At 42.9% G+C, this 70,995-nt stretch overlaps 4 protein-coding genes across 11 annotated transcripts in view; 3 read left to right on the forward strand and 1 right to left on the reverse strand.

The window, feature by feature from the left end:
* Positions 1-531: 531 nt before the first annotated feature.
* Positions 532-23,679, forward strand: mfge8b (milk fat globule EGF and factor V/VIII domain containing b). 4 transcript variants are annotated; one of them, XM_076733234.1, is made up of 11 exons: positions 532-720; positions 8,720-8,842; positions 9,105-9,236; positions 10,140-10,172; positions 16,361-16,474; positions 17,153-17,334; positions 17,495-17,650; positions 17,807-17,951; positions 19,323-19,525; positions 19,622-19,777; positions 20,839-23,679. In XM_076733234.1, the coding sequence occupies exons 1-11, from the start codon at positions 651-653 to the stop codon at positions 20,980-20,982; spliced, it is 1,458 nt and encodes a 485-aa protein (XP_076589349.1). In that variant the 5' UTR covers positions 532-650; the 3' UTR covers positions 20,983-23,679. The 4 variants fall into 4 exon arrangements, with proteins under 4 accessions (XP_076589349.1, XP_076589351.1, XP_076589352.1 ...); XM_076733236.1 differs by having other exon boundaries at positions 19,341-19,525; XM_076733237.1 differs by lacking the exon at positions 10,140-10,172.
* A 6,890-nt stretch (positions 23,680-30,569) lies between these two features.
* Positions 30,570-34,010, forward strand: hapln3 (hyaluronan and proteoglycan link protein 3). Its single transcript, XM_076733571.1, has 5 exons — positions 30,570-30,635; positions 31,427-31,573; positions 32,239-32,637; positions 33,347-33,649; positions 33,733-34,010. The coding sequence occupies exons 2-5, from the start codon at positions 31,438-31,440 to the stop codon at positions 34,008-34,010; spliced, it is 1,116 nt and encodes a 371-aa protein (XP_076589686.1). The 5' UTR covers positions 30,570-30,635; positions 31,427-31,437.
* A 3,462-nt stretch (positions 34,011-37,472) lies between these two features.
* On the reverse strand, positions 37,473-53,413 carry acanb (aggrecan b). Its single transcript, XM_076732000.1, has 19 exons — positions 53,367-53,413; positions 48,432-48,510; positions 47,969-48,352; positions 47,307-47,481; positions 46,664-46,791; positions 46,249-46,542; positions 45,819-46,073; positions 45,123-45,297; positions 44,810-44,937; positions 44,384-44,677; positions 43,903-44,007; positions 43,623-43,730; positions 42,344-43,468; positions 42,124-42,237; positions 41,837-41,995; positions 41,184-41,266; positions 40,960-41,104; positions 40,618-40,800; positions 37,473-39,694 (listed from the first exon to the last, which is right to left on the reverse strand). The coding sequence occupies exons 2-19, from the start codon at positions 48,502-48,504 to the stop codon at positions 39,603-39,605; spliced, it is 4,020 nt and encodes a 1,339-aa protein (XP_076588115.1). The 5' UTR covers positions 48,505-48,510; positions 53,367-53,413; the 3' UTR covers positions 37,473-39,602.
* An 11,593-nt stretch (positions 53,414-65,006) lies between these two features.
* The window catches only part of ppip5k1b (diphosphoinositol pentakisphosphate kinase 1b), a 45,473-nt gene continuing 39,484 nt past the window's right edge, over positions 65,007-70,995 (forward strand). For all 5 annotated transcript variants that reach the window (XR_013077272.1, XM_076733056.1, XM_076733058.1 and 2 more), the window contains exon 1: positions 65,007-65,157. The gene's annotated coding sequence lies outside the window, so the exon portion shown is untranslated. The remainder of the gene's footprint in view (positions 65,158-70,995) is intronic.

Raw genomic sequence — 70,995 nt, forward strand, 5'->3', positions numbered from 1 at the left:
AGTTAATTTATACATGCACAACTCATTTGAGATAGCAGTAAAAAGAGCTATTTATTTCTTCTAGTAGGACATAGGAGAAGAAGCAGAAAGTGGCATTAAAAGAAGAGTCTCAAGTAAAGTATAACTACCTCAAATTTATACTCAAGTACAGTAAATATACTTAGTTACATTGCACTACTGCTGTTTTTTCTTGGCCTTAATCAAGAAAAGAATGCCATAAGCAACCCAGTGGAAACAGTTAATTAATTAGGTCATAGGTTAAATGTTGCCAAAACAGGGGAGCAATCATTTTCCTGTGATGGGTTTTATATTAAAGATCTTAATCAAGAAATTCAATTTAATGCAGCACATTAGCCGTAAACGCTTCCTTTGTTTCCAGGGTAATCAGGCTAATTTACTTTTTTTTTTTTCCTCCCCATCGGCTACGGGAAAGAGGGGGCGGGGTTTCAATTAAAATCCCCTCTGCTATTGGCTGAGAGCTGAGGCGCACGTGCTCCTTCTCTACGCCTGCTGCCTGGGAGTTTTAGAGCCGCACAACAAGCTCGAGCCTCAGTAGCAACAACGTCCGGAGAGCCGCTGTCCTCCAACGGTCCAGTCCTCCCTTTAACTAACGAACTAAAGCCAACGCTCGGCTGACAGAAACAGCAGCCATGAAGGAGCAGATAAGTTTTCTCCTGTGGCTGCAACTTTTCACAGCTTGCCTGGTGTTCGGGGTGAACGGTAAGTTGCCTTTTTGTGTTTGTTTACAGTTCAAACCGCCGCCGTTAGCGTCCTCGGACCGTTGCTGCTGAGAGTTGCCCTTTCCGTTGAGTTGTACTATAAAGTTTCTCCCTTCCTTTCCGCGTCCTTTTCGCTCCTTTCAGACTCACTCAGTGGAAATGTGCTCAGTGGTCGTCGGTGTGTTTTACCCGCTAGTTCAGCGTGTTTGGTAATGTGATGGTTGAATCTCAGCCTGGCACGAGCGGGGCACCGTCACTTCGTCGCCAAAGTAACGGAGCAGCGGGCATTTGTAGGTGGACAAGTTCAAGCGATCCTTGAATGAGCTGACAGGACGCGTGGGAATGTGAGAAGTGAGACAGTGTTTGGCTCTGAAGCTGCGAGATGAGACAGTTGCATGGTCACAGTTTTAGGAATCAAAATAATAATAATTTGGAATTGATCATCATCTGCGCGTTTTTCAGGTTTTGTAGGCCAGGTGCTCATGTCAGGATGTGTGTTATAGAAATACCACCTCAGGACATTATTTGTGCAGAGTGCCCCTCTTAAGGAGAATGACACATACAGGCTGGCTTTTATACTTGTCCAGTGTTAACCTCATGCCGTGGGCGCTTGGCTTTGTTTGCATTTCCATGCATCAAACACATTTAGGCCGATGGACAAAGGATGAAATGGCCTGATTCTCCCGCCTTCATTTTCTGCTCACAGATCAGGGAGAAGGCATCAACTGTCACACAAGCATGTTTTCCTTGGTGTGATGTTGTATTTTCCAAATGTTCCTTTTTCCATTAAGCACTTTTTACACATTGGAAAAGGGCAGAATTCATAACTTGGGTTGGTGCTGTGTGAAAGACAGACTGTGTATTTTTTTGTCAGAAGAAACATTTGGACTTTTTTGAGCTGACAAACAGTCCAATGTTTGACATTTCCTCCATCAGGGATCAAAGTGTTGTATAAAATAAGTTAACTTAAGCAAGTGGTTGATCATGTTATGTAAGATGTGTGATTAAAGTAATCCTGACATGGGCTCAGAATTATTTTACTGAACCTGAATGTCACACCGAATCTGCTTATGAAACATTTTTACATGATTTGCGTTAGAAACATTGCCCTTGTTAACCCTCTACAGTTGGCAAGACCAAAATATTGCATTTCCCTGCATGCTTCATTTCGAGTCATGCCTGCAGATGCAAACATGTGACTTCATCAGGGGACATCAGATTTGGAGATTTACAGATAAATAACGTGGAACCAGGTGACAAACACATTTTTTTTTACAAAGCATGGTGGGAAAAATAGATGACTGCCACCCAAAAACTATTCTGCTCAACTTAGATTTGGACCATAGACCTGCGTGCAAACACAGGCTGCAGAATTTCCCTTGCTGTAATCTTACATGAATGTTTGATGCGCTTATTTTCAAAACCTTTTTGTTTGAATTGAAGTCGAAAAATGCACGTGGCCTGAAGAGAAGCGCACATCCCAACATGTTTGTTCCTCGATGCTCAGGGATGGGACAGCCGTGGAGAATAGGTGTGGTTGTACTGACCGCAACGTTGAGTCACTTTTCCGGATGCAGCTGCCAATACAGACATGCCAGTGAACTTCCACCCACAACAGCGCTCAATAAGACCTTTCCACACTGTCAGGGAGCTGGGGGGGAGGTGGGACTTGTTGCTGCTGTGTCATGCAAAATGTTTACGGGGCAGAATAAGAGCTGAGGGGAGAGGTTTTTCCCCCTGTGTTTTACCTCATTAGCCTCAATTCAGCAGGTTGTAGCTCACTTGTCCAGTCTGTCTGCTGCTGAGGGGAGAGAAGTGGAAAATGGCGCTCTGTGTCAGGGCTGAGCCAGTCTTTTCTCACAACAAGACCACTTAGGGCAACGGAGTGAACCAGGGCTAAATATAGCCAGAAGCTGGGCCAATGGCATGGCAGGAGTGTGTGTATGTGTGTTATTTGTGCAAGTAGGCAGGTGCATGTTAACACTTTTCAGTGCTTTTAATTGCCAGTATTGTTGTTGTTATTGGGCTTACTTAACCAGGAATTTAATTTCCTGTACATTTGATTGATGTTGCACTGCAGCAGTCAAATCATGCAGTGACTTTTATTTAGGGTCGTGTAACAGAGGATTTGTACTTTGTAAAGTCCTCATGCCCTTTTCTTTTGCTGATACTGCTTCTTCTGACTAATAAAGTTTCTCTTGTTACCACCTTAAAAAATTCATTATTCAGGATTTCAATACAGATTATTAAAGGACTGGCTTCCCTGAAAGAGCAATAATCTGGAAAACACATTTCGAAAATGCTAAAATTTGGGATAAAGTTAGATTGTTGAATATTGGTGCAATATAATCTGGAATTGGATACTATACTATGACATCAAAACCCCATGACACCGAATCCAAGAGTGGAGAAGAGCTGAAAAAATTCAGTCAGAAGGAAATGAATTATTAACCATTCTGATAATCAATTAAATGTTTCAGTCATTTCTCAAACAGTGAGGCCAAGCTTATCGCAGACATAGCAAGATGTTTAAACAAGTCACGTTGGGCTCTAGGAAATCATAATTTTTCATTATTTCTGACATTTAATGGACAAAACAATTAATCAAGAAAAAAGGAGATTATTGATAATGAAAATAGGGGTTAGTTACAGTGTCTGATTGAGTACCTATACACTGAGTACCCTGAGTGTCAGTAAGTTTTTGAGTGTGTGTGTGTGTGTGTGTGTTTGTTCCATTGTTAAATCTAGCTCTTACCATCTGCCTGTACTGGGTCTTCCCTTCAGGCTGATGTCTTCTTCAGCACTGATGACTTTATTAGTACTTTTCCCACCAAATCCCTCAGGACAGGATGGGCTCCCTTTCCTCCCATTTCAATTTTGAATAGCCTCCTTAATCAATGTTTCATTGCAATATGGAGTATCTTCTAATTTGGGCCGCTTTATTAGTGTCTGTCGCCCCACTTTCCAATCTGCCATGTTGAATATTTTACTCGCTGTCATGTGAGGTGAACACTGAGCCAAGGACAAAATCGGCGGTACTGAATCCACAAATATTTGTTTACACAAAATCATTGTGTTTGTATTATCAGAGAAAATTGGCAACCTGAGGAGAGTATTGATCCAGTATAGACAGCAGGTACTGCTGCTGTGTTACTATTCCAGGCTCTTTTTCAGTTACAGTACTTCAGAGAAAGGCTTGTTGTTTTGTTGATGGTGCGTGACGAGTGTGTGTATTTTTAGTGGCTGGCCCGTGTTTTTTATTTTTTTGGAGCCGCAGCAGATGGCTGTGTTGCTGGAGTAGCACGTGTGGATTACAGAAAGCTCACCTGCAGCTGGAGTCCTGCTGATCTTAATATTGGGAGAAGTGGTCATTTAAGGACTTGGGTAGGCCTGGTCTTGATAAATCTACTTCCCGTTACTCCTCCTTAAGTGTGCAGCACCCAGTAGTGCAGTTTGGCAGTGGCAGGTCATTAGACCTGATGAGCAGTCTACAGGTCTCAAGCCTTCTTATTATGCTTCAGCACATATTTAACAGTTTTAACAAGGACTGGATGTGTGTGTGTGTGTGTGTGTGTGTGTGTGTGTGTGTGTGTGTGTGTGTGTGAGTCCGTGAGTCCCTTTGACTTTCTGGAACACTGAGTTCCCACACTTGCCTGCCAGCCTATACGCTTCAGCATGCCAGTGTGTGCGTGACAGAGCGGAGGGCAGAGTGTTTACTGTTGTCAGGCCGCAGGATACTCCAGATATGAGCACTGACGTAACCACACACACATGCGCACAAACACACACACACAAACATATATAATGTGTGTAATGTATTATGATCGCCTGCTCATTTATGTCAGTTTTATCCAAAGCGCTGTTTTATCTCCATAACCAGTCACTGTTTCTCTAGTATGAGCTGCAGCGAGTGTCCTCAAAGAGTCCACCCCCACTCTTTGTCCTCGAATGGCTCTGCTGTCTTCAGTCTCAGCCTTGGCGCAGAGCCCTTAAATGACTTCCTCGACCAAGGCTTACCATGCAGTCCTGAGGTGTTTCACTGCGTTGTTGTGACGTCTGCTTAGCCCTGTCAAAGGGTTACCTTTCCTTTTTGTCCGTTCGCCCTGGCTCTGATACGGTCAGAGAGTAAGTGTGTTAACTCAGATCACTGGTTGATCCTCTCAGTAGCAGCCAAATAACTCGTAGTGGCTCATTATTCCGTGAAGTGCCTACAGGAAACATGTGCATGTGTTGTGCTGCTTCTCATTTGTTTAAAAGAAGTAAACACAAGACTTGGTAGGTCAGTCATGCCAAACCCCGCCACTTGCAGCCAAATACCAACCACGGCAATCATTTAAGGTATGAGCCTGGTTTTCTCAAAGCTTTCATAGCCAAGTTGCAAGTGGTAAAATCTCTGTATGGAGGTAACAACATGTCAGTGTTTAGGTCATATTGGCAGAGCTGTAGGCACATCAAGTAGTATCACACCATAACAGCTAATACTAATGAGATACTAAAAGTACCTAAATTCAGTGTGATAAGACTTTATTTTAGGATGATGCTGCAGTTGTGTCCTTCCATCTTAGGCTTAAGTTTTTGCAGAATCACATACATCTTCTTGTTAGTAGGTCTCATTGGGGACTGAATCATTATGCCATTCTGGCTCTAACTGCTTTGTGTTTTTGGTGTGGTATTTGAAGCCCATTCTTGGGCTGAGGCATCATGGGAAAGGCACAGACCATGACTCATAAGGAGTGAGAAAAGCACAATGCCCTGTGGAAATGGCTTGTCCTGCCAAACATAACTCCACATACCTTCCTAATCTGTCACTGTGGTTGGGACAAAGTGGGGCACCGTGCTGGGTGCTTTAAGCACTGGTGTCATTTTGACAAATGTATTAAATGTGTTTTTCTGCAATCTTAAATGCTGCTAAATCGATGTATGTGGTTGTACCCTCAGATGACTCATATCTTTGGTATATCACACTGTGCTGGAGAGACTATCAGTGTGTTTATATAATGAAAACAACAGATATGATGTTTGCAGGTCCACACCCACATTAACCAAAATATCAAGACAACATTAACATGCTCAGGCTTGTTTTAATTGAGGTTCTTGTGATAAAGGGATTTAGGATTCACTGTCAGCAGCGACATGCAGCCTGAGTTGTTACAGAGGTTAGTGAGACCTCTGGACAAACAGGACCTGAAGTTCGGGGGCCATACTTGTATTTTTGGACAATGGATTACTTTGGTTATTTAAAAAAAAAAAAAAAGCATCTCTGACTTACATCAATAGGTACCTAGTCTTGCAGATAAATAGAATAATTCTCTGCAAGGCTAGATATCACTCGAAGTTGGTGTGGAAATATATATATATATATATATCTATATCTATATCTATATCTATATTTTTCTTTTAACATGAGCCCCCTTTGAATTGTGGTGTGTCAGTTTGAGTTGCTGAAACTGAAACTAAGCCCGTTCTTCAGCAGTGTTTTCTCAGTAACCTAAACTGAAACTACAGCCACAGATTTTGCTCGTAAAATAAACTCATGCTTATCTGAAACTGTATTTGTTGTTTTGCTGGTCGTGAAGATCGCGGGGAAGTCTCTGTTTCCTCTGAAACAGCAGCTTACAGTTGATGTGGGGTGGAAATCACACAATACGAAACTGCACTTTCTTCAGTTGGCTGAATTCCGAGCATTTGTTTGTTTTGAGTGTGTCCCGTCACTCTTTTGCAAATCAAAATTAGTTAAAGTCCATCGTATTACTGTGTAGAGTTGTGAATAGCGTAAAAATACTCTTCTTCATTCCTGCGTAATGTTATACAGATGTCTTTTTTACAGAAAGTGGCATCGTTTCGGGGATTTTTAAGGAGGCTCTGGTGGTTTGACCACTGTCTCTTGGCTGACCACCTTGACTAATACATCACAAATTTCATTTCGTCAGTGAACCCAAGCAAGCTTCATGTTAAATTACCCCTCAGACAGGGCAGACCACAAGTTATGTTTACAGAGACAGTTAAATGGATCTGGCTGTCTCTCTTATCTTGGGATTTTATTTCAAGTTCATCAGTTAGATTGTTCCATTGAAATATTCTTGGAAGGTCATTTTATTTCCTGGAGGGAGCTGCCTGCCAATGTAGGGAGGGAGGTTGTGTTCCTTCCCAAAGATAAACAAACAGTAAATTTGGATAAGGATGTGTTGGCGGTGCCAGCCCAGCCTGTTGCCTAAAAGTCCCATGAGATGTGAAAGCATGTGAAGGCCATGACACTGGATAGAGCACTGATAAGACTGGACATCCATGGGAAGTGCGGTTCAGTGGATCAACAGCCAAACAGGATGCTGGCGAAGTGGATCTCTTTCTTTCTCGTTCTCCTTTCTCTCTAAGTGAAGAGGATGCAAATCTACCCTCCATCTCCTCAATTGCTAATGGATACTAAATTGAGACCAGATTTTGCGCAGCAGTGTGGGGTAGAAAGATGGAGAGGGCACAGAGATGCACAGGAAGTCAGAAGTCTCTTCAAAATGCCATTTTCAGCCGTGGCCTTGTGGCCTCTGTGAATTACACCCTGGGCAGGACTAAAACGCCACTTTCTTTTATTATAGAAGTCTAAAAAAAATATTTATCTACTCCCACGAGTCTACTTTATTTGAGGTGGGAAGAGGTCCGCTGCTGAATCTCTGAAAAAACGGGGTCAGAGATCCTTTTTAGCCCGTATGGCAGACACTGTGGTACCACAACCACCAATTTGACACTTGGGGTCCAACCTCAGTTTCCTAAACAATTATCCAAATGATAAGTCTTAGCCTGGAAATGTCTTCCCTGTCTTCATGGGTGTTAAAAGACTCCAAATTATTTACTTCCTCATTATTCAAAGTGTCAAAATAGGGTATAATTGAAAAGTTCTCTCCCAAAATGCTATGTGCTGTGCCTATATTCAGAAAAATGTAATTACTGGTTCATTGTTCTGTTGCATACCAGATGCTAAAATTAATTTAGACAGGAACTAGGTTATCTCACTCATGTATCGTACTTAATTTCCAATTTTTGGCATTCAGGATTTTGTAAGCAGTGCAGTCATAGTTTCCTTTTGGAATAAAACTCTCTCTGACTGTAAATCTTAGCTCATTCAGTCCTCATGCTTTTGAAAACCGCTACACGCCTCTTTTTCCCCCACCCACTGCGAGCTGACATGATTTCCCTCGTGCCCAGAGAGCTGCCAGATTGTCAGGTTCAGGCCAGGCAGCAGTGATGCCGGTGGAAGCATCCAGTGTTTGTGTTGTGTTTACAGTGTAGTGATGGCTTACTCAGCTGTTCAGACCATCACATCCGACCAGCAGCAGGCTGTTTACTCTTTATTCAGCAGCACAACACTGGAATGGAATGAAGAAACCTAATAATGGGAGGAAACCTAATTTCAGCTAATGCTCTCTCAGAACGTGTTGTACTCTTTCTTATTGAAAACTTCAACTGGCAGATACATAAACATTTTTTTAACGCTTAAAAACTGCACAAGGAACAAAATGTTCTAAACACAGTATAAACATGCATAATGCCAACACTACTCACAAATCACAACTGCCAAGCATCTGATCCTCCTCTTCCTGTCCTGAAATATGAGCCTGGGAATATCAGATGTTTGACGGGAAATGCTGAGCTGTCAGGCATTTCTGAATGTGAAATGAAGCGCGCAAACCACAGCTGGATCAAACCAGATTCACAACCAGTTTTATAATATGCCCTTCTTTGACAGTATTTCTCTCTTGGTGGTGTTTTGTTTGACACACTCCAGCTTTCACTGAAAGCAGCCAAAATGGAGTGAACTTTGCCTTTGTTGAAAGCTCTGCTGATATTATCTCACATGTCCTTCTGAACCATCCCCCACTCATCTTCTCATGTAAGAGCAAGATGTTGACCAAAACACTGAAGATTTCTCTGAATGAGAAAAAATGTTGCTCATCGAGTTTTGTGTACTGTGGTGGTCACCTTGTCACTCTCTCTCCCTCTCTCTCCAGGTGATTACTGCAAGGTGAACGTGTGCAGTAATGGTGGAACCTGTGTGACCGGGGCAGGAGCTCCATTCATCTGTATCTGCCCTGATGGCTTCACTGGAGAAACCTGCAATGAGACTGAGACTGGTAAGCCCGGTTTCTGAGGTCGAAGTGACCCTCAGATCTGAAGGGTTTTTCTTTTCGCTGCTGAGACAAGGACTGATCACTTACTGGTGCTTAGATTTGTTGAAGCTCTAAAGCTCAATAGTGAGTCAAATGCTGAACTCAGAGATTAATTGCATTTTCTGACATTTACATTTACTAATCCGATTCCTGAAGAGAACTAATACTGCTCAACCTCTGTTAAACTCTGTCCTCCCTCTCCTGCGTTTTTCTTCTCGTCCAAAAGGTCCCTGCAACCCCAACCCGTGCAAGAACGATGCCATCTGCGAGGTGACTGGTCAAACCCGCCGAGGTGACGTCTTCAGCGAGTACGTCTGCAAGTGCCAGCCGGGCTTCGACGGAGTCCACTGCCAGAACAGTAAGTCTGTGCTCCCTCTTCAGTAGCGTCATCAGGATTATATCAACAGCTCTTCAACAACTGTCAGTGTTTCATGTAGAGTTGTGTTATAAATGAGTGATCAGGGCTAAGAGTCTAGTTCTGACACAATTACTTTTATTGTTTGTATTTTTGGTATGGCCAGGTGAGAAGTTTTCAGTGTATTTACATTTCCATACGCACCACTGTAGTGTCATAAATACATGGAAAGGCCGTCTATGAGTGGGCACTGAAAGAATCTCACAACAACACTGCAAAACATCTCGTTCAGTGGGCATATCTTAGGTGCCGTCTCATACCGATTAAACATTTCCTCGGGCGGTTTTATTTTTACTAAAATTGTAATTAAGATTGTCCGATGAGGTATTGAAAACACGATTGTTAATCACAGTCATTAGTCTTGCGTCCGCACTGCTTTCACCTACGGCAGCACAATAAATTCACCCATATCAGCAACACTAAGTCTCAGTGTTGCTGATATGCTCCTTATTTTACCGACTGTAGATATAATTTGCTATACAACTATTTGGCAAGTCTAGTGAGGTCCCTGTTTATCCACCCAACCTGACACACTAACATGCAGACAGCTGCTGTGGGTGCTGGCCACCAGACAGACAGCTGTCGTCCTTATGGGAGCTTCATTCACACGTCACTCAGACCAGGTTGGTTCAACCAGGGTCAGCCTAAGAGAGGGAAGCAACGGTGGGAACATGTGCTGCGCTCCTCCAACTGCCTGCAGCCCTGCACTCAGACAGATGGCTACTGTTTGCGTGAGAAGGCAGCAGAATAACAGTGGCCAGGAGTGATTTAGCAGGGATCAAGTGGGACTGTTAGGAAAAGATTATCTGTATTTTGTGTTTGATCATATATGCCTTTTTATCCTAGGTGTCCAAGGGGCAGATTTAATTTCTCCAAAAGGTAACTGTGGAAATGGGAGAGAACTATGTCTGTGTGTTTCTCTTTTTTTCCACTATGGTCTCTTTTCCTACTTGGACCAGGTGGTCTCTCTTCTCTCGGCTGCATGCGGAGGCTGAGGAATTCAACAGCACACATACACACACACATACACACACACACACACACACACACACACACACACACACACAAACAATATGAACATACATACACACATACTCACAGACAGGGAATTGCTGAGTTCAGCACAATCTTGCCTTGTTTCAGAGTCAAGGCTTGTAGCTGAACCGGCAGTGAGTTTATCTTGGCGTTGGATGCACCGCCTTTTTATCAGTTCACCCACCCCCGACAGGAAGATGTCCTTTCATACTAAAAGATTTGTTGTTCAGCTCCCTCATGCCTCAAACCTCAGTGGAGCTATACATACACTATGCCTTCTGAGCCAGTTCACTTACTTCAAAGTTACTATCTATTTTAATTTAGAATTCCCCAACCCATATTTATGCTTCATACATTCTCATTTGACTTTGAAGAAATACAGCCAAGTGTTTGTTGTTTGTATTTTCTTTTACCCCTGAGAGCCACAAATCACAGCTCATCAAAATCCATACATTCACAAGATCTTTGGCTGGCACTTTAAGCTCAGCTGTCAGAGTAAGAGCCCTCTGCAGAGAAGGCAGTTACACTAATTAGATAATGCCTCAAGGATAATGATGAGGGGAATTTATTTGACCATGCTGGTTTAAGAGAAGCCCCCTGAGGACTGCTGGGTCAGGGAGGTGCCCCTCCATTCACAGCTACTGATGACTGTGTTGTGACAGTTTAAGTGCTCTCTAATTTGTACGTGTGTGTGTGGGCAAGTAGTGAGGCTCATGGCAGCCGACTCCTATGGTTTGTGTGAAACAGAGAAGGAGCCGGGCTGCAGAAGAACCAGTGACTGTGGTGAGCCCGGGCAGCTGTAGCATACTTAAACACTTAACCAGCATCCTCACACTCTCTTCATATATGAAAATGCACATCGAGACAGGCATTTTGGTGCAGAAATTGATTTAAAAAAACAAAACAAAAAAATAAATGCCACCGCCGCCCTTTTACTGGTCAGCTGTGAGGGTGTGAGGGAGCGTGTGATTGGAGGATGAACTGGTTTTTGATCAGAAAGCAGACAAACACAGAGCCTGATAAGAAGGTGTTGGAAAGCTGGAGCCAGGTGTAGAAGAGTGTGTTTTTCTCACACAAACACTGCGAGGACTATAAATAGGAAAACTCAACAGTAAAGAAGTGGAAGGTGGAGAAGTTAATAGAGGGTGGAAAACCGCACCATCCTCTCCTTTGAGGCCTACTGTCAGTCATGGAAAGGAAGTCAAAAACAAAGGTTTTTTTTATCAAAATATAGTTACGATGTACTTTGCTGCTGAATAAATTTCTCCTTCAAGGACTAAAATTCCTCTGAGAAACAGATCAAGAGAGCAAGAAAATCTCCACTGGAAAAAGCTTAATCACGTGTGCGCTGCTCATCCCACATGAACAACCACACACAGCTCATGATCTCATATACAGACTGTTTAGCATACACATACACACACGGTTCATCCCTCGTGCCAGCCTAGCCAACAGAAAGTGGCGGTCCACGCTGAGCGCTCGCAACGTCAGCGCTGTTACTGTTGCCGGGCGGAAAAGTGAACGTGGAGGCGGAACGGTGAATTAAGTCTGCCCTCCTGACAATGTCACAGTCACTACTCAGGTCTGACTGCAGCACTTCTGACTGTCCTGTCAAATTGGCCTAAAAGCCTTTATGGGTTGCAGTTAAGGAGAGTGTGTGTGTGTGTGTGTGTGTGTGTGTGTGTGTGTGTGTGTGTGTGTGTGTGTGTGTGTGTTTGCCTGTGTCTGTCTGTGTCTATGGGGGAGCACAAGTAAGGAGATGCAGAGAAAGAGAGGGACGTCTAGCTGTTCACTTCACTTTGGGCCACAGCAGATGGATGGAAACAGTGAGGGAAGGAGTGTTTCTCTTGCTTCTCTAAATCCCAGATTTTCAGAACAGATTAAGGTAGTTATTTGCTTCTTGGAAGTCGCTGAAGGGGGCGTGTTTGCTTTTTCAGTTGTTTTGGGAGAATTTTCAGCTCCTCCCAGGATGTGGTAGTGTGGGCAGACTGGGCTCGATGCCCCCTGTGCAGCACAGTGTGTATGATATATATGTATATGCGTGTTTGCGTGTGTGTGTGTCTTGGTGCCGTCATGGATCTGTGTCTGCCTGGCATGCATATCCTGGTTTACTATTGTCTGCACTAAACAAGTGAGTTTGTCCTGTTAAGTCTCCAAAGCTGCTTACCTCGGAACCCAACATGATCTTAAGTAACAGAAGCCGTCATGAGGTGTTTTGACAGATGAGAAACGTTCACAGGTAAACATGAGCGTGCGAACAGCAACAGATTTGTGAGGGCTTGAATAATAATTAACTACAGAGGGTGCTCTTACAAATATGAAGACAGTACAGCTGACACGACAGAACTCTGCAGTTTTTTTCAAGTGTGGAATCTGAAATTATGTGTGTTGATAAACAGTCAGTTATTGAGCCCTGCTGTCAAGTTGGTTTATGAAGACTTGTTCAATTTTGAATTATGAATTTCAAGATTTGCTAAACCAGCAAATTCTGTAAAAAAACTGCACATTTTTATTCAAAATAAGCTTTTTTTTAATCAACATGCTGGTGTTCACTCGTAGATTTCAGCGCTGCACATTCACATCTGTAACTCAGCAGTTTTTGGGTTGAGCACTTTGCTTGAGATCCTTCAGAAAATATAACAACCATATTTATGTATTTACGTTGCCACAATGTGGTAAACTCTCCATGTTCAGCATGGGAATCCCATTGTGTAGCACTTCCAAGACGCCCTTTCTGTAATTTAAGCCACAAGGACATGAAGTCATGACTCAGTCAGAGAAATAAAGTGTCATCAAACTGACAAAGATGTTCTTGAAACTCCCTCTGTATATTTGTTAGAAAGAAAAATCTAGCATACATGTTACCTTAGAAAATATAGATTCTGAGTTAAAGTGAGCGGATCTTACAGTAATAAATAAACACACAGTTCAAGCTGCACAAGTGTAACAGTATAGATATTTAAAATGCTGCAGACATGGCTGTTTGAGGAACCACGGCTGTCATTTACCAGTGCACAGGATCCAAAGTCACCGTGCCTTGATCTATTCACAGTGAGCACTTAGAAACGCAGCTTTAAATGCTATGCTCTGTAAATACGCTTCATGACATCAGAAGTTTCATCTCAGAGCGCCGCATCCCTCCAGCAGAGACTCACTTCCTGGAGGAGATCCGATTCAAAGCTATTCTGGGTGCTGCTGGCACTCCCTGGGGTACTGCAGCCAGTCCACACAGCAAATTACACATCTGGAAACCTCTCTGCCTTTTTTTATTTGATAATGCCATTGTGGTTTTATCTGGTCAGCATGGTAGACACCCCCCCATGGCAACCACCATGGCAACTGTGAGAGTAATGATTAAAAATATGTAATTTCCTTATTTCATGTTGTCATTGGTTGAAGGAAAAGACTAACTTTTCTTCTCTGCAACAGTCTCATTGTAAATGTTGTGTCTAAAAGATGGAAGGTTCATAGCAATTACACCATAATTTAGTATTTTTGTACAGTGTTGGACATCCTGTTTGTGGGGACAAAGGACAACTGTCCTTAGTTTCACTCCTCACACAGTTGCTGCTCTTTGACTTTCTGTGTAAACATCACAGATGGGTTAATTTCAGGACTTTGTTTGAGTACCTTGTGGGCTGGGGCCTCACACCGCGAGGTCTGGAGAATCGATCATCTAGCACCGTCCGCTCTTCTTGCACAGCAACACAAAAGCAAGGTTGAGCCGTCAGATGCAGACTCACACAGTTTTTTAGGCCCAAATCCTGCAGGCTGCAGCACACATCCTGGACGTGGATAGCTTTGCTGATCACCATGTGCGCTGCCAGCTGACCTTGGCTTTGCATCGATTAGGGTCGGGTTTCAAACAAGCTGCATGAGATTAGTATTGGTTTTCGCTTCATGCTGGGACAGATATTGACGCTCTAAATATTGTGGTAGTGTGCTGTTTCTGTTACAAGCTATGGAGTTTATTGGATACAGGCCATTGAGTGGTGGTGTGTCTTGCACATGCTCTGCCCCCCCAAAATCTGTCTGTACAAACAGTGTGCTGATAGCAGGAGCTGCTCGGTATAGAATAACAGATCACATTGTTTTTCTTGAGTGACAGTTTACAACATTCTTACCCTGAAGCATCTCGATGGTCATTTCACGGTTCCAGTTAATCAGAGTACCACGTGTGTACATTTCAGACATTCGTAGCTCTGGAAATTATCAAACAAACAAACAAGCCTCTGTAGTTGTGGTGCATCCACCTGTTCCTCTACCTGTCTCTGTGATGCAATGTGCTCCTCAGGCTCCTCCCTCAGCTGCTCCCCCTCTGGTTGTCACATTACAGGATTAGACCCCGGAGCAGACCAGGTTGTATGGTCCTCCTGGTGCCCAATCCTCTTACTGGAGAGCCAGCAGCTGACGCACGTCAGGCCCAGAGTTTCAGTCAGTCTGTCATCAATTACTGATCTAGGCCTCTGGGTTGTTTGGTGTGTCTTCTCTGACATTGCAGAGGGATCTCGGTCTGTTTGTCACAAGGTGAGGAACACATGTTGATACCCTGACATCATGGAGCATGTCAGCATTTTGTCCTGTCAGCCTCTTAAAGTTAGCAATGCTTTAGAAACCTACTTAATGTGCTTCTATTTGTGCCCCATGCAGCGAATAAATGAATCTTTTCATCCATCTTCATGAAATAGCTGTCTGTTTTTAATGAAACTGTCTACAAGAGTAACCTTTGATCACTTCTAGTTGATGATGCAACTTAACTGTATGTATCCAAAACTGACCAAACCAGATAGGTACTACACATTCTGTGACAGTGTTTTTATTTTACTCTTAGTATCCTCATGTCGAATACTGTAGCCTAAAATAAAAAACTTAAATATATCAACAGTTCCAGATACAGACAGAGGTAGCTGCTCCTTATTGTTGTAAGATAGTAATTTGATCAGAGCTTATTTACAAAGTGTAGAGAGCTTGATGATTACATTTTTCAGCCGCAGCTGCTGCTAGAAATAGTCTGTTTTATGTGATTTTGTATAAGCTCCCAGAGCCAGAAGTGACATGACTGTGGACCTCGTTATCCAGAGTTTGTGGATGCACATTTCACTGTATTCCTCCTGTGACTGTGTGAATATGAACGTTTGGACACGGAGCTATTTATGGAGAGAGCATGTGGGTAGGGAGATGCTGCCGTGTGTGTTTGTTGGATAGAAACAAAACATCGGTGTGCCTCGGTTGTTTGCGTGCATTTTCTTCCATAATAACAGCCACTGAGGATTAAAGCACCAGAGACTCACTGAAATCCCCCTTTTGGTTTGCCGTCTTCTATACAACCAGCTAAATTTGTGCCTTGCTCCTTGTGTCTGTGGTCAATACAGAGCGCGTTCAAAGCTGGTTTAGTCACACTGACAGTTATGTGGGTGAGAGATGAAAAGGAGTTTGAGTTGACTCCTGTTTCATTCTGCTGATTCGTTTTCCTCTCCCTGATTCACATAACACACTCTGAGCTGGACCGATAGTGTTGGTAGGGGCGCCATCAAGAGGCAATGCAGAGAATTACAAGGCAGTTAAGCATACATTGCACTTAAATGGCCCTGAATGATACTTGACTCTTCTTTGACAGCATGTAAGGAGCTTAGGACTTTTTGTGAAGCTCACCTTCACCCTCACTTAGCTTAACACATTAATTCTGGGGACTTTCCCATCGTATACTTCACACCATGACGACACGAGCTCCTGGTACAGCTGGTTTACTGGTGCCAGGCATTTTGACCAAGTCTACATCTACTGTCCAATGACAAGAAACAAGCTCCTCTCTTGAGCCTTCTCTCTGCTGCACCTCCAGTGCTGTTGGCATGGCTTCAACTAACCTCAGTGTGAAGCAGCTGAAGAAATGTCAAACCCTGTCTATTAAGCATGATGTGATCTTCACTCACACCTCTGACTGTGATCTGCTTCCAGACTGGCTGATTACAGTTGACCAGTAAGCTGTTCATGTTTGACTACAGTCATTGACGGTGTGGTTTATTTCTCCATAGATGTGAATGACTGCGCCGGCCAGCCATGCGAGAACGGTGGCTCCTGTAGGGACCTGGAGGGAGATTTCAAATGCCACTGCCCGTCTCCTTATGTGGGCAAACACTGCCAACTGCGTAAGTGCGATCAGCCAATGCTCAAAAATACATCATGTTACCAATTACTGTCACCTGAAAGTACAACTAATTTTACTGGATATAAAATATGTGTGTTTCACATATTCAGGTAAGCACACATGTACATACAGGCACAATGAACCGACATGTAATGGTGCACTATTGCCAGTTAAATAGATATACATATATTAATTGAAAGAAGTACAACTGAAGGAAGACATTCATTTTAATTGGATTGAGAAGGCAGCCAAGCTGCTACACTTTAGAATGATCAATAGGCAGCATTAAGAGAGCCTGCCAAATGAGGAATCAATACTTGATTCAGTTAAGCTGATTCAAAGCTCTGCATCCTTAATGACTTCATAGTTTACACAGCTCAGTGAAGGTAGAGTACACGCAGGAGTTATGGCTGAGTGTCTATGAGGCCAGACATTTCTCTTCGTTCTGTGTATGCATATTCTTCTCTTCGGTCTGAATTTAAATACAGCAGTGGAATTTCAGGTTGTTGCAAGTATGGTGTAGCTAGCAAATGTAGATAATTTCTGAACAGTGTGAGCACTAAGCCATGCAAAGCTTTAGTCAGGTTTCTGAAGGTTATTGAATGCCAAATTCACATCAGGGCCACAGTGGGAAATCTTACTCTGACGTCAGAATCTGCCCCCCACGTCTCCCCTACAGGCTGTATTTCTCTGCTCGGTCTGGAGGGAGGGGGCATCGCTGAGTCCCAGATCTCATCCTCATCAGTCCGTTACAGCATGCTGGGCCTGCAGCGCTGGGGACCTGAGCTCGTTCGCCTTCACAACAAGGGCCTGGTCAACGCCTGGAGCGCTGCTGCACATGACAAGAACCCATGGATAGAGGTGAGGCGTGTGGACTGACCTAGGGAGAAACTGTACGAGTGCATAGTGTCGCCTGCCTTGATTGTATGTCACTTGATTCTTTAGGTGAACTTTCAGATAGAAGTTCTATCCGAACAAGAAACTTAATTTGCTAATGTTGGCTCTCTTTCCATAATTTTAGATCAACATGCAACGAAAGATGCGCTTTACAGGCATCGTGACGCAGGGTGCCAGTCGCATGGGGACAGCCGAGTTCATCAAGGCCTTCAAGGTGGCCTCCAGCCTGGATGGCAAGACCTACACCTTGTACAGAACAGAAGGAGAGAGGAAGGACCATGTAAGGAGACACAGCACCGCTCAGAAAAGTTTCAGTTGAATTGTCATGTTTAGAATACATGAATCTTACAAACTGCTCATCAATATCGCTCATCGGCTCAAATGAGAAATGATCAGTACACTTGACGCAGTTTGCTGGTTCCTCATTTCTTTGCAGGTATTTGTTGGAAACGTGGACAACGATGGTACCAAGACCAACCTGTTTGACCCCCCAATCATTGCCCAGTACATCCGCATTATACCTGTGGTGTGTCGCAAGGCCTGCACCCTGCGCATGGAGCTGGTGGGCTGTGAGCTCAACGGTAAACTCACACAGACAGCATGCCGCACACACATGCTGCATGTACATCCACACTCTGAGTGTGTGCAGTGGGCTGATGTTTATTAGTGACGGAAACAAGATTTTCACGTCTGAAGTCATTCAAACTCCAGGTGGGAAAAATTGGCCAGTCTCTTTTTAAGCCAGCGTTAAGCGCCCATGTTTCCTCACTAATTGCTTTCAGCCATCGACACTCCCTGATTGATCACATTTCAAAAGATATTACTCAGAGGGCTGCAATACTTGGTAACTTTGAGCGCAGATGTGTGTTTATGAAAACCATATTTTACCAAAGTAATACTGGCAAGCATACTACACACTAGATGCTAATGATTCAGACACTGAATTGGTCATATTCATCATTTAAAACTGTCACCTCAGCAGGAAAATGTAACACTTGGTTCTTCTAAGTCTTCTGTATTGCAACACATTTCTGTTCATCTTGCTGTTCCTTTCATGTAAAGCCAGTGTGGTTCTTTGGAACCGGCTGGCTTCTTTCCACTGTTGACTATTCGTCTCTCTCGATGTCGTCTCATTAATCAGATCAGTGTCTGTTCTTCTGCCATCCGTCACGCTTCCCAGTTTGTGCATGTTTCCAAAACTGCTTTACTGTTTTGTTTTCCGTCACCTGTCAGTCTGACAGCCAGCATGCATGAGTTCATTTCACACACTTCTCAAAGTACGTTTGCTTAAAGGCAAAATCCTCATAATGAAATATTGCAAGGAGAGTTTGTTTCCTGAAGGTTGAACTCAAGTGATTCCACTCCGTTGAGTGAGTCAACTGAGGTGTAAAATGATGTTATGAAAATGAGAACGGGTGTTGCATAAGCAGCTACAGGATGCTGGACAGCGCGGCTGAATGCTGAACATTTTTCATGCATCTTTGACCCTCTGTTCATCTGTCCTGCATGCCCAGCTGCTTCCCTAACCCACACTCTTTAGAAAGTCTGTTTCAGCCTTTATAGATTGAACATTTGGCTCCACAAGTTTGTTTCTGCTCACATTCTGCTCGCGGAGGATCACTGTATAAATTAATAATGTGGGTGTGATCAACTTGAACCACAGATGGTAGAAACAAATAAGCCACTGTTAGATTCCACCATGTGTGCTCAGCTCAGCTTTAAGCTGCTCGTTTATGGTTTCACCTGTTTGCCACATCTCTGTCCACTGCATCTGCTGCTCGCACCCTCGACGCCGTCGTCATCTCTGGGCGTCTGTTTGCTGCTTCACATCACTGGCTGGCCTGGGCCGCTTCCTGTCCGTCCCCTGTCTATCATACTTTCTTTCTCTCTCTTTCCATTCCTCCTTTTTTCTGTCTCTTCCTCCGTCTCTCTGCCTGGTCTCACCTCCACAGTGTATTCAAACACTTCAGGTTGCTCAGAGCCGATGGGCATGAAGTCCCGGTTGGTGTCTAACCGCCAGATCACGGCCTCCAGCACCTTCCGCACCTGGGGCATCGAGGCCTTCACCTGGCACCCCTACTACGCCCGGCTGGACAAACAGGGCAAGACCAACGCCTGGACCGCCGCCACCAACAACCGATCTGAGTGGCTGCAGGTAGGAGAGGAGGACAGAGCTGCACGTTGTTGTTGTTTTTTTTTTTGTTTTCTTATTGCTGTGTTTTCTAAAGCAAAGCTGTTTCTTTGTCGTCAGGTGGACCTGGAGTCTCCCAAAAAGGTCACAGGAATCATCACGCAGGGGGCCAAAGACTTTGGCTCCATCCAATTTGTCACAGCCTTCAAAGTGGCTCACAGCGATGACGGACAGTCCTGGACCATCGTGAAGGACGAGACCACAAGGACAGACAAGGTCAGTCCAGCTGTGGCCAGAAAACATGCTCTTAAATGTGGAGGGAGAAAATTTAAAAACTGACTTCATCCCTGTGGAAATTAAAAACAAAAATACAGCAACAGGAATTAAACAGAAGTGTTACGAGACCACGTGAGAGACATTATTGAGATAATTAGACAGACAAATACACACCTGATAGGAAAAAAACTCTGAGAGAAAAGAACATGTACTTCTAATAATAATAATAATAATGATATCTGATACTAAATAAGAAAATGTGGGTTTGGATTTTGTGAAAAAAGTAAAGGATGCAGGTTTTTAACAGAGGGTTTTTTATTTGTGTGGTCTTTGTGTGGAAACAAGAAAAGAGTAACAGCTAAACTTGCATCTGACGTACTCGTCTACGCGCCTGGAACCAATTATGTCGATGCTGGATTCGATTAGTTTCCTGCACTCATTCATAATGCATCCAAAATCTATTCACCTGACAGATGTGCAGCAAGTACAGCCAAACGAAGTCATCAAGTCTAGGATGGAACCGACAGTTTTCACTGATGAAACATAAATAATTGAAGTTGGGTTTATGATCTGAGTCTCTTTCATGGGATAATGTTTGCATTTGTTTCTAAGGTTCATGTTAAATGATTTTTCCTGGTGCCAGTGTCCAGTTCGCTGTTGGTTTTCTGCTTCTCACTGCTTTTCCTCAGTAAATTTGGCTTCTATCCCTCTTTCATTGTGCCAGAGAGTGCTTCCATATATGTATGCTCATTGTTTCCCTTTGTTAATGTTATTGTAGGAAAACTAATCCCAAAGCAGCAGTTGATTTTAAGCCATGTTGTTTTTAACTGTGCTTTAATCATGACAAAAAAAGTTTCAAAAAAATCTTAAATATGATTAAGTATATGCAATATGTGTGACAGATAGTTGAGGAAAACAAGACTGGCCTGAACTCCAAAGACACCAGTATTTTTATTGGTTGAGAAAACAAGCAGCATGAAAAGTCTTTTACTGTCTGGACTGTTGAGACTCACAGCAGCTGTGATCTGTGTTGTTTTGATTGGCTGCTGTTCTCTGTCCAGATCTTCCCAGGCAACAGCGACAACAACGTTCACAAAAAGAACATCTTCGAGCCCCCGTTCTACGGGCGGTATGTGCGCATCCTGCCATGGGAGTGGCACGAGCGCATCACCCTGCGAATCGAGCTTCTCGGCTGTGACGAGTAGCGCCGCCCTGGAGCCGCCTCCCCTCTCCTCCTCCTTTCTCTACCTCCTCCCCCCTTTCCCTCCTCGTCTTCCCTGCCTCACCTCTCCCTCCTGAGCCACACCTGCACTGCCTTGCTCTCAGCCCTAGGGGGCAGCAAACACCAGAGTAGCACACCACCACCCCAACCCTGGCCGGTTGCAGGTGGGAGATGTTACCCTTTACCACTGTTATCAGGGCCCTGATTGAGTTTAGCTCACTGTGTCCCCTCTTTGTTCATTTCCTGAACTGACCACTCCTCTTTTCCACCTGAACCAAATCTGTGATCATTTCAGGAAACGACTTTATATCGTCTTTGTTACTGAGCAGAGCTGGGGTCAGATTTTTATTCCACCTACCAGCTAAATCAAAGGTGGTAACTCCCCCTCGTCCCTGTGTCAGAGGTCAGGGGTAACAGGACTGCTGCTGTATCAGTTGGTGCTGCCGAGACTCTGATCCTAGATCAGTTCTACCTGGAACATTGAACCTCCAAGACCCACGGCTGGTGATGTACATAAGCTCCACGTAACAGCTTGCACTCGTCCCATAACCCAACACTTCACCTCGGCTCAAGACACACCGAATATATACTGTCTTCAGAGGATGTATTGACACTTATGGTTGGTTATTTCTCTTCACCAGAAAGTGAAGAAAATCTGATTAATATGGGCAAGTAACCTTTGTCTTTACATATGGAAAGAAACATGCTTGTCGCTCTTTAGAGGAAAAAAATAGCAAGTTTAAAACCAATTTACGAGCAAATTTGCCATATTTTTGTCTTTGTTGAGCAGAAAGAAGAGACTCGAAGGTGTCCCACTGTGTGCCCTTCAGTTTTCCCTGTGTTTCTCTGCAGTGGTTTAAAATCCTTAGTTCATGTTTCCTACGGTTCATTTCTTTGAACTGAACATCCAAGGTGTAAATATAGTATTCACTCTGGTAAAACGTATACGTGTAGCAGCCGATAACAGAAGAGAAAACATCCCAATATTTACAGTATACAGACCTTCATTTCTACTGAACATGTGTATGAAAGCGTATTCAAACTCCATCTATTTCTGTTTGAGGCCAGTCTCATTTAGAGGCCAAATCAGTGTAGAGTCATCAACTAATTTTGTGCCAACTCCCTCTTAGATATTTGTTTCTGTGGGTTCATAAAAATATAGCGTACGGTGCACTGACGCAGACACACACAATGAACCGTTAATCAAACACATCAGATCTCTGACTGGGACATAATCAGTCAATGAAGCATTACAGCCAAACAGATGTGATGTCAGAGCCAGAGGAGACGCCCTCATGGACAGACAGGATGTTAGAGACACGGGACAAAAACAGTTTGAGATCATCGGCGAGTGAAAGAGAGGAGACGCTCTCGAGGAAATGAACGATAGCTGCTGACTGAGATTCACACACTGCTGCTGCTGCCGGTGAGACGTTCAGCCAAAAACAGGACGACAGTGATTTCACATCTCTTCGTTTTTAGTCATGTGACACTGTCATCCCAGTGTTCAGATGTTAGTGGCTGCTGCAGCAGATGTGTATTACGTTTGATGACATGGCTCAGCTAAAAAAATCTGTCTGTTTACGATCAGTTTAGAATCAGTGGACTGTTGAGATTTTTCAGGTCACTTCAGATCGATGCATGGAGTGACTACACTGATAGTATTAAATCAATAACAATCCAATAATTGCGTTACTAATTGGCTAGCATGATAAACTGAGAGATTAACAGTAGCATAGAGGCTGCAAGTGAAAGCTTTGTGATGGATGTGATGGTCTCAGGTCAAAGCAGATCTGTCACTGTGTACAGGAAACGCTCACTCCGCTGTGCTTCTAGCTGTGTTCACACTGCTTCACTTTTTTTCTATGGCACTTTGATGTTTGTGTTTTGACATTTGAAATATCCAAAAACCAAAAAGAAAAACAAACAAAAAAAAAACAGAATTGTGCATTGAAGAACAAACAGTAAACATGTTCATTACTACACGTAGAGTACAAAGAAAAAAGGAAATAAACTCGCAGTTCGGTTTCTTTGTTGGATTAAACTGAGCTTTGAAAGTCGTTTTTCTAGTATTAATACACAGTACATCTGTCCATATTAGTAGATGTTAATGTTTGCTGCAGACCATCTATTTTAGGGTCCAACATTACGCCTCCAGTTGAAAGCTGAGGCCGCGCTGATAAGACCGCGAGAGAGAAACCAAATTAAAGCTGATTTTTACGGTTCCACTGGACATGTGACACGACCCGCCGTATCATCTGCTTCTGCTGCCCCCGTCACAGTATTCTAAACCTTTCCACCCCATGAATTATGAATTATGGGCTTGTGCAATATTATACTGTGTTAGTTTTGATAACAATGAATATTAATTCAAGATCCTTAAAAAATGCATGAGGGGATAGCAGTGCCGCTGAGAGGTCGAGGATGGATGTTGGTGTCAAACACTGTACAATATTTATTATTGTCGCAGACGGTCCCATGAGCAGTCACCCCGTCACCCACGTCTGCATGCATTTTACTGACTCGTGTTACTCAGTTTAAGTTCAGCCGATTTGAATTGATTGGTGACCTAGCTTCATTTTTTTTTCCAGGTGTTCATCAACATTCAAAGTATTGTAGATATCTCGTTTCCCCGCCGTTCAGATTTTCTATGATTGATCGAAAAAATTGATGACATTGATGTGTTTTTTGGTATTATATGAGTTCATTTCTTGCTATACTGACTGTTGACCTCATAGAATTTAAACTGGATTTGAAGGTGTTGTTTTTTTTTTTATTCCAGTATTGTGTTTCTAAGAGGATTCCTTTTATGTTTGGCCTTTGTATCTAAAAATTAAGAATAAATAAGGAATGAAAAAACTGATGTTTTAATGGACTCTAAATGGCTCGAATAGCACAGCAGTCGTCTGCACCTCTATGTGTCTCCCTGGATGGAATATTCAGGTTCTATTATTAATCATATGGTGAATTAATTGGAGCTGTTTTCCATTTAAAAAGGTGGAAGATCAAAAGACCAAAAGCACTGAGGGTCGTTTTGCCTGTTTAGCATTTAAACACCCCAGGGGCCTAATCTCTCTTTATACCACCACACAATCTTCCAAAGGTATCTCCACCCGAGGAGTCTCCTTCTCGGGCTCATTACAGCCTCTGAAGGTCACACTTAAGTGGTGAAATCCCTCTGTAAGGTCTGAACCACCCAGTCATAAGATAATGCATCCATACTGTGACACTGGGGGTTAAACTCTGGAGGAAACGCTTTGTAAAGTTATTATTTGCAGTGTTTCAGCACAGCAGTAATACAGCAGTAATATAGCTGTTGTACCAGCAGATTACGTCACTTTTTGTGCTCTATTAGCAAACGCCAGCTAATTACCATAAGACAACAGTTGTCAGATGATCTCATGGAGTTACCACCGGCCCTCCCCAGCAGACCAGCTGTTTCTCCCTCTGGAGTTGCCTGCAGTTGAAGTGTTGAGGACCTAATGACAGCTTTCTCCTCTGTGTCCCCTCCAAATCTCCGTCTCGTCTTCCCGTTGTTCTTCTTTCTCTGTGCAGCTTAAGAAGGGCCAAGTATTCAGTGGAGGGATGACTGCTTTGTTCCTGTACGCTGCTCCTTTATATTACACTAATTACATTTTTAATGGTTGGATTCCCGCCATGTGCCAGTTGTTACTTAGCTAGTTGAAAATCGATCCTTGTAGAAAAGGCTTCCTAAAATGAGGACTTTAAAGTTTATTCTGGGACATGGAAACAGCAGCCTGACCCAAACGAATGACGAAAGTAATGCAAGGTCCATCTTACTTGCTTCAGAAGTTGTCACCCACATTTGGTGGTGTATTTCAGTGAATGACAACATCAGTCATACTTTCACAGCAAGCATTCAGATCAAATCACTGGATGCACATTATTGAAGGCACTTGCTGTACTTTTTTGCTTAGAAAACAAAAGGAACTTTGGATTTAATCAGCTATTGTTTGAAATATTAAGAAAACAACATGTCAAATCTGACACAAACATGCTGTTCCTGTATCAGATGTTTAGATATGTCTGGGACTGAAAGGAAATTATACCTTTAAAAAATGCAAATATTCCCATTATTTATTTATTTTCTGTTGCATTCAGTTTACAGAACATTTGCACTTGTGTTTCTTTTACAAAGCTTTTACCAGAAGTCTCTTTATTTCTCGAGCCTGTTACCAAAACCAAGACATTACCAGGGCCATTAAACACAGCACTGCTAAAGTGAATATTGACATATGTTCTATGCACATTGCATAATATCTCCCAGAGTTGTCTTGGAAAATATGAGGAATTTAATCTGACTGACTGCACCTCCATCAGGCTTCTCTGTATTTGGTTTCCTGGTATGACAGCTGGCCAGGGATGGCGCAAAGGCATCGGGCCAAAGGAGGCAGGAAACTGGAGGCAGCGCAGGAAGGATCCGCTCCTGGAAAACAACTGCTATTTCAGATATCAGGTACCAACACAGACGGCATCTCAGGGGACGTCATCTAAAGGAGGGGAAATCCTATGTTATTTCTGCACAAATAAGTGCTCGACACTGTTGATTTTACAGGTGATGAGGGGCTTTTACCTGGTGATGATCATAACTTTACTCCTTATTCCGTCTTTTGTGTGTTTAGTTGGTGCTACACTTAGATGAGTGAGTAAGGAAAAGGTGGGAAATTGTAGTGTTTATTTGTTATTACAGCTCATTTCACCCTCTTTCTTTTAATCAAGCTGGAAAGTGTCACCCCGAGCCTTGCAGTTCACTCTCCTGTTGGTCTTTTATTGAAGTCTTCCTCTTTAATCACTTCAGTCACACTAAACCACACTCTCTCTCATGCACACACACACACCTTTGGTGACTGCCGATCCTTTCTATGAGGGGTCTGTGCTAATGACAGCGTGTGACTGCACACACTGACACCATCGACTGCTTGGCTCTTCAGTCTAACCTCACAAACATAAACACACACAGTCATCTCTTCCTCTTTCATGTCGTCTCTCTGGTTCAAACTCTGCTCGCCTCTCTGGGCTTGAATGTTGCTGCCTTGCAGAAATTACACCCCTCCAACGCCACAGTCACCCAGCAGTTCACAAGGGCTGCTGGTATTTGGGGCCCCAGGCCAAAACCTTTCATCTGGGGCTTTGGGAAGAGCACCGGTCTGCTCTCTTCAAACACACTGGGAGATAATGGCTTAGAGACACACAGGGAGGGGAAACGGCTGTCACAGTAGCTGAGAGTGAGGGCTGCAGCCGGTAACACACACTGAGGGGAGGTCTCAGGGTTTTAAGAGCTCTTGATGACTAATCTTATTGCCTGTTAAATTTCTATTAAGTTTAATTACATTTGGGGGAAGATTTGAATCGTAACTTTGAATTGAGCTAAATGCTAATATCAGCAGGCTAACAGGCTCACAATATGAGTGTTTGCATCCTTCAAAGTAACCAGACTGACAATGCTAAACTCGCTGATATTTAGCAGGTAGAATGTTTGCCATGTTCACCATAACATGTTAGCATGTTAACATTTGCTAATTAGCACTAATGGTAATGTACATCTGAGGCTGACTGTCGTTAGCGTTGCAGGTATTTGGTCTTAAACAGAACTACTTTGAAAAAATGTCAATGTTGCACATGAGATCACCAAAGTTATTACAATTCCTCTCAATGGGAAAATAATCTAGAAAATTCTATGCCAGTCCAGCCAGTAGATGTTGAGATATTTCACTGGATAAGTGAAAACTTTGACCCGCTGCTTGTGCTAGTTGTCTCAGGATCATCAGAGGGATTTTGATAGTTGTGGAGACATTTCACTGAAAACCACAAATATCAACCTCATGCACTGAAGAATAAGTCAGGTGATCACCAAAGTCAGTAGGATGCATCTTCTTGGAACCAAAAATCACCCTCTTGGTAATCCATAGCTGTTGAAATATTTTGGAAATATTTAGTCTGGACTCAACTGGTGGGCCGGTTGATCAACACTGCCATCCTAGAGTGACGCTAGCTGTTTGGCTGAAAAGGAAATCCCATTCAAGGAAGTAAGCCCTTTTTGGACCCTTCGTAAATATTTACTTTCAAAACACATATTTTAGATGGCAATGAAGACAGTTCAAGGAAGTGATGAGTGATGGCGAGAGGAGAAGTGAGTGAGCGTGAAAAGGTTTACCAAAACAAAGCTGTAATTCATGGTGTTTAGCACCAGTGACGATGAGTGAAGATGCAAATATTCAAAAACTTCACCCAAACCCTAACCAGTGATTTAATCACGTAAATTTGACCTCTTTTGTGATAAATCTGAAAGAAATGGTCTCATTTTATGACTCTGTCCAATATTGTGAGTGCCACACAAACAATCATCTGAATTTCTACACCAACACAATCAAATTCCTTTGCAAGAGGAGCTACAGCTTCTTTGGAAAGGAAAGAAAGGAAGGAGGGAGGAGGTGGAGCGCGACAGGATACTGAGGGTTAACTGGCATGAGGAGTTCGGCTTTGGGCAAACCACAACTGATGAGATGTTGGTGTTGATCCTGGATCTGGGATTTCTGCCATTAGATGATAATCGTCTTTTAGCCGTGACTGTAACATTATTGTAACTTGACTGTTTGCGAGGTCACATAAACTCAGAATGAAGTTCACATACCTTTTAAAGTCAGAGAGTTGTTCAGCTCTGTTGAAGGGTTGTGCTCCTTCAGTTCTTTGTAGTTTTTAGCAATGCTAACTTTCCATCCGACGCCATCATCGGGTCAAAATGTTCATTTATCCAATACCTATTTACCAATTTATGGGCAATTACCTGCAAGACAGATTTTGTGCTTAAAGCTAATTTGCAAGTGTTAGCATGCTAACTTGCTAAACTAATAGAATAAGCCCTGTGAACATTAAACATCAGCATGTTAGCATGGTCAGTAGGAGCATGTTGCAAAGCTATTGTTAGCATGAAGCACAATGCACCGCTCTGCCTAAGTATAGCCTCACAGAGCCACTAGCATGGCTTTAACGTTACACTGTAATTAGCAATCTGTGTAATGCAAGAATGAAGAGTATGATGGCAGAAATATGTGAATGTGGTGAATAAACAAATTGTATGATCAGTATGAATGCTAACCATCCTTGATGACTGACCGCAACACTGATTTAAAATGAAACTAAGAACATCCTGGATGTCTTCCAGGGGCTTGGGGCAGCTTTTTCCTCAACATCCCCAAATCCACCATCGCACCCCCCTCGTGCTATGTCGGCTGGGTCTCAGTCAAGTCCCTAAAAAAACATCAGTGGCTGCAGAGGTCTGACCACAGAGGAAAGTATCGCGTGCAGGACTCAGAAAGGCTTGTGGTTTGGGGGACTCTGTGTGCTGTGGCTCTTCTGGGGGATGCCAGTGTCGTGCAAGGCAAAAATATCTAGCGCAGCCTCAGGATTCAGTGTACCAGTGTCAGGAGGGCAGCCTCCATCTGCACCGTGATACCCAGACTTCACTCAGATATTCAGGCGGCGGCGCAGCAGCACATTCTCTCAGGCCCCAGCGGAGACCTGGAATTGCTTTTGTTTTCCACCACGGCTGCTATTATTTCAGCTAATGACTGAAATATGAGCTCATTTGGCCATATTTGCTGTGTTATTTGAGGCCATGGCAAAACAGGGGCATGGAATATGCTCTGTCAGCCTCAACATACCACGAATACAGAAGTTGGCAGCCTGTGACAATGCTGCTATTTAAGAAGAAACAAGCCTGAGCAGCTATTACACTTGACCCTTGCTATTGTTTTGCAGAAAACCTGCCATAAATCTGTTCTTTGTTGAAATCCTTAGAAGTGCAGTTTTTCTTAGTTACAGTTTCTCTATCACATGCAAAAGATAAAAGACATTTTAGATTAAGTTTCTATCCACAGTTTACAATGACAAACAAGTGTTTTTCTGATGATATCCCTCATGTATATTTTAAACCTGCAGGGTCAGAGTCAGGTCATTCCGGGTTGCATCATCCAGAGAAAATGCAGTAAAATACACCTGCATTGTTAACTGTTAATGAGAACTTTCCTCAGCTGTTAAATGGACTTTAACTGGTAAAATGACCAGGGGGTTATTGTTTATGTAAAAGAATGCTTACCTGAAGCTACAGGCAGCATGTTTGAGCTTTATATTTGAACTTTGCATCACCAGTATGCTGCACAGATGTGGCCGTTGTTATCTTGGTTTTATGATTGAAAAGAAGTTGAGAAAAAGCTTATCGGCTTGGTTTGACCACATCTTTAGAGAGATGAGACGAGGTCAAGAAAGGGGTCAACTGGGCTGACCTGACCCCCATTCATTTTAAACAACGATGGAGAATTCGGGTTGCATCTGTGTGCAAGATGGCGAGATGTGGTCTGAGTGTCTGTACAGATTTATTAGCATCGCTGCTATCATAGTGTGCATAGTGTATATGCGGGAATATTCTTTAATTAAATGTCAATATTCAAATAAAACTCACATAAAATATGAGTTAAATACAGAGGGCAGTGTTATGTCGCCACATATATTGACTATAGTAATATTACTGCAGTATAGCTAAATAAGTGTTGGTATTATGTGGTGGAAGAAGCATTCAGTTCCTTTATGTAAGTTAAAGTACTAATACAACAGTGGTTGGTCCTGCATTCAAAAACCTACTCAAGTAAAAGCACAGTATTGTCAGTGAGATGCATTTAAAGTATCAGGAGTAAAGGTACTCATTCTGCAGTGAAATGTCCCCTGTGACCGATAGATTTTGAAAGTGCAGACAGCATTTTACTGCTGTGGCTGGTTGAGGTGGAGCTAGTTTCAGCTAATTCATATAATAGTCCTGTGGTTCCCAACCTGGGGGTCGGGGCCCCTCCAAGGGATCAGAAGATGAATCTGAGAGGTCGTGAGATGATTAATGGGAGAGGAAAGAAGAAACGCTAAAGTTCTGCTGCACAAATGTTCATTTTTTTCTTTGGATAATGTGACCTCTTTTGGCTCTTATTAAATGAAACCATCTGAGAAGCTTAGAGAGGAGATCACTCTCAAAAACATCTGAAATGTGACGGGGGGCCCAGATAGAAGCCGTTTTTGTATGAGAGTACAAGCCAAAAATATTAGAAACTACAAGTATTTTATGCTTTATTATATGTTTGTTTCTATAAAAACTGTATCTGAAAAGTTACCAGTAACTGCAAATCAAGTCAGATAATTATAGCTAAGTATAAAATACTTAAACTGTAAGTTTGAACTTTGTATTTTTTGACATTGAGTACCTTTACTTTTAATACGTTAAGTACATTTTCCTAGTTATACTTAGGTGCTTTTTCTTGAATAACAGTGCAGGGCTTCTACTTGTAACACAGTATTTGTACTCTTAGTACTCTTACTTAAGTGTCTGAATACTTCCTCCCTGTCAGTATGAATAGTATTAATACTGGTGTTATACTTAGTATTGATTCATCTGTTGTGCGGGCTCGTGCATGGCAGGCTCGTGTGCGATGAGGTCACCGCTCGAGCCTTCAAAGAGGATGCCTCGTCGCGTGACGTCACGGCGCGTGAGTGTCAGGACGGTCCGGTTAGCGGAGAGACAGCAGAGGATGAGGAGGGGATGAGCTGAAGACACGCTGGGCGGACAACTGCGTATCTGTGAGTGACTTTTTACGACTTTAGACGCTTTTTCCTCCGTAAAAGCGGAGATTGGTCGCTTGTTTTATGTGTCAAGCCGGCTGCGACGGTGTTTGAGCCGGTGAACAGAGAGCTAAGGTTAATACTTTAACTTTATAAGGCAGCACAAGCGCTTTAGGGAGACACTGAATAAACACCATCATTATTATAATCATAGCTTTAGTGAAAAATGTAGGGGTGAAATACTTCAAGGTGGAGAGAAGTGGAGGAGAAAACTGCGAAGAAAAGAAATGAGTAAAAGAAATTAAACGTGCATCATTGTTCAATGAGATGTGAGAAAAGTTTGTTCTGTGTCTACAGAAGTACTTAATCGATCATCTGTAACCTATAATGTTTATAGACTGGGCTGTGAAAGGATTGTTTTTATTTACCATGGAGGAATGTGGACTGTGAACAGACTAAATAAATAAATAAATGCGTTAAAATGCCTTTCCCCCTTGCTATTCGCATTTTTCAGGATAAACCAAGATTATTTATTAAAAAAGCTTTTTTTTAATTGTGAAATTACAATATAACCAAGTCGCGTCCCCCTTGAGACACATTTGAGTTATTGTAGTTATTTTAGGAAGATTATTCATTTTGTTCTATTTTCAGTCGCTGTGACAAATTAAAATTTTGAGCTTTAATTTGATTGTGGCTTTTCTCCACACAATGCGTCTCCAGTCTGTGATTTCACAGCGTCCTCCTCCTGGTATTTATGGCAGCTGAATAGATAAAGAGCGCAGTATTTATTGTAACCATTGGTTCAGCAGAGGACAGCATCATGCTCGGTCTACTGCGCCCCCTACTGGCCACCTGCTTTTACCTGCTGCTGCTGCCCGGCGGCCAGGGCAGGATCCCCGCGTACAGCAACGGCTTTCACTACCAGGACATCAGCAACGGAAACGGAAACGGAGAGAGTAAGTGTGCGTGCGTGTGTGTGCGTGTGTGTTTGCTGCATGTGTGAGGCAGATCAAACACGCGCTTCATTTGTGTACATCACAACACCTGCATGTGAGGAGAAGACAGTTATACTTTATGTCAACCGGGTTATGAAAACAAACCCTGCCAGTGATTGATGTGGTCTGCGTTGCAATAGACTTCATCCTGTGTGCGTGCGTGTGTGTATTTACGGAACACTTTTTCAAGAACTCGATATATCCGTGTTTATGTTGCCCTCAACGTAAAGTGTCAGTTCCTCCAAGCAGATTCAAGTGTTTTGTATACTTTGTAGTTCACCAGTTGCGTGGAGGTGCGGTGGAGGAAGTGTTCAGAACCAGTACTTAAGTAAAAGTAGTCATACCACACTCTAAATATATGCTGTCCTGCATTGATGATGTTACTTAAGTAAAGGTATGTGAGCATAATCAGGCAGATTAATGCAGAGAGATGCCCAAATGATGACCATATACTGGATTATATATAATTAGATTCACATTCATGTATCAATGTAAAAGCAGCTTTTTACTGTCAACTACATGACAACTTTTTTGTTTGTTTTTTGTTTTTAAGTAATCCCATCATACCAAACATGGAGAACAAGGTGATGCATGTCACATGTCTGGTGCTTGTGCTTCTTTTCTAGTCTATTTCAATGGGGTTCGTCTCCACGTGGAATCCCCACAGCCTGCAGTGTCAGCCACCAGGGGGAGCACTGTCACCCTTCCCTGTCACTACCACTATGAGCCTGAACTGACAGCTCCACGCAGGACCCGGGTCAAATGGTCCTGGTTGCCTGCCAACACCATGACTGCACCTGTTTCCCCTATAGCCTCCTTTAGGGAAACCGAGGTTATGGTCGCGATGGGCAACCGTCACCGCAGCTATGGCAGCTTCCGGGGCCGCGTTCGTCTGCGACGCTCTGCACCAGGGGACATGTCTCTGGTAATCAATGAGCTGCAGCTCAATGACACGGGCAGATACCGCTGTGAGGTGATTGATGGCCTGGAGGACGAGAGTGTGACGGTGGACCTGGAGCTGCGAGGTGAGGGATGAGTGTGTGAGTGAGTGAGTGTGGATGCTTATTAATCATCTTGTGGGGACATAGATCTGTTTACACTGTCACATTGTGGGCACTCACCTTCCTCATGGGGACAAAAGTCCCAATAATGTAATTCAGTGTGCAGGAGAATCCAGAGATATCAACTGAAAAGTCTTGTGATGATGTTGCAAAATGTTTTTTGACTTGAATCTTGTACTTTCATGTTGACACGCAAGGGTTGGCTGGTTCATGACGGACCTGATAAAACAGCTTCCTCCTGGAGTGCATACAGTATAAAGCGCGTGATGCAGTAAGCGGATGGCTGGATTAATCCACAATAATGGATTACAAATGATGCTCCATAACTATAAAGTTTCCAATGGTTCCTATAAATTTCCCCTTAAACCACATTTTTTTAAAAAAGACATCTGTGAAATTCTTGACAGGACACCTCAAACTGCAACATATGAGTTTTTACATCATGGAGGAACTTCAAAAGGCTTGAAGATTTGATATCACACAGACCAGTTTAAAGTTGCTTTTTTATTGTTTTTAGATGCAAGATGCATCCTTAAATGAATCTCAGATTGGTTGAGACCCTTTGTAAACGAGGCAGGCTCTCTAACCATCAGGTCGCCTGCCTGTGTTTTGCTGTGTTCAACCATAAAAACATAGAACAAACTGTTATAATACACTCATCTGCCCTTCGTAGGCGTGGTGTTCCCCTATTACGCTCAGGAGGGACGCTACCATTTTAACTTCTTTGGGGCCCAACAAGCATGCCAGGATCAGGACGCCACTCTGGCCACATTTGAGCAGCTCTTCACAGCGTGGGAGGAGGGGCTAGACTGGTGTAACGCCGGCTGGTTGGCTGATGGAACAGTGCAGTATCCAATCACTGTTCCACGTGACGGCTGTGGGGGCGTAGACTTAGCTCCTGGTTTGCGCAGCTACGGACAACGGCATCGCCTCCTCCACCACTATGACGCTTTCTGCTTCTCTGCCGCTGTCAAGGGTCAGTATGAGTGTGTGTGTGAATGTTTCAAGCCTGAATATATCTCTGGATGACTCTTCACTCATGATCCTGTCCTGCTTTAGGGGTTGTGTACTTCTTAAAGCACCAAACCAAGCTCAACTTCACAGAAGCTGTCCAGGCTTGTGCCAGTAATGGAGGTCAGATTGCCAAAGTGGGCCAACTGTACGCCGCCTGGAGGCTGATGGGATTGGACCGCTGTGATGCCGGCTGGTTGGCTGATGGCAGTGTCCGTTATCCTATCACAAAGGCTCGGGAAAACTGTGGCCCACCAGAACCAGGGGTCCGTAGTTTTGGGTTCCCGCCTCTTTACCTGAAATATGGCGTCTACTGTTATCGGTAGAAGCTTCGGCTCAACACAAGTCAAAAACAACATTCTAACAGCGAACAGGTTCAAAGCTCTGCATGAGAGGTTAGCGTTAGCTGTAGCCTGGAAGCAAATTAGCAGTTAGCCAGTTTGTTCCTTTCTGAGCTATTTTGATGCCATCTGATGGCTACTGGCTCTCCATCTCCATAAGACTGCAACTGATGTCTCAGCATACTTTACTTCCTCTCAACAACTGCTAAACTACGTACATCCCTCATGAGATGATGCCACTTGTACTTCGACAAAATGTCTACACTATATGGCCAGATGTATATGAACACTACACCCAACAACTCATTCCAAATTGATGCCCCATGGGCATTAATGTGCTGCTATAACAGCCTCCACTTGTCTGCGGAGGCTTTCTACAAGGTTTTAGAACTTGTCTGCAGAAATCTGCTCATATTCAGTCACAACAGCGGTAGTTAAGACAGCTACAGATGTTGGGCGATTAGGTCCGGTTCATCTTTGGTATTCCAGATTATCCTCAAGGTGTTGGATGGGGTTGAGGTCAGGGTCAATGACGTTCTTCCACACACAAACTGTGAGAACCATTTCGTTATGGACCTCAGTTTGTACATGGGGGCACTGTCATGTTGAAATAGGACAGTTCCTTTCCCAAACTGGTACCATAAAGTTGGAAGCACAACATTGTCTTAAATATGTGGCATTAAGGTTAGATCTAAGGAGCGACAAAAAACACATAAAAGTATATTAGCAGGGGTGTCCACATACCGTTGGCCATATAGTGTATAATATAAATAGAGAACATCTTCCCATTTTCTTGGATCAAGTTATTTTTGCAGCAAGTTTTCCTCACAGATCAAATTTAGCTTCAAATTCTTTGCAACTGTTTTGAAATTTGGCTGCGCAGCTTTGATTTTGATCGATCACCAGCAGTGACTTTAATTTCAAACTCAGGGAAGGTGTTCAGACTCTGAAAAACCTTCATGTTCAAATGAATTCACTGCACCCGAACTTTACCTCAATCCTTCATATAACCTGTATTTATTCAACGAAACGTTTACATTGTCTTTGTCTCTCCAGAACATTACAATCAAACAACAACAAACATGTAATATTTGCTTCATACATCCGCAGACTTGTGGAAGTGCCTTGCTAAAGGGCACCTTGTTGGTTGAGTCCTTATCAGATCTTTCCAGTTACTTTCTCCACAGACTCTTTCTGTCTTTCTAACACTGTGAAATATACTGTAATCTCTGTTCGTCTTCTGTGTATCCCATTTTATAAAGTATAATGCATCTCTTCCTGATTTTTCTGGGTGATTAAGGGTGGCGTTCTCTGATGGAGAAAGCAGAAGTTATGAGTGAGTATCTGTATTGTTGTAATATTTAAACTACCTTTTTTACATCCATCGTGGAAGAAGAAACAGTGTTTTATTACGTACATGTACCTTTTTTTGTTTTTTATTCTATATGTCTATGCATTTGTACAATTTTCTACGAATAAATAAAAACGCTAAAGACATTTTCATATGAGGTACATTTGTGACACCACTAGAGTAGATGGAGACTTTGGAAAGTTTGCAATCCAGGCCTTCATCCATGACGTAAAACCTGAGCTGCTACATCAAGAACAAAGCAGGCTTGCCAAATATAGCAAGTTTGCAATATGCATGGCCAGGCTGTCAGGTTGTGAGATGTTAGGTGGCAGGTAGGCCATGTTTTAAAATTTCCAAGGTAGCCTACAGTATGTTTGCTGCATGACCACTCAGTGGGCCTTTCAACTGCAGTCACACATTTCTTTTGATTTTAGAGGGCGTAATAAAAATAAACCTCTATAGCCATGCTAGTGCTCCTGCTAGCCTGTGTTACAGAAACATTAACGTTAGCTGGGTGAGCATGAAAACACAACTTTGCCAACCATAGACCACTAATGGAGCAAAAAATCTCAAGTTTGGCCTGAGTCGCACCAGAGCATAACATCTTAAGCTTACTGTAGATCATCATTACAAACATTGCTGCGTTGAGCTGTATGCTAACATTAGCATGCCTACAGTTAGCAAGTAACAGCTACTGGATGTTAGCATGCTCTCAGTTATCATATTGACATATGCTTACAGTTAGCATCATGCTACGAGCTTAGAGCAAGCATTTTAAGGTTAGCATGTTAGCATACTTACAAATAATGTCAGCACATAGCATAATAAGATGCTAACATTTAATATATTAACATGGTACCGCACTAGCATTAACATTAATGATTAACTGATAAATATGAATGAAGCTGACAGGAATCCAGTGTAGTTTTTGTGGCACCCTGTCATGAATTGAAGTAAACCTCTTATTTGTTATGCTGGACAAATCAATATGCTGGAGATGTGGTATCTGGAGGTCTGGAACCAGACTCAAACTGAAGTTATTTAGGATTTACCTTCTGGGGCCCATAAGTGTCTCAAGGCAATCCATGTCCATACAAAATATGTGTTGGACTGGCTTACTGGACTTACCTGCCATTCATGCAGTGATTCCTAAAATTTGATTCATGTCTCGAATGAATAACCTGCTCAGAAATCTGTTTTGACGCCCTTTAATTGCTGGATTTCTACCTATGAAACACTTTCTCCCATTTTTCTGGTAGTTTCATAAACCACCACTGACTGCTGTGCTCTGAAGGTGCCATACAGTTTTACTTACAGTCCAAACAGGAATGCCAGGATAGAGAGGTGGGATGGGTCACTGACCCATACAAACAGCTACTGTATGTAAACAGCGTCACTCTGTCTGGGTGCGATGCACTTTAAGTTGAGAGGAGTCGAACACGTTGCTACGCCCTCCGGCATCCGGGTGTGAACAGAAGTCCCACTGATTATATGGCCAACAGGTTTTATAAACACGTCCTATTTACACCTGCTGGCCAAATATGAGTGGACATACACACTCACACTCAAGCACACACACACACACACACACACCAGTATTATATGCCTACACCTTCTACCACATACACATTAGATAAATGCACACACACACACTTACAGTGTGGCTGTGCAAACACACCACAGAGACGCATATACACTTGCAACCACACATACTGATATACATACAGGGTTACTTTCCCTGTTACACACAAACACACAGAGTAGATCTGTTTGCGGTGACTGTAGTGATGAAGGTAGTCGCTGTAGAGGCTGATGAAGGAGCTATTTACTGTGTGTTTTTTTACGGTTGGGTTCCACAGGAAGGTGAAAACAAGCTAAATGCCAGGTTTGTTCGTCTGGCTCGGAGAGTTTACTCAGATTTAACAGCTCCAGGGAAAGATGATGTTTCCAGAAAATGAAAAATCTCTGTGTGTGATTCAGTTAGTGCGTACAGTGCAAAGAGCCGTGTACAGTGGCCTAAAATGAAATATCAACGACCCCTGGGCAAAAGTGATAGATTTGCACAAGATGACAATCATTTCTCAGAGACAGATGATTCCAAGTTTTATTTGGCACAGCACAGTACAGCATACTGTATGTTCACATCAGGATTCGGGAAGTCACAACAGAAAATGTGTGTTTGCAATGTTAAAGACATTTTGGTTTATTTGTCAAAAGTTAAGTCCCTACACAAAATCACTTAAATGTTGGCTCCATGTTGAAATTAGAGCATATCCTGTTCACAGCAGGAGCATCCAAATCAACTTAATTCATTTATTTACTTGTAGAAAACGTACAAATCTTTGTGCAAGCGAGGGGTTTCACTTTGAGGCGTCGTCACGCTCACTCATCCTCCGTCATATTCTGTGGTGTGTTTACTGAAGTGTGTGTGTCCATGAGAGTACCAGTGTGTGTGTGTGTGTGTGTGTGTGTGTGTGTGTGTGTGTGTGTGTGTGTGGTTGCCGTTTCAGTGTTTGTGAAGTCAGATATGGACACAAGTATCTGCTCTCTGAGTTGAAGCAATCTTGACCTTAAAAGGTCATGGTCAGCATTTTATAACCTCCTCTTTCATCTCAACCGTTTCCATTTTCTTTCTCCTAATTTAAAAAAAAAAATTCTACTGCCTTCACAGCAAATTTTAACAAGTACATTTCTGTTGATAAGCCCCAGTCACACGAAACTCAACCGGAAACCTCCACAAAGATGTCTGAGGTTTGACAAAAAAATCCATCTGTGTCTTCTTATGTTCAGCTGGCTGTCAAAATCAGTCATGCCCATCTGATACGTAACTCAATAACTGCAACTCACCAGTTAATTACAGATTAACAAGTTACTGACAGATCCTGCTGTTCAGACAATTATAGTGAGAATATTTACAGTGAGGAGCTCATCAGCAAACACTGAATCTTATAAAAGCATGATTCTCACGTCAGGCAGCGCTGACAGAGGGCGGTGATCGCGCTTGAGAAGTCACAACCCCCAACCTTAAAAACTGGGAGAGCATCTTTTACAACAGATGAGCCAATGAGGCTGGACGTGCAGAAAAGCCAGCCCATTCAGTGTCATACTGTAGATCTCACTGGTCACTCAGAATGGTTTCCTTGCCATGTGTCAGCTACAGATGAGGATTGGGGTTCTTTTAATGTTTTTTTTTTTTCTTTTTGTTTTTACTTTTTAAGGTCCGCTGGATTCAAATGATTAGCACAGAAGTGACTGAAGACTCTCAAAAGTGCATGAGTGCTGATTATTTAAATCCAGGTCTGTTGAGGTGACTTTAATCACGTCTTGAACTTGAACTTGAACGTCAATTCACCATCAAATGGATGGAACAGCACAATCATCTCAGTATATCTGATACTGTGGTGGTGTAGTTGATCAGTGGTTCTCAAACTTCAGGTTGTGACACGATAATTTAGACTCTTGGAAGCTGTATCGTCATGGTTTTCCCCCTGCTTTAACTTTTTAAAATTTATGCAACACTGTATTTTTGTACGCCTCTGATGATTTAAATAAAACAAAACCAAACTTCACCTTTCTCCGTATTGTAGATAAGAAGTCTAACATGAACTCATTGCTGTATTTTAAGGGGTCGCAACCAGAAAGTTTGAAAATCACTTTCTTCACCTGTGATGTAAGAAACTGTTTGTTTCACCAGTTTGAAGCACACAATTGTAGTCCTTAGAGTCTAAGACCAAATGGAAGAAATAAAAAACACTAAGAAACACAGATCTAGAAAAATCCCCTAAAAATGAAGCAAATGTTTATCTAACATTGTGTTTTACTTCAGAGAATCCAGCTGCAATCAAGAACACCTTTATTGGGCTGTTTTGGACTTTGTGTGTCAATCTAAAGCCTCTTATTTCACTATTTGACAATTTTATCTACCTCCCATTGTGTGCAGTGCTGGCAACTGTTTGCAGAAAATTTCATAAAATACTGGGTCACAGCTATAAATTAGACAGTATAAATACATAGAAAACTGCCTTTAGAAGGTGCAGAGTGACACTCAAAGATCCAAAATGTCAGTCAATTAAATCATCACTGTCTAAATGTGCTTTAGCGTGTGTGTGTATATATACATGGTAGGGAATGCTATCTTTTTTTGGTCGGGCATTTGCATTGGTGTCCATGCTTCTTTACAAGAGGGGTCCTTTGTGGCTCTCTGTTGTATGTCCTTTCATTCCCGCTCAGAGCAACTTCCTGTGTTCTTGCTGGCTGCTGACCCCTTTACTTCTTCTCCTGAGGGATCTTTTGTGTAGCCTGTTACTGTTGGCGCCGGCTAGGGGAGAAAAGGTACGCATACTGATGACATCATGTGAACATGAGTTGCCAGAAGACTTATAAATTTTCCTGAAGTGACTGGTGTGGCGAAAGGGCTCAAAAGCTATGCGCCATGAGCTGTTCATCAGTGTAATGTTTGAATGTGAGCTCTGCAGGAGGTGTATCTTCTACACAGTCCTCACTGATGCTGAGTTTCACACACATTTCAATCTACGCCCTGTTTCTGTCTTAAATCTCCCTAGTCTGGGTCCATTTCTTGTTCATGGATTAAGTGGAAACATGCACTAGAGAGGTACTACGCAGGTAGCCTGGTGGTTTAAGGCATTGAAGGACTGAAGTGCAACGTTGAGTTTGAGCAGGGACTTTTGTTGCATGTGTATCACATGCTTTGTGTTTAAAATGACTATACTGTAGTTCCACTGAAATATCTTCTTGTCTCATTAATCAATAGGAGATGTAACTCATGCAGTCACCATGTTTATGTTCATTCATTTTCTGGGATATACAGTATATGACAGTGATCATAGTGAGCAGAGGCTTTGCAGTGGAAATGATATAAAGGAGAAGATGATCAAGTCTTGTTTAACGTTCTCAGTGTTGTTCTCACTATCAAAAATCTTCACTGGTGTCATCATTTTTATGGTCTCTATGTATCTCTGTGGCTGCACTGCTTAGTTACATTTTTGAGAGTGCACACGTTAGCTATGATAAAGCCTGCATTTCCTCCATTGAACTCAACATTTGCACCAAATGTTTGTTCATGGTTTTGTCTTTTCTCCTATTATTTTACATCATATCTGGTCCTATTTTGTTTCGGTTGTTTTTGGCTGAGGATGTTAAATTCAGCCACACTTGCACGACTCAAACATTTTTACAATACGGACAGTGAATCCATATCTCAGCATTTCTCTGAAAGCTCACCTTCTGTACATTCCACTTGCGGCTTCTCCCACTGTCCATCTGGCATGCAGCGTATCACAGGCAGGTGGCGCTGCGTGTAGCCTGCGTCACACTGGTAGCGAACTATAGAGTTGACGGGGTAGCGCTCTCTGCTGCTGCCCATTGGCCGACTGTGCTCCACCTCAGGGGGAGCTCCGCACATGGCTGAAAAGCAAGACAGACAACCAATTAAAAAAACCCCAGATCATTAATTAGTAGATAATCCAGCTGTTTGTTGCACATCCAAAGCAAATTTTCCTACCAGAATGCATTCCGACAATCATTTTTAGCCTGAGAGATCATATTCCACCCCAGTAAACCTACCAGGTCCAGTCTTGCAGGTGAAGGGAAGGTGGTAGTTACAGGGTACGTCATTCCACTGTCCACCCTCGTGCCAGATCATCACCACACAATCCTCCCCGGAGTTGAAGTAGTTGTCTGGCTGGTTGGGCCTCCAGTTCTCAAAGGTCTAAGGAAGACACAAAGACTATCAATAAACACATCAAACACACAGACAATGAAGATAGTTGTTGAGCAGCCAAACTCACCAGAGGACTTCCGTCTGTCCAGCGGAACTCATTCTGCACATCTTTGTCATTAAGTCCAATCCACTGGTAGTCCTGACCATTGGCTGTTCAAAGGGTGGAGATAGACATGGATAGGATTGGCATGTGTAGGAAGTGATGGATGAACTGATGAATATTCACTCTCAACAAAAAAATATCCTTTTAATCTTTTTTTTTTACTTTTTTAACCCTTTCCTCACTAAAGTTGAAAGGCCAGTTTCCCTCTACTACAGCCCTCGTTACATGGAGGTTAAAGTCATACCATCCCAGATTCCAGAACGCTGTGTGCACGCCCCAAAGGCAACCAGTCACTGGTGCAGTAACCAGGGCATGAATCCTGATTTATAACCTTTAAAAGTTCAAAATTCTCCCTTTTAATTATTCTGCCCCACCTGTTTCTAACACATTTTGTTAGATATTTTAAGACATATTCAACCTGATGACTACTGCTATGTGCTTTTACATGCAAGATACAAATACACACACGTACACACTTAGAAAACATCACGCTTGCATGCTTTTGAGTTTGACTACACTCAAATGTCATCAAATGCCAGACCAGCTGGACACACACACACACACACACACACACACACACACACACTTACACACTCTGACACTTAGCATCTACTCACAGTTGACAAACTGCTGCTCCTCCTGGGAGGTGATGCTGACCAGGTGGGCGTTGAGCTCCTGACAGCGTTGCTCTGCCTCAGACCAGGTGTCTCTCTCCCCAAAGTGGAGGTAACAGCTGCCCATGAACTCCAACCAGCCCTCGGCACAACCCTGCACAGCTATACACGAACAAACACATCACAACACATTTGAAAACACAGAAAAGATGGAGTTTATACATTGGTACCACACTTCCGCTGGTTTTTCAGCTGAATGGCATCTCTGTCATAGCAGTTTGGTGACTCACGTGTTGCGCAGTCTTCACCAGTGAAACCATGAGGACATTGACACACAGCGAGCTCTCCCTGCACAGAGCAGGTCCCTGAACTGCAGGGGTTTGGATCACAGGGGTCTGCAGAGGCTGATAGCAGAGAGAAAGAGACTTTACTTTATGATAGTTATGACACATTGGACATGTTTCATGATATCAGCAGAGTCACAGCAACTTAAACACCTAAAGTACATACCTTCCAGTACTTCAGGCTGCTCCACAACAGCAGGGGTCTCTAATGACACTGATGGTGCTGTGGTTGGGTTGGTGTAGGCTGCATCTGGAGTCACTACATAGACTGTAGGTCCTGCACGCCCCTCCTGACTCTCCTCTCCATGTCCTGATTGGCCAAGACTGTCAATGTACTCAGTGTAAGTAATCTGAGAACCAGGCGGTAGGGCGACAGAAAGCCTTTCTACGGTTGGCTTTTCATGGGAGGCTCCACTTCCTGAGAGATGCAAGCTTTGGTCTGAAGTGCCACTGAATTCATGGTGGATCCCTGACCCACTTCCTTCCCCGCTTACCTCCACAACCCCCCGACCCTGTTCAGGGTGGCGTATCAGTGGCGGTACGGTCACTTCGATCATGTCATTGTCTGTTAGGTAGATGACATCACCACGATGCTGGAAAGAGTCCCCAGAAGCAGAGCCACTGCCTGAGACACCAGATGGAAAACCACTTGGTAAGCCACTGTGGAACCCTGATCCAAAGGGCCGATATCCAGACACCTCCTGCTCGCCAGACTGCTGGATGGTTAGATCGACGGCACTGTGGTCAACAAACGAGATGCCAGAAAATCCACCAGAGCCTGACCCGGACATACCTCCTGATCCGGACAAACTTGACTCCCAGAAAGCTCCACTGATATCAATGGTGCCCTGGCCTGCCTCCTGCTCAGTGGTTCTTTGGTGTTTCAACACCTCCACCATCTTCCCATCCACCATGATGATCACTGTGTCTCCACCGCTACCACTGATGTCCCCACTTCCACTAGTAAAACCTGATCCTGATACACCGAAGCCAGAGTGTTGTCTGTCAAAGCCCTCCCCAGATCCAGATGCACTGCCCACTTCTCCAGATGTGAGGATGACAGCACTTCCCCCTTCTGCCTCCTGAGGACCTCCAGAGGCAGAATGATCTCCAGAGAAGACGTCAGTGTGTCCACTGAAGATGACGTCCTGTCCTGAACCAGAGGCGTCACCGCTGATGCCGGAGCCGCTGGACTCCCCTGAGATCTCCCCGCTGCCTGAATGATCGGCTGAATGATCAGCTGAACCAGAGCCAGACACATCAACAGGAGCTGGAGGTAAAATGGGTCTCACTGGGGGAAATATTAAGAATCCAGTCAAAAGTATATCAGATACTTTATGTCGTGTTTAGCAAAGTGAAAAATAGCTTCATTGAAATAACATAACTGTGGCCATGTTTGCAGAAAAGACACTTCTCATGCACACAGTTATCTCCAGCCTTCTTACCAGGAGGTGCAACTTGGTGAGTTGTGATGGTTGTCTTGCTGATAATTTCCTCTGTTTCAGTAATATTTACAGCAGTTTCAGTTTCATTGTAGAGTACAGTAGTTTCAACTAAAAATATATCAAGCAAACAAAACAAAACTGAGATGATGAAAATGCACAGAAACATCAGTGATGATATTAATTAACAAACTACTTTGCCAAATCTAGGATCATGTATTCTGAGACCAAGCCAGTGTGATAACATGCACTTAAGAGAGCAGATTTCATGCATCTGGCTCACCTGTGGGAGCAAAGTGATCAGTTGTGACTGTTGTCTTGTTGATAACATCCACCGTCACTATCGTCACATTCACACTGGTTTCAACGTGAACATCAGGAACTTCAGCTGAAATGGATGAAATCAGATAACAGATTAGTTAGAAATTAATTGACTTTGACAGAAACAGCCTTGGGAGACCAAGAAATACACTGCTGTTGCTGCTGCTGCTGCTGCTGCTGCTGCTGCTGCTGCTGCTGTTCGGCAGTGGCAGCCATCAATAGCTAGAAATCATGTCACTATCTAGCTATGAAAATCTTTGGTCTGTGATCACTTTATTCCAAAGAATATTTCAAAATGATAGGAGAGGCATAACATCTAATGTGAATATGAGTTTGGCTGTAAGGAGTACCATTTGAGAGACAGTTTGTAGTTGTACACTGAAGTCTCAATGTGTCTCATCATAGAGTATCTATGGTAATTTCCCATGTCTCACAATTCCTACCTTTAAAACAGTAGGCGTCGTAGCGTGAGTGCTCATCAGGAAATCCTGTCTGGTTGGGGTAAGCGTAGATGATGTGGACGCCAACCTGCCCGCCTCCACAGTGGGACCTGGGGGTTGTGATGGGAAAGCGGACGCTGCGGTCCATCAGCCAGCCTGGACGGCACTTGTCAAGCCCTTGGCTCCAAGCAGCATACAGCTGCCCAGTGGTGGCCAAGGTGGTGTTGAGTTTCTGGCAGTGCTGCACAGCCTCCTCGTAGGAGAAGCTGTCATAGTCACTGGTGAAGAAGACCTCACCTGGGAGAGTGACAGAAGCATTCACTAACATTCAGAAGAGTTCAAACAGGTGGGTAGATAGATGGATATAGATAGATGCATGGCTTAAAATGTAAATTCTAGTAATTCTGAGTGTGTGACTGGCATCCTCACCTTTCAGACGTTCCACATAACAAAATACGTCATAATGTTCGCTGGCTGGCCTCAAACCGTACGATCTGACTCCTGGAAGGTTTGGCAGGTTACCAGCACAATTATCTCTGGGTGACACGATGGGATACCTGAGCATGAAAGGGGATGTTTGTACAGTATATTGATACTGTGACATAATATCTGAATACGCTGAACTATTCAAAATCTGTCATCAAGTTAAATCAAGTGGAAGTGGAAAATCAACTGTTTGCATACTACGGGAAGCATATTGAGTGTTTTGATATATTCTCTCTATTCAGTGTCTCTAGCTCACCTAACGGTCTGGTCGCGGAGCCAGCCAGCGTCACATTGGTGCAGGCCTTTCTCGAAGGCTGCCTGAAGCTGCTGCGGGCTGGCAATGACGGCCCCAATATTTTGGCAGGCCAGCTGAGCCTCCAGAAAGGTCAGAGTGTACCGACCAGTGATGGGTCGGTAGTGGAACACCACACCTGGGAAATGAGACGGAGGGAAGAAAAGAAGCACAAGACAGAGGGAAGGTAAAAAGTTTTGTTTTATGTTATTTTTCTTCATGCTCAGCCTACTTTGTTCAGTCATCTTGATTTGCTCATTATGCATTTTCTCACTGTGGTCATTTATTGGCTGCACTGTGATTCTGTAATGTCAGATTAGCCAATGACAGCAATGATGATGTCATTGGAATGGATCAACATGATTGTCCAGGGCTGTTTGAAATGTGGTCAAACCATTATCATCCTATTACTGTTATCCTTCAGTATCCTTGCAAAGATGCAAAGGTGAACACTTTGTCTCATTTGGGGAAGCGGTGAAGGTTCAGTCCTCTATCTTTCAGTCCTCACCAAAGGCTACAGCTTTGTAAGCCACATTCTTCAGAAGAGGCATCCCCAAAGCCAGTTGTCTTTTTGCTTTGTGCTGCTCTAAAGTGTATTCTCACAGTTCAAAGAAATATTCAAAAAGGTTTTGCTATTGATCAAGTACATCTCTAACTTACCTGTGGGAGCCATTTCAGTATCTATGCCTGTCAGATCAAGTCCAGGCTCACGCACCACAGGGGTCACTTTCACGTATGTGTCTGTCACACTGGGTGGGACGGGCAGTGGAACGAGGGTATCGACCTCTCCACCTACAATCTCCTCACCCCCAGGTCGGGGGGTGAGGCCTGGGTACACACCAGGGGCGGGTGTTATGCGGATGATGTCTGGGAAAGGAGTGGTCCTCATGGGCACTGCACCTTCATCCTCAGCAGCTGAGGAGACAAGATTACTGATATTATTGACTAACACAAGGTTAATGTTGATGGTTCCAATCAGCAACAATGCCAGAAATTCTTAAAGTCTTAAAGAAGCAATCCACCCCAAAACAGCTATGAGTTATTTTGTCAACAAAGAGTAGATCTTCTTAAGTCTTCATGATGTGTTTACCTTGGAAACAGATAGCATCATAGTGAGAGTCTGGGTAAGGGTATCCTGTCTGGTTGGGGAACAGGTAGATGGTTCTCACTCCCAGGAGACCCCCTCCACACTGAGGCCTGGCGATGTTGATGGGGTAACGTACACTCCTGTCAGCCAACCAGCCAGCGTTACACACATCCATGCCGGCCTTCCAGGCCAGGTAAAGCTCTCCAGTGGTAGCAAGCCGAGCACCAAGCTTGGCACACTGATCTCCTGCCTCATAGAAAGTAAACTTCTCCACAGACATGGAGTAGAAGACTCTGCCTGGGAGGAGAGAGGAGGGAGGACAGACACACTGACATGACAGTCCACAGGTGTGTGTGTAGTATTACAGCTTTCATGTGGATCAGTAGCTTTTGTTGCTACCCTCGTTAGATGCGTGTACCTGACATCTTCTCAGCAAAACAGTACACATCGTAGGTCTCGTTGACATCTCTCACGCCATAGGTTCTCACGCCAGGGAAGTTCTCCTTGTCTCCATAGCAACGCTCTCGTGGCTCCTGGATGGGATACCTTGAGAGGTCAAGAGAGGTCAGTCAGCAGATGGACTTAGATGAAAAGTCTGTAATAGCATTAATTATTTTACTGTGCTATTTATTGCTAAACTGTTGGCATGTTTGACATTTGTTTATTTTATATTGATGCTGTAAAAGTAGGCAGGAATTGAGCGTCTCTCTTCCTCTGAGGAGACATAGTCTGAAAGTGTGCACATTTACATTTATTACATCTTATCCTTTTCTCTCACAGTGAATTTTTCACCCTGCTTCCAAATGTGCCCATTCAGAACAACTATTAAAAAAACATGTCATACAAACTACTTCATTAACGAGTTCTCCAGCCTTGACTAATGCAGCACAGTGACTCAGTGGTTTTATCATGTCATCAGCAGCAAAAAGAGCTTAGGTTTTAATCTGCTGGCCAGCCTGTGCTCTCTGCCTGGAATTTACATGCTCTGTATTGGGACTTGTGAATGCATGATGGATGGATGGATGAATGAATGGATGGATGGATGGATGGATGGACGCTACCTAACAGTCTGATCAGAGAGCCATCCAGCATCACATTGGTGGTATCCATCATCGTAAGCAGCCTGGAGCTGTGCTGGAGTGGCGATGGTGGCACTGTTCTGGATACAGGCTGCCTTGGCCTTCTCAAACGTCAGGGTGTAGCGGGTTGAGATGGCTCGGTAGTGGAACACAATACCTGTGAGATACAGAAAGTGAGCGGGAGACAGGAGAACTGATGAAATATCTTTGAAATCATTATGATACTTAGTTTATGTGAAGCATCCTTGTTTGTACCCAACCAAACACCAAACACTAAATGAGTCAAGGTGTCTGAACCTGCAACCAACAGAACGATTGGCACAGAATTTTGGTTTTGATATAACTTTTCTTCCAGACCTCCTTGATCTTTAATATTACATACTGGGCTGTACATGTGCACAAAGAGCTTTGTTGTTGTAGAACATATAGTATAGTTAATAAAGTTCTGGCAACACTTGGATTTTGCTGCAAAGAGGCCAAATATCACTAAAAAGATTAAAAAATATTTGTAGGAGTCTTTGTAGAAGTCTTTTTTTGAGGCATCAAAAACACTGATGGAAGTTTAACTACTATGCAGCGAGTAGACAGTGACCTTTATAGTGAACTAAATTGAATGAAACTATTAATGGTCCTGTGTTTCTTACCCTGAACCTGGATGTCCACGGTGTCATAGTTGTCGTCGATGCTGTGCATCACCTCACAGCGGTAGGTGCCAGAATCTTTGGACCTCAGCTCTGTTATCTCCATGGTGGCGTCAGTGGGCACCAGTGGGTAGTTGATCATCGTCACTCTGTCCAAATACTCTGTATCCACGTGAACTTCTCCCTCTGACGCCACCAGGATCGTGGTCATTTTCTCCTTGGTGACGTAGGTCCATTTGATGCGGTGGGAGAGCGGGGCGATGGTCGGGGCTCCGGGGTCGTTGACTGTGTTGTCCTGGAAGTAGCACGGTACCACTACCTTACTGCCCAGCAGAGGACGAAGAGGCATTTCCAAAGGAATGCTGACACGCAATGTCCCATCTAAGTCTACGATAAAGACAGGTCATTAATGAAGGTGAGATTCAACGATTGCTACTGTAGATTTGAACAGTCGGTGTACACTTACCTTCATGGTCTTCAAACAGTATTGTTGCCGAGATGAGGGGCAAGGACACACACAGCAGAAGCAGGGGGCTCATCGTTGCCTGAAAAATATCCAATGGACAATGGAATCAAATTTGTGTGGACGAGATACTGTAATTAATGACAGGCAGAGCTCGGAGCTACTTCCAGTCATTTTAATGTTCTTAGTGATATTTGGCCTCTTTAAGCTCTTCATCACTTACTGATCACTGAACATTAGTATAATCAAACAAAAAAGTAAAAGTGAGTTTATGGAGGAAATGTAAAATGCTACAAACTCTCTACCTCCTCTAGCAGGAATACTCATTGAATGAACAGTGAAGTAAGTGTTAGAATGAATAAACGGGTTTATTATCATTTCCTCTACCCCTGAATGCCACTGCGTATTTTCCTAACTCCTGTACGCTTGCATTCATACTCGTGTTATCCAGGATATTCCATGCATTTGGTCATTACCTCATTAGCTAAAATGGAAATACGACGTCAAGAGTCTCTAGTATCATTTGGAAATACCAAGCATGCCCGGTGAGTAATGAAAGTGCCTCTGTCTCTGAGCACAGGAAATGTCTTTAGTACTAAAATAAGTTTAGGCTAAGAGGTATGATTCATTCTTTTCAAATGCTTTTCCATTTGTTGAAAACTAATGAAGAAATGTTGAAATGAGGCTATTTTTCCACTTTATAAGCAGTCCTTTCAGTGCATGTCCTTGTCTCTTTGTGTGTCTGCATACAGTATATTGTTAGTGTCTGTGCGTGTGTGGAAATACAAGCTGTTGTCATATTGTTTTCAGTATAAATCTCCGTGGTTACAGTGAGAGTACATCTGTTTGCCAAAATAATTTGCCCAGTCCTTGGCATTAGCTATACTGTATTCTGTACTGTACTGCTAATTACAAATTCTAGCATGCTAACATGCCAGTCTAAGGTGGTGAACATGGTTAAACATACTTGCTAAACACCAGTATGCTAGCATTGTCATTCTGAGCATGTTAGCATGTTCGTGTAGCATTTAGCTCAAAGCACCATCGACAGCACGGCTGTAGACTTTTAGTCTGGCTTCATTTTTTTAGTTCACTGTAAATTTTCGTTTAAAGGCCAATGATCGATAAAGACATGGACAAAGTAACTATTGGACCCCTATGGTCTAAAAGCTGCTTCTGATGGTTTTTCCTGCCAAGAAAACATTTTTTTTTTCCATTTATATTTTGGTCACAAAAGTCAAATTTCATAATAAATATGATTAAATATTAGCAACCAGCAACTTCAATCTAAAACCCTCAGCTCCGCTATCACAAACCCACATCTGTCAAACCCTGATTACCACATTGCTTATTTTCCCTCCACTTTCCACTGCTGTGACGTGCAGCACCGTCAGACATACCGAACCGTTGCAAGTCCCAACTGAACCCTCATTGTGCTGCATTCACAAGCCCCCCGCTTGGCTGCGGAAAGCACCCAGTTCATTCCAAACAGCCTCACAGAGACATTCACCACCAATAAGCCTGAAACTCACAGTCACAAAGCATTTGCAGCGGCTGATCTGAGGTTGGCAGCCTGGTGAAAACTGCAGTGACCTTTATCTTAAAAATGCGATACATTTACTGTAAATACACTGCTAATAATGCATGACAGCTCTATGCAAAGACATTCATGTCTACTGTACGTCAGTGTTTGTGTGCGTGGGCTGCATTCTCACAGTTGCACAGATCCAGGACATACGGTACAGTAGGACTAATATTTGCCCTGCTGTCTAAGATCTCTCTGAGAGTGAATGTTGGCCCAGTTTGGGAGGAAACACAAAATACCACACAGGATATGTAGACAGATGGACAAATCCACCCTGGAATAATCACACACTCTTATTCTCTTATTATCAGGATGTGATGTTCAGTCCACCCCTGGAAGATTTCTGCGATGACATATTGTATCTCATTTTTTGGTATTCTCAACCTTTGGAGCCGTTTCATGACTTTCCTGGCTTTGTCTGACTTTTTCACGATCATAGCATAACTTTGTGTGGCTTATTCTCCTCTGGAGTATTACCGCATCACAATTTTCCCCCAAATCACTTTCCAACAGCAAACTCCCATGAACTTCTTCTTTAACACACTGCTTATGCATGTGCCGCAGGAATAAAAGTGAGCTAATACGACAAAACCTTTTAGCGGCTTTTGAAGTCTATTGCTAGTGAAGAAGTAGTTTTCTCTCCATCTGCAAGGATGGATTTCTTCTTGTATGATTGGTGAAAATCAGTTCACAATTTTGAGTCAAGAATGGAATCTCATCTCTGTGATTTTAAGGGATATACACCTAAACGCATGAATACATTTTTTTAGTGGAAAAATGTTATTCTGTTGCAGCTGGATGTCAACTGTCTCACCATAATATCACACTAACATCTAAAACAATCAAGCAATACAACAAAAGTAATGAATGCTGAGCCCCGGTGGTTTAACTTCTCACCTTGCTGCAGTGATGTAAAATGTACTCCAGGGTGTGTCAGTACAATGTGACATCACTGCTGGGCGTGGTCACAGGTGCAACACAGCACACGTCTGGCTTGTAGTAAAGTAGTAAGTTATTGTAAAAATGTCGAAATGAAGTGATAATAGGTAGATGTAGAAATAAAAAGGTAATTTGTTATATTTTTCTGGCTGGGCTTTTGCCTTTTTTGCATGACTTTATGATGCCATATGTCACAGCCAAGGTGGGCCTCCTAAAAATGGATAAAGGCAGCAAGAAGCAGCTACACTGTACTCACAATGTATTAACACAGAGAACGCCAGCAGAAACTCTCGCCAAGCCAACCAAAACCTTGACTCCTTATTGCTTACTGTCCGATCATTGAGCAGATCCTCAGCTCTCTTTAAATGCATCATTGACACTGTGGCCTCTGCATAATGTGGACTAGCATTCGTGAGCTAGCCACGCCAGCCCAGGTCGGCCCTCTCTCCACAGTGTGCCCATTCAGTCGGTGGGGTGGCTCCTGTTCCCATGTTCGGCTGCTGTGGTATGTTCCGCTCCCAGCTGAGGTGGAGGGCAATAAGGCCTTGGTCTGTTCCAGCAACGGACAGGGGCAGGGCCTCGGGGGTGCGACCTTGCCAAGGTAAACACAAGGCGGGCATCCAGGGGAGCCCCCCCTCCCACCATCACCACCTCCCCCCTCCACCCACTCTCCTCCAACCCTCCAGAGTCCCACAGCAGAGGAACAGAGTTGACATTGATACTGCGCTCACACAGAAACACAGACCAACACTCATAGATCACCAGGGGGATGTGTGGGAGCGCACGTCCGATGCCCCTGTACAGAAAACGCACTGCGTGTGTACACATGTCAGGCCCGACACGTACTGTACGGCCTGTGTTTGAGAACACACACAGACTCTTGTGGGGTGAAACGGAAAAATTCATATTCACAGGTGCGTAAGGGTGCGAGAGCACATGCCCACATACTCAGCAGTCTGTGATCAAAGACATGTTTGAGCAGCATGTGCACATAAGTTAAACATGTCAAACATTCAGTCGAACAAGACTGAAGTCGCACATGTTAATTTACTGACTTAGACATTATAAGTGTAAAGATATTCGCTTTAGATGAAGCCTTTGTTTTTTTGATTTCCAACATCTGAAAATTACAATTCACACCATCCACTCACACAGCCTGATGTTACCATAGTAACAGGATGTCACTCTTGACAATAGTTTCCTTTTTTTCCTATTCCTATATAGTAATGATGTTTTCCCAATAATCATACATACAAACTAAAATAAAAATGTCCCTTCTTTCCCAGACAGACTCAACTTCTGGCACCAGGTTGCAAACTGATGCTATGAGGGTGTGACAGCGTGTGTTTCCATTTTTTACAGCAGGGAAACTCTACTGTCCCGCTTTACACAGTACATATAAAGATGTGTTGCACATTTTCTTATCTTATTCCACATAATGCCATCAGTGGTTCCCAGCCTGGATGTCGGACCCCCACCAGGGGTCGCTTTATAAATCTGAGGAGTTGCAAGATGATAGCAAGACAGGAAATATGAATTTCAGCTCCACAAAATAGATTTTTTTTTCAAATTCTTGCTGTGCTTCTTTTGAATTATTACATAATTTCACTCTTCAGGCCTTTAATGATGTAGGAAAAAATAAATAAGGAAAAATTCCTCTTTGATCGAAGTAGTTAAAATTAGCAGACAATAGATACGCAACCAGTGACGACAGGTAACGAGTGGACATTGCTTCGTTTTCAAGGTGTCACAAGCCATGAAGACCACAAATCATTGAGAAAAGAGACAACTTTATGACACACTACGATGTAATGAAGTCAGATCGTCAGTTAATTAGATGCAAGTTCATACATTCCGTTTTCCATCCAGAGAAGCCATTCAGAACGCAAACTGATCAATAAATATGATTCATTTCCACATTCCACATGGGAATGCAACCATTTCCTGCTCTTGAAACTCAATTAATCAACTTTACCCACATTACAGGTTTGAAATCCCCGTTGAAATCACAGCATAAACTGACAAAGCGCAGTGAAATAAACCAACAAATAGACCGTCGACAGTCAGTTGTTTGTTAAGAGATGCTGATTCCATTAACACCTCACCACTCAACTCAGCAAAACTCAGAAACCACACCAGACTTCCAGCAAATAAATCATCACTCCCACAGCACAATGTGCACAAACACTGGCCCAAAGGATCTATCCACATTTTAGTTTCATCTTACTTATTATCCAGTAGATCAGAGCAGCTTGATACTGACAAAAAAAACTTCAGTTACCTTTGCTTTGACAGTACCTCAAACCAAATACCTGTCCCCCAAGCAGAGGACGAAGAAGAAGTGTCAAAGTATCCCCTAAAACCCCCTCACAGTATTCCTCATTCGGGACTCCAGCGGTGAGTCGTAAACGTACCGTTGATGCTCCAAAGCTCCCAGTGCCAGCGACTCCAGGGGCCTCTTGCTCCTGCCTGTGTAGGAGAGCAGAAAGAAGCTTTATTCAAACTCTACCAGACATTTAGATGTTGGAAAGAGAGAGGGAGGGAGAGAGAGAGAGAGAGGGAGAGAGAGAGAGGGAGAGAGAGATGTGGTCCACTCCTGCCAGTTGGTGAGGTCATCCAAACAGCCCTGAATATCAAAGCTGAAGCACAGAATCAGACAAAAACTTTAAAAACAGATGAAGAAAGGGAACGTGCTGCCTCTGGCCAGTGTCAGATTATCTAAGTCTTTGTGCAGTAATTTGTCTAAATGAAGGTCGATGATGCAAAACACAGTATATAAACTATTTAATGTAGTTCCCAAACCTCCTCCTACATACACATCCACACACATATGGTGGAGGGTGGGTCTTTGCTCTAACCTGTTGCACTTGCAGTAAAACCAATACATCTCATCTCTTATGGCGGCTGATTGAGCAGCACACTCATTAGCACCACTGATTAATGCAACCTCTTGTGTTTTGCTTTAAAGCTGAAGAGGATTTGCAAGACTGGTGTCTTTCAGTCTTTGTTGTAGCAGATAGGAATCTTACAGCAGGCACTTTCAGTTTCCCTGCATGGGTTCAATAAACGTCTCTCTTATCTAATGTTATGTTATGCTTTATTTGTGCAGTCTGAAATCAAAGAGTAAATGAAATGGATCATTATTTCCAGCATATAGTCTCCTCCTTCTGTCTTGTCTCACCCTGATTCCTGTTGTCTGTAGCTGTGTGTGAAGTTACTACAGGGAGGTGTCCTGATGTACAAGAGTTATAGAAATCTATCACTTAAGAAACTGCTGTTGGTCTCATACAATGACCACACATGACTGTGTTCAAAACATCATTCAGTTTCTTTTGTAGTCAGTTTGAATTAAGTCTGTTACATCAGCCAGAGTTAACTGAACTGTTGCTGTGGTGACTTACAATTTCTAATCCTCTGAATTACAATGGCGATCCTCCTAATCTTTGGCCAGAATGAACCTTTTAACCATTGGTGTATTAAAGCGTCTTCTCATAGTGCATCCATGATTGTGAGGTGGCACGATGGTGGTGGTGGCCCACTGATGAAAGAACTGCAACATTTATGCATTTGCAGGATTACAAACAGCATTCCTACTGCTGCAGCTTCACATTAAAAGCATTTAACTGGAGAAACACGAGTTGACTTTTATTATCAAGTATCACAGGAAATGCAGCATGTTTCAGAAACAAGTGTTCTCTGTGGCTACATGGTAGCAGTTTAATTGGTTTGATTGATCGATTCTGGGTATTAACTGATGAAAATAATGTCAAAGCTGTTGCATTCTCTGAGAGAGAGCAGGTTCGATAACTTTATGAAAATGTACTAATATAACAAAGGCATTTTCCACCTTTAATGTTCTATTTCATCATTTGGAAATTTGGGATTTACAACACTATGTCAAAGAAATAAGGTTGTGTAAGAGCTATTTAACATCAAATGGCAAGTTTGGCAAGTTTGTCAAATAATATCAGAGAATGTGAAATATGTGTTGAGCATTTACACTCAAAAATTTAAAGAAAGAAAGATGCTGATGAAGAGGCAAAAGTCATGAGGTATGTTTGCGTGCGCCTGTTTGGCTGTGCACATGCACTGCGTCTGCTGCTAGCGTGTGTGTGCGTTCAGTTTAAAGTTAAACATGCTAATGTTGGCCTGAGGTTGAGGAAAGGTGTGTCTCCCGTCCGTCTCCCACCGAACTCTATTCAGAGGTGTAAATACTGGCTGTGTGCTCGCTGCACTCACTGACGCACACTTACCGTCCACTGCTTCAAAGGGAAACGCATTAATGGGCCATTTGCTCTAATTTTGTGCTTATTTGCAGACTCAATGTTTATTCAGCAGCTGCACACAGATGAAATAGTAACATCAGGTTTGCTCACCATCATTCATGTCAATCAGCTGTTGCATGGTAATGCATCTGAAAGAGCAGCACAGAACATTTTTACACCACCTCCAAACAGCTACGCATTTTACAGGTTTATGTTGCAGCTTTTTTTATGCCGGGAAAGTTTGCCCGGTGACACTTACTCTTTTTTATTGACATTCTATTGCACATTCGTAGTTATTTGGCCTGAACTTCCACAGATTTGTAGGGCTGGCAGCTGAGCATCTCCACTGGAAAGCCGTCGAGCAAAAGTACTTCAGCAGGAGCTGCTGAAGAGGAAGACGTGTTTCCCACTTCCAAGCCGGCAGGTGGATTCCAAATTGCACCCTTTGAGTTGGAGAGCCTCCCTAACCTTTCGGCTAAAAGCCCCCTAAATGTGTAATACACCTGTAGTTTTTATGAGACAATTAAAAAGTAGTTTGTGAATAACTCTTTGGCGTTCATAGTTTCATTATATGGAAAATCCCCCTCACATCCACAGAGTAACTGACTTATGCGATGACTGTGGTCTCAGACGGGAAGAAAGAAAAATTAAATGTCAAACAAAAGAGCTATATCTAGGCTGAGTATACAAGACCGCGGCCATTTTTTCCACTGTTTACACTGTGAAGAACTTCTGTGTCACCATGTACTGAAATTGTCCTATGACTAAGAGTTTGACTCAGTTTGCACAGAGATTCTCTGTAATGCCAGCAATACTCCAGCTGCTTTAACCTTTTAGTTGGACTGTTTTTCCTTAATTTCATGTAATTCCATGTTGACAGTGTTGAAGCATGTTGTCCTGTGGTGTCTGGCACCAGGGCATTGGCAGTGGATCCTCTTCTTCCTGTGGGATGCGGGGTGGGGTCTCGGTCCATGGGGCTTGTTCCTGCGTGTCCTCCGATGGCTCGATTGGGATCTGGGGAGTTTGGAGGCCGGGTCAACGCCTTGGGCTCATGTTCCTCTGGCCATTCCTGAGCAGTTTTTGCAGTGTGGCGAGGTGCACTGTCCTCCTGGGGAGGTCACTGCTGTTGGGGCACATGGTTGCAGTGGGGGGTTGTGCTGTGTACATGATCTGCAGCAACATTTAGGTGAGCAAAAAGTGTCAGTTCACCCAGAGTTTCCCAGCAGGACCATTGCATTGTAACAAGCAGTGTAGTAATTACTTCTCTCCAAAGCAATTGAATTACTTTACCAAATACTGCATATAAAAGTACAAGAGAAAATAATTTCTGCATGACTTTTAAATGTCTCCTTCAATTCTTATTAAACCATATTATTTTAGTGTTTCTGTTGCACAGCGTGGGACCAGACTGTCAAGTTTTTTCTTTCATTGTACCCATCATCACTGCCACGACCAGCTTTCCTACCTGCCTCATATAGTCTTGGGATTTGGTGGAAGGGGGTCCTCACAATGCTGGATGCACACCGATCCTTGGTACAGTAGTTAATAAATAATTCTGTTTGATGAGCCCGAGTATCTTCAGTTTACATTGGAAACATTATGATCACTACGATGTTGAAACTCGCATTGCCTCAACTGTCTGTGTCACCATGAGGTCAGGTGATCATAAACTGGAAAATGCAGGAAATAGGCTGCTCAGCTAAGACAAAAGTAAGGACTAATGAGCCTATTTAAGTTTCAATTATGTTACGGCGTAATGCGTCAGTCCCAACACTTGTAACAAGATGATCAATGTTATTCACATCACTTGTTGGTAACGTTGTGGTTGATCAGTGTAAATTCTGGTTTTAGAAACATGATTAAGAGCAACAAGCTTTCCTCCACTTTGCCGTTTGACACTACTGTCCCTCTGACAACAGAGTCAGAACATGAGGCTCAAAGTAAGTCTGTGCTGTGGAGCTTGAAGAACTGAACCACTGTTGTATTCTCTCTGCAGCAGCAGGAAAAACCCCTCCAGCATGTTATAGTGTCATTACCCTGAATTTGCACTGAGGTTGTTAAAAGTGAGGAGTGTATAGGCTTTATGCGTTGGTTTAATTATGTATTAAGGCACACAGTGAGTCTTTAGAAACAGATGTGTCGTCTGTTTTCACAGTCTGGGTCATAAAGAAATTGCGTGTATGGTTGTGGTGTTGAGCTGACTCACAAAATCAAGAATATTACACAGTGAATGACTGTGATATCCTGTTGCTCACCAGTTTATATGATATAGCATGGTGGCTCGACCATGAATGTCCCTTTTGTTCTCACAAAAATGAAGAATAAGGTTAATTTATTTTATTAGTTGTGTAATTTGAGTTGACTTAAGTGTCACATTCACTTAAAATTGTTCCTTCTGTGTCTGAGCGTGTGTATTTATCTGTGTGCCTTTGTCGACACACCTAAAACCATCGCTTGTGGGGTGATTTCAGCTCATTTACAGTCTCTGCGAGTGCAGACTTGACTTACAACTAGCAGCATTACAGCGCAGAGTCCACCTGAAAGACCTCTCAGAGTGGACGGCGGAGGTCAGCACAGAGACGCTTGTGTTTTCTCTCTTCTCCGACTCAAATGATCCAAATATGAGCAGCCACACACTGGAAACAAGCTAGAATATTGCTGACACGGAGAGACGAACCAGCTCAGCTCGAACCAGACTGAGGTTTTTTCTTGAGGGTGACAAATTTCAAGCTCAGGAAAAGTGCTGAGGCGTCTGATTCGGTTGATGGGTTGATGCGCTTTCTGTCCACACAGGCAAACACACACACATGTACATGCAGCCACTCACACATGCACGACGACATCACAGGCATGCACATGCAGTGTAGGCATAGATAAACACATGGTGATGACAAACTGCCTGTTGTGGGTTTACTTCACATTAATCTCAGCACTAAACTCTAACACATTTATTTTGGCCATGCAAGCAGCATGTTTCTGTGGACTGTCCACCACTTTGGTCCAGACTGAAATATCTGAATAATTGCTGGATGGATTAAGAGGGAATTTGTACAGACATGCATGGTTCCCAGGGATCAAACACTGCAGACTTTGGCCACCCACTGACCCTCCCTGGACTTTTCTTCTTCTGCCATCATGATTTAATTTGTCCAGCACTTTGGTTTATAACCCAGCACTTGTAAAACTAATGCTGTTCCACAGCTGCTGTTTGTTTTTTGTGCAAGGCTAGCATAAGATGTGTTAGCATTTAGCTAATGGAAGTGACAGTGCACATGTTAAAAACTGTGCATTAATGCTTGATAAATGTCAGTGGTATTGATAAATATCTTTTGTGTTAGAAGATAAGTCCGCTAACTGTTCATCAGGGTGACAGCTCGTGAAGAAACGGTTTTTGTGTCTGGTTATTTTGGCATTCAGTGATCTGCAGCGCCTATCAGAGGGGAGAAGCTGGAACAGGTTGTGTCCAGGATGTGAGGGCAGGTTGGCATCAATGATTTTCTCAGCAGTCTGTTCTTGTCCTGTTTAGCAGCAAACCCAAACTAGGCAATGATGGATGTGCATAGAACAGAGCGGATTATTCCAGTGTAGAGCTGGATCAGCAGCTGTTGATGCAGGGAGTACATCCTCTGTTGAACCGTCTTGATGATTGAGGCTATGTTTGAAGTCCACCTTAGGTCCTGGGAGATAGTGGATCCCAGAAACCTGAAGGTTTCCACAGTGGAAACAGTGTTGTTGAGGAAGGTAATAGGGGGCACTTTTGAATGACGTCTCCTGAAGTCCACTGTCATCTCCACAGTTTTGAGCATGTTCAGCTCCATTTTGTTCTGACTGCACCAGAGGACCAGCAGTTCAACCTTCCTTCTCCTGCGGTGCAGTCATTGGTGTAGAGAGAGAAGATCAGGGGGGAGAGCACACATCTTTGGGGGACTCCAGCACTGATGGTCCAGGTTTTGGATATGATTTTCCCCAGCCTCACCTGCTGCTTCCTGTCTGTCAGGAAGTTTGGTACCGCTGACAGGTGGAGGCTGGGACAGTGAGCTGAGTTATGAGTGGAGGATTTATGGGACAATAGAGCTGAATGTCGAGCAGAAGTTTGACAACACGACAGAAACACACAGATGAGGCTTTCAGTCTAATAGAACAGCGTGTTGTCGGACTGATTTGTCTTAAGGGACCATTCACACTGAAATCAACAGGCACCAGACAGCGAATGTACTTAGCTGCAGTTTATATGAGTTAATATGGCACGTCTCAGCACTATCCTGGGGTCCAGCAAGTAGGCGGAGAAACGTCAATATACTGTAGATGCCAGAAACGCATAACACTCTCCTGAATTCCTTCCTGTGTTTTAAAGCGAGCCTGAAATAGACTCTCTCAGTTTAGCATTCTGCGGCCGCCTGTATACAGTGACTGTGAGATTTTTTTAAATGTTAGCTGTTCTGTTCTCACTCTGTTCCATGCTAGAATACATTTTAGTGTTTACTTACCTCTAAAAATAAAAACTGAGGTGCCCTTTCAAAGCACGAGGCTCAACAATTCTCCAATTTGATGTTGCACTTAAAAGTTTTTAACGCTTCCAACTTAAAGTAGATTGTCTGGAGAAGAATTGTTCATACCTGCAAATTAAATGAAAAGCCAACATAAAGTGTTTTCTAAGGTGTTGTTCCACCATGAGCTGTCAGAATAATCTTAATGCTCCTTTAATTCTCTTTAGATGATGGTGGTGATGGAGAGCGGCGTCTGCCACATGGGCCCAAAATCTCCCACAGATGTTCATTTGGGTTTGAGATCATTTTCATACACATAAAACAATTCATTGACCCCTTGTGATCGTTTTCATTCATTGTGTCACATTTTGGAGTTATGCTACGCTGCAGGGAAATGTGTGTAACATCATGTTGAAACAAGGGTCTGGATCACTGAATACAAAATGACAAAAGGAAGGTGGAAATGAATTTTCTCAGTCAGTTAAACTGGCTGAAACTATGCATTCAGTAAAAAAAAAAAAAAAGGCTTCATCAAGAGCGTTTCTGTAATGAATCCTGCAACTTATGTCCTTGACCAGTAGAGGGCACCAGCACTGTCAGGAGGCATTGTACACTGTAGTTGCATAAAGTCAGATCATAACTTATGTTATCATATTATGCTGCTGTCATTAATGCATATGTAAAGAACTTCATGGTATGAAATTATTCTTTCTTTAGAGGACAGTTGTTGCACATGTAAGTTGTTAATATGAAGGCTTGTCATACTGCGTGTGTGTGTGTGTGTGTGTGTGTGTGTGTGTGTGTGTGTGTGTGTGTGTGTGTGTGTGTGTGCGTGTGTTCCCTCTCATAAGGCCTTCTTTCAACCAGTCCTGGCTGGGCATCTCCTCCTGCTATCCATGAAGGAAAGGAAGCAGTGTGTGTGTGTGTGTGTGTGTGTGTGTGTGTGTGTGTGTGTGTGGTTCCGTGTGTGTGTGTTGACACAGCCTCTTGCAGTCTATCAAGTGGGAGGGCTGCATTTTTTCTTTACAGCCTCTCCATTGAAGTGAATAGCTGCTTTATAGCTGTCAAGGCTTGCTCACTATATATAAGTGTGTGTGTGTGTGTGTGTGTGTGTGTGTGTGTGTGTGTGTGTGTGGATTTATGAGCCACACTGATAGCTATAGTGAGCGCATCTGGACAAAATGTACGAGCAGCTGTACAGGAGATCTTCTCGTCATCAGTCTGTGATTGTCTCTAATAGACTGTTGATGTTTTATGTTGCTGTAGAAAATTATCCAAGTGGCTTTCGGGGGCATTAAGATGCTGCAGTCACACTCTCAGCTGCTGAGAACAAAGAGTGAGCAGGAATTTCTCACGGTGACACTGCTGCGAAGACATGCGTACTGATGACTTACACAGCTGCAGAGGAAATACAGACTGACATGACAACGTGATCTTAAATACAAAATGTCGAGAAAGCAGGCGATGAAAACCCTGTCTATTACCATGCTTGACCAAATGTGTGGAAATGTAGGATTTGACCACCTGTTATTAAGACTCATTAGTGTTATGGATTACATTTTGTAGCATAAAAAAATCCTTCATGAAGATGGGACAGATGTACGATAAATGTTCAATATGGGACTTATAGACTGTATACTGTTATTTAATTGTCATGCATGCAGTGTCTAGCTGTTTTACTAATTTTTGCTTTGCTTGCTGCTGCATCTGAAGAATAATATTCATGAAAATCACTGGTGAAATAAAGTCAGGGAGAGAATCTGTTGTCTTAACTCTCTCTTAGTTTGATCCTTGTAAGCTTTGGCCCAAGGCACCAAACTGCTTCCTGACTCCATGGATGTACCTTAATATTTAGAACCTTTTTTTTCCTAGGATGGTGAAGGCATGACTCGTCCTACTCCACCTATGATTGGTTTACCCTGATAATCTTCCCCAAACCCTCACCAGTCCCACTCCTCATGCCTAAACCTAACCAACCCAACCAACAAATTCAAAGAATACTAGCCAATTATAGGCGTATACTAGTACATAGTATTTGTTTAAGCACAAGTGGCAATGCCAAAATTTAAAAATAATCCAGTACACGTGAGTAAAAAACTACTTAAAGCACCAAAAGTTAAAGTGCTCACTGGGCAGCAAAATGGCCCATTAGTGATCTATTATGATAGACTAAATTATTACAGATGCACTAGCATGTAAGCAGCATTTTAATTCTGTTTCTGGATGAGTTGGAGCTACTGACTGCATGAATAACAACACATCATCTGCATACAAAGACTGATGTTAGTCAGCTGTCTCTGTGTCCTTGATGGTGGTGGTGTTGTGGTGAATTGCTGCTGCTGGTGCTTTGATGGTGAGCCCCTGTGTAAAGCGATACAGGTGATCCAGAAACAGGAGATCCATTTGATATATGACTCTCTGAATCCAGGTTTTTTGAAGAGTATTGAATTCAGTGACAAGATTATAGAGTTTGATTTGTGAATAAGCTGTAAAGTTAGATAAATTGCAAGTTCCAGTGAATGAAAGCATCCCGTCTATAACACTGGTCTGGTTAGGATGTATGATGAAAATACCTGGAAACTTGAGCCTTACTCATAATTTTAATATCTATATTTGTTCATAAGAAGAAATGCTAACTGTACGGTCAGCAGTCCCTCCTGGACATAAACAATTGGTTGATAATTGTGTGCAAGGTACAAGCATGCTCTTTTTTGTGCATTTTTTATTCATAAAACATAATTGGTGTTTGCTTCCGAGCCAATGTGACAGATGGGACTGCAGCTATTTTAACCTTCACTCATTCATGAAACGTAATCCACAGCCTAAAGTGAGAAATGTAAGTTCAGTTTTGTACAAAGTTCAATCACAGTTGCAGCAAACGTGGCAGAGCTTATGAGTCATAATGACGGCAAATATCTCCTCCTTTTTCAGGAAACGTGGGAGAAAGTGAGCGAGCCACACAGAGACACTCTGTGAACCCGTTCACCTCATTATCCGTCATTAGTGACTGTGCATGTACTCTTCAAGGAAAGTTTCCTGATTTTTTTAACCTTATGATTGGCGACGGAGCTCAGCTGATCACATTGCTAATTTGACTGCTGACAGTCTTATTAGTCAAATGTCACAGCAAATGTTAAACAGACGTTTTCACCTCTTTTTCCTCTCCATTTCTGTCTCCTGGTGAGCTGAACCTGACTTAAAACGGACAAAGACGTGTTTGTCAGCGGCCTTTCAAAGATGGCCATCAGTGATAGTGTGCCCATTGAATCCGTAAAGACAGGGCGCTTCAGAGAGCATTTAGATATATTTTTTCAAACGCATTACATAATTTCAGGTGTTTAAAAAAAGAGATTTTTTGGATGCAGGATAGGTGGTGAGAGAGAGAAGATGAGGAGAAGGAGAGAGAGGCGGTTGCTGGTTTTTAGTGAACACTGCTGCCTTATGCCGAAGCACAGACTGACTTCTCATGTGCTGCTGCATGATGGGGCCGAGAGCCGCTGCACATTTTCTTGACCGGTTGCCAGACTCGCATCAGCCACACCGGGCTGTCTGTCAGTGGCCAGTGCCGGTCTGATGCTGGGAAAGGCTCAATGGAAAGCAAAGGCAACTGTGGGATTATAGAAATCTATGCAGGGCTTGTTTCTTACCTCAGCTGACTGTGTGTGGTTCCTGTGTGAGGCATCAGGGCCTGATGAATAACTTCATAACTTAATGAAATGAAAAGTCTGTATGTGTTATATCCTTTAAATGACAAAACTCTGATGGACATTTGATGATATATGTGTGTTTGCATGTTACTGCATATCAGGTATTTAGCAGATACTTGTTTACTGTTTAGGCCTTCAATAAATCCTAATTAAAGCTACTACAATCAGTGTTTTATTTCTACAATAGATCACATGACTACTAGCATAAACAGATAATTATCATCCAACTCTTCAGATCTCAGGTGTCTCTTAGTAAATTATTTTGGTTTTCCTGCTGCAGCTTCACTGTTCACTCTCACCAGTGCCGAATGTTGAGCAAAAAAAGCTCTGAAAACCAAATGTATGTTACCTGCCCAGCACAAAATGGCAGACAGACAAAACCAACAAATAGCTAGTGAACACAGTGGAGCATTCAACAGCTGAACAACCACATATTCCCTCCATGAGTTGGTGGAGACCAAAAACAGAGCAAAAAAGAGAGTAAATATTGGACTTGCATTCATCAGGTGGCCTGAAACACGACTCCAAATGAATGCTAACGTTGCTCTGTGTCTGCCGAACTCAGGAAATAGGGATGGAGCGAGGATCACCGCTTTGTGAACACATGATTGTATGAAGGATGATTCTACACGGGCTCTGGAACACGTGCTGGTAAACACAGTTTGTTTGCAACCGATTGCATTCTGTTTTTATTTATCTTTTAGACAGCTTCCCAACTCTTTTTGGAATCAGGGTTGTATTTCACCCGGGGGACAGATTGTAAAACATGACAAAATCAGTCATTTCCTCAGACACAGAGAAATGTAAATGGCCCATAGACAGTCTGTGATTGTTTGCTCTCTGAATTAATGTTCTGTAACCTCTGCCTGCTTAATATGAGGGGGAGGAAGATCAGAGGAGGCAATTAAACCTCAACTGAGCTGTGACACAAGTTTATAAATTCTCCCTTTTACAGACAAAATCTATGGAGAAATCAATTGCACATAAAAAGAGAGAGTTATCATGTTAGGATTAATTAAACACATATAAACACAAAGGAATAATAAAAGAATTCCATACTAAATAGTATGTGATAGTATACTACAATATTTAAGTATTTCCAATTTTGGCGACTTTTTCCTTTTTACCCCACTACACATCAGCCACAGTGCATTTATCTGATACCATTATTACCAGTTACTTTACAGTTCAGATAAAATTAATTCTGAAAAATAGCCAGTAACTGATTTTGTTAAACAAAGTAATGGAGTAAAATCTCAAATATTGGCTACCAAAACATAGTGGAGTGCAGTTTTAAAGTAGCATAATTTGGAAATATTTAAGTAAAATACATCAAATTGTATTAAAGTACAGTAAGTGTACTCTAATTTCACAGTTTTTATCAAGTATCTGCGACACAAAAACCTCCTCCTATCGGGCTCTTCGAAGCGTGCAGTTCTGCAATGCGACACTTTTACCGGTAGATGGCGGTAATGGCGCGGCTTTTTAAAAAACTAAACTTCATGTTAAAAAAAAGGTGAAGAAAAAGAAAAGGAGGAAGCTAGCAGCCGCGGGCGGCAGCATCAGATACGGCTAATCACCAGCAATGACCGGACATGAACTTTCGTGTGTACTTCACAACTTTACTCAGAGGTTTCTTTTAAGAAAAACGCACAAAAAAGGAGCGAAGTTTAACAGCAGCAGCTTCCTTTCGGCTTAGCTCAGTTACGGGAGACAAGGAAATGAACCGCTGACTGACTTTCACCGGTAAGTCGTGCCGTTGTTAACGTTCTGCTTTCTCTTCACGGCGGGGCTTTCGGTCCTGTGTTAGAGGAAAGCTGGATTTTGCCGTTGTGTCGATGTAAATGGACAAAGCCAGGCAAGCTTTTACCGTCTTGTAACTTAACTGTATCTGTCAGGGGTGCTGTGCAGCGAGCAGGCCGACGCACTGATTTATTTATGTGTGTTTTGTGCGGTTTATTCCTCCCAGAGGAGCTTCTTCTTACTACGAAACCTCCATCTGGCTCATTCATTGTGTTTGATAGTGATTTGAGGCGCAGGTTGGGGCTGGAAACAGGCTGCTGGACGCCTGTAACGTGGTCCTCGTGTAGTGTGTTAACCACCAAGAGAGCAGTGAACATTTTATCAGTTTGATGTACGAAAGACCTGAACTATCAAAACTGATTTGGCCACTTGATGAACGTGATTTCCAGAGATTTCTGTGTGTGTGTGTGTGTGTGTGTGTGTGTGTGTGTGTGTGTGTGTGTGTGTGTGTGAGGGAAAAATGCTGAACATAATATCCCAAATCCCAAGCTGACATCTTCAGATTGCTTGTTTTGTTTGACCAAAAGTTCAGAAACCTCAGATATTCTTATAAATTACCGCTAAAAGCAAGAAATCCTCACAACTGAAAAACATTAGAAAAGAAATGTTTGACTTTTTTGCCTTAAAAATAACTTTTGCCACACTGATCTGACAAAAAGACACAGTGGGGAACTATAGTATAGTAAGTAATATTTTAAGACAAAAGAAAACATGAGAAACAGAAATGCAGCGTCACGAAAAACATGATTTAATACGATATAAATGCATCATAAAGTCATTTAGGTGAGACACAGTTCCATGTGAGCCCTGCTGACGTGGATTAAAAGAGGAATACTAAATATTATGTCTGCATTTCTACCATGTGAATGAGTTTAAAAATCAAAACAGATAAGTGAAAAGCCTAAACAACAGGAAATGGAAGAAAAGGTGGTCACTGGTCAGTGTGAATATGTGTATTTTCAGACTACACATCACATGCTGTGACTTGTTCATGCCTAATTTCCTAAATCAAACAAAACAAGCAGGTTGTTGAGGACGAATGCACCTGTTGTAAGTCACTCTGGACAAAGGTATCAGCTAAATGAATGTGATGTAATATGATCACACAGAGCCTTTGGGCCCTGCTGATGTTTTGGAGATTATGTTTCCTGCTATGATCTCTACTTTTCTCCTCATTCCTAATTTGTACTTAGCATGTTATGACGTTAAACACTTTAACTGTGGATTTTTCACCTTTGTGCCATATTTTAATATAAACCCCATCCGCCGTGTATGATAACCAGTCCAGTTTATCTTGTTTATCCTCTGTCGTGTCGACGCTGCATCTCCGTCTCGTCTGCTCCTGCAGCCCCGATTCTCATTAAAGTTTCATTTTATTGTATCCCTGAAAACTGTATAAAAGCTATTCATCAGTAGCTTCGAAGCAGGGGAATAAAGTCATTTATCTTTCCACGCTCCATAAATCATATTGTAAACCGTATACAGAGGTTTCATCTCCTAAAAATATTACAAATAAAGGGCTGTTTTACACCAGCAAGCCGATTATGGCCTCTGTTTTCAGTAATGACGGCGGTTTGTATTCGCATATGAAGCTAATTTCTCGAGTGCTCGGTGCATAATGGATTTAGAGGCTTGTAGTGCAGATTTCACTGTTCTGCTGGTAGTTGTATCCTGATAACATCACCAGCATGTCATCTGACTCTCAGCGGTGATACAGTTTCAGTTTCACCCTGACAACTTTAACTTGAAGAGAAGGTTTTATCAAACATAATAATTAACAGTTTTGTTAATGATTTAATCTTGAACTCTCTTCAGATAACGAGCTGTTTGCCTGATCAGCATCATCCTTACCCTGAGAGAAAAGCAGTGATGCTCGGTTGTTTTTCAAAATAAAGGTCCAGTCGCAAACACGTCATAATGTCGTACTTCCCTTTTCTTTCCCAGAAATGACCCTCGGTTATTCAATCAATCCACAAAATATGAGTGTGTAATTGACGGGCAAACGTTTCTAAAGTGTGTCGTGATGTTTCTCATTTTCCGCGCTATCAGAAAAATGACGATAGGAACTAATGACCAGCTCCTCCCTCGCTGGTCATAAACAACACGGGCTTCCTGTGGCAGACGGTCTCAAAGGTTAAAGGCCTATTATTGGAGCCGTGTTGTTGATCTCTGGACCCACAGTGATGACAGAGGTGACTCATCCATGGACGAGGGCCTGCAGGTGACAGCTGGATGTTTTTAATCAGCTGCTTAATTTATTCATACAGAGCTTGTTTTTTTGGGGGATGGGAACAATATGACAGGGAGACAGGAGACAGTTTGACACAAAGATTTTGTCTGTGTTCTCGATCTGTCTCCTTTTTGTCGTCTTCTGTTTGGCCGCAGTGAAGGGGACATTAAGTCGTTTATGGCTTTGATCGACCCCCATTTGCGTTCAATAAATGAAAACATCTCAGCGGAGCTTCGGGTGCAGCTCGTTGCCCTGAAATGACAGAAATATGAAACTCTAACTCAACTTTCAGCAGTGTTTAATACCTGCTTTTTCAGTTCTGTGGCTGCAAGAAAAAGAGTCATGAAGTCAGCTGACCGACTCTAATGTCAGTTACATGGCAATATCTATCTAAAGTTTGCTAACATTAGCTAACATTAGCCACCATAAGGCCCCTGAGTGGAGAGATTTGAGAAACGCTGCTTACAAACATACTTTTTAAAGAGGAAGACTGTGTAAAAGTCTCGTTTTAAAGGGGAACTGCAGCAATTGAGTTGAGCCACTTGCAGGAGACAGATTTTTAAAGATGGCCAAACTTGAAGCAACAGAGGCCAAGTATTCTGATTTTCAGCCATTAGTTTGGGTCAAGCTTAAGCTTTTAGACTTTTCCATAATGCATCTTCGTACAGATCGGCTGGTAGAGGGCTTGATTTTGTGGGAAAATGATGCTTCAGAGCACAGTACACCAGGAGGAAATGTAGTAGAGTGCACAGTTGAACCAACAGTGCTGTTGAGTCATGTGTGAATGAAGTCCGCGAGTGTTTTCTTCTCGACAGCCAATCGTGAGCTACATTCACTGCTGAAAGTTATTTTAATCTCTGAACTCATTTAGTATGATTAGATGCGTCTGGTGTTTTGCACGCAGTCATGCAGCGTTCTGCTTGACGTGTTTAGTGTCGGCTCATCCCGCCGGTCGAGTAGAGGTCGCGTCCTTGGTGTAGTAAAGACAGAATAAACTCGACTCACAGCAGTTATTTATGAGTTTATCTCTGTTAGTGTTCTTCGACCCCGAGCCAGCAAGAAAGGCTTCCACTTGGTTTAGTGCAGGCTGTCATCGCTTCAGAGGTTAGTTATGATGAATTATCTTTGGGTAGCGTAGCCCATGGCACCCCACACCCCTGACTTGGCTCTATCCCTCGGTTGTCCTATTTCAACCCCCTGCTGAAGAGGACGCTGTTATTTCTGGGTATCAAGGTTAGGCTGGGTCAGGTGTGAGATTTGGTTGAGGTATGTCCTGGCAGAAAGACCAGGACACAGTAAGACCGTGTCTGCCTTGTCGCAGCCAGAGGATGAACGGTGCCAGTGAAATAATGTGCACTGTAAGTGAGTGGAAGTGGCTTTAAATAGGTCCTGCAGGCCTTCAAAGATGGCCGCGCGCAGTTGGCTTGTGGTATGTTGCCATATGATCTACCCTCCCACTTCTGGAGGCTTTTCCCCTCATGTCAGCTATTTGTTGTGGGTGGTGGTGGTGGTGGTGTTTGAAGCGGGGGTGCACTGATGAGAGATACGTGAACTGGTTTTGGCTGCGTCCCCTGTTTGTGGACATACCACAGTGGCAAGTTTCTTCTTCCAGCCCGGCTTCATTTCACACCTCGCTCCTGGGCTTTGGCTCAGTTACGAGGGAATGACATAACAGCTTTGTTTTTTTTTATTCTGTGGTATCAGATCAGATTGCAGCAGTGACCACGCACACACACGCACACACATTATGTTGAAGCGCGAGGGTTGCAAATGTTTGTTGAAATTATCAGCTGGTGAGGGTTCGATTTTTGGTTGTTGGATTAACAGATCCGTGTCCTCCTGAGTGCTCGTCAGTTGACAGTTTTTGTAGATATTAGTTCATGCTTCTTATTTAGAGGTGTTTCTATTATTTTGTCCACCCTATTTACAGCCATGAGGATAGGCTAAATAACAGAAATGCTTAATGCAGTGCAGTTCAGCAGCACCAAAAACTACAGAATCTAAAATGACCATAAAGTTGAATTATTATTAATAGTCACTGTTTTGATAATTGATTAATTGCCTCTGTCATTTTTCAAGCAAACATGTCAAACATCTGCTGGTTTCAGCTTCTTAATGTCAGGATTTGCTGCTTTTCTCTGTCGTTTATGATGATAAATGAAGATTTTTTACATTTTGGGACTGTTGGTTTGATAAAAGAAGCGAACTGAAGATGTCGCTCTGGGAAATTATGAGCATTTTTCACAATTTTGTTTTACATTTTATAGACTTAATGATTAATAATCAATAAAACAATCCACAGTTTAATCGCTAATGAAAATAATTATTGCTGCAGGTCTGTTAAACTGCATGACTTTTAGCTAGGCGTTCCTAATAAACTGGAAACTGTATATAGTCGAGGGTCTTGTTCCGTAGTTTGAATTTTTCTGGCTTTTTCAGTATATTTTGATGTTATTGTGCATCAAGTTCCTTGTGAAGTACTTTTCTTGACTTATAGTATAACATGTAGCAGCAGTATTTTCAGAGTAATACAGCAGTAGAAACACGTCACACCAAACACAGTTCTTCCTGTGGGTGGGAGCTGGAGAGCCGCGTTAAGAGGACATGCTGAAACTCCATTGTTGTGATTAGAGACCATTGACATGGTGAAGTATGTGACAGCACACAGCAGCTCTCTTTGTTCCACTTCCCGAAATGCGTCTGTGTGAAACGCTCTGGGAAGTGGAAATTCAGAAACGATTGCAGAAACGTCTTCGCCGTTGCATCAGTATGTTGTGAAGCCGGCTGATCGGCGACAAGCACGAGCTGTCTCGAAAGAACAGCCAATGAAAGCAGAAAAGATATTTTCACAAGGATCCAGAGACGCCTTTATGATGCATTTAGATAATAAATTTAAATGGGACATATATGATGCGTTCATGCACGTGATACTGTACGTACGTGCTTCAAATCAGCAAAGCAGTACAAGTACTGAACAGGATGCGACCATTAAAAAAGCTGTTTGCGCTCTGAACCATTTTATACTGACTTTCTAAACTTTCTGCGTTGTTTTTTTTATCTATAAAAGTTCATTATTTGTCAAAAGAATGGAGGAAAAAAAAAGAAAACATGCGATTTTGGTCACAGAATCAGCTTTGAAAAACCGATCTGAACAGAAGCAAAGGGACAGAGCAGGAATGGCTGCAGGATGGAGTTTGACACGGGGTTGAAACCCTGGACTACCTGTGCAGGGACAGGGACTTTGTGGGTTGATGATGACGTCATGTAGTTCAGGTTAGACAGCTGAGCCCTTCAGGACAGCGAGAGGGTCACATGACTTCAGGGCTGCGTCCATTAAAAACGTTTAACGAGTGGCTCCGTCTGAAAAGCGAAATGCAAACCGGAGTAACGCGATCCACCTCGATGCACATACAGGACGCGGCGGGGAGACGGCCTGGCTCCTCGTGAGGCCGTGTCCTCGTGGCGACGACAAACAACAGCACGGGCACTTTGGAAAATGAAATGTGCTGAGTCAGCAGCTGGCTCGCATGGAGCAGATGATGCTGTTGAAG

Source organism: Chaetodon auriga, chromosome 6, assembly GCF_051107435.1.
Source record: "Chaetodon auriga isolate fChaAug3 chromosome 6, fChaAug3.hap1, whole genome shotgun sequence".
Lineage (NCBI taxonomy): Eukaryota > Metazoa > Chordata > Actinopteri > Chaetodontiformes > Chaetodontidae > Chaetodon > Chaetodon auriga.

What these genes read in the sequence shown, in the direction of transcription:
- mfge8b (XM_076733234.1), top strand. Translation starts at nt 651, where the DNA reads ATGAAGGAGCAGATAAGTTTTCTCCTGTGGCTGCAACTTTTCACAGCT. An exon ending in AGATTTAATTTCTCCAAAAG is followed by an intron (nt 10,173 to 16,360) that starts GTAACTGTGGAA and finishes ATTTCTCCATAG; the next exon opens with ATGTGAATGACTGCGCCGGC. An exon ending in AGACCACAAGGACAGACAAG is followed by an intron (nt 19,778 to 20,838) that starts GTCAGTCCAGCT and finishes TTCTCTGTCCAG; the next exon opens with ATCTTCCCAGGCAACAGCGA.
- hapln3 (XM_076733571.1), top strand. Translation starts at nt 31,438, where the DNA reads ATGCTCGGTCTACTGCGCCCCCTACTGGCCACCTGCTTTTACCTGCTG. An exon ending in CGGAAACGGAAACGGAGAGA is followed by an intron (nt 31,574 to 32,238) that starts GTAAGTGTGCGT and finishes CTTCTTTTCTAG; the next exon opens with TCTATTTCAATGGGGTTCGT. An exon ending in CTTCTCTGCCGCTGTCAAGG is followed by an intron (nt 33,650 to 33,732) that starts GTCAGTATGAGT and finishes GTCCTGCTTTAG; the next exon opens with GGGTTGTGTACTTCTTAAAG.
- acanb (XM_076732000.1), bottom strand. Translation starts at nt 48,504, where the DNA reads ATGAGCCCCCTGCTTCTGCTGTGTGTGTCCTTGCCCCTCATCTCGGCA. An exon ending in CTCTCTGATCAGACTGTTAG is followed by an intron (nt 46,792 to 47,306) that starts GTAGCGTCCATC and finishes TGACCTCTCAAG; the next exon opens with GTATCCCATCCAGGAGCCAC. An exon ending in TGGTGAAGACTGCGCAACAC is followed by an intron (nt 41,996 to 42,123) that starts GTGAGTCACCAA and finishes GTTCGTGTATAG; the next exon opens with CTGTGCAGGGTTGTGCCGAG.